The 72,089-nt window shown below is 37.6% G+C and overlaps 3 protein-coding genes across 8 annotated transcripts; 1 reads left to right on the top strand and 2 right to left on the bottom strand.

Moving 5' to 3' along the window:
* The first annotated feature begins 34,013 nt into the window (after nucleotides 1–34,013).
* LOC108203502 (uncharacterized) lies at nucleotides 34,014–34,567 on the top strand. The gene is made up of 2 exons (XM_017372470.1): nucleotides 34,014–34,214; nucleotides 34,277–34,567. The coding sequence occupies exons 1-2, from the start codon at nucleotides 34,014–34,016 to the stop codon at nucleotides 34,565–34,567; spliced, it is 492 nt and encodes a 163-aa protein (XP_017227959.1).
* Nucleotides 34,568–36,214: 1,647 nt separating this feature from the next.
* LOC135152038 (uncharacterized) lies at nucleotides 36,215–38,698 on the bottom strand. Its single transcript, XM_064091451.1, has 3 exons — nucleotides 38,375–38,698; nucleotides 37,550–38,152; nucleotides 36,215–37,477 (listed from the first exon to the last, which is right to left on the bottom strand). Exons 1-3 carry the CDS (start codon nucleotides 38,696–38,698, stop codon nucleotides 36,215–36,217), a joined length of 2,190 nt encoding a protein of 729 aa, XP_063947521.1.
* Nucleotides 38,699–51,099: 12,401 nt separating this feature from the next.
* Nucleotides 51,100–66,627, bottom strand: LOC135151971 (NEP1-interacting protein-like 1). Of its 6 annotated transcripts, XM_064091242.1 has the most exons (8): nucleotides 66,283–66,627; nucleotides 65,670–65,848; nucleotides 65,310–65,393; nucleotides 64,994–65,101; nucleotides 52,850–52,966; nucleotides 52,399–52,540; nucleotides 52,195–52,315; nucleotides 51,100–51,447 (listed from the first exon to the last, which is right to left on the bottom strand). In XM_064091242.1, the coding sequence occupies exons 2-4, from the start codon at nucleotides 65,826–65,828 to the stop codon at nucleotides 65,006–65,008; spliced, it is 339 nt and encodes a 112-aa protein (XP_063947312.1). In that variant the 5' UTR covers nucleotides 65,829–65,848; nucleotides 66,283–66,627; the 3' UTR covers nucleotides 51,100–51,447; nucleotides 52,195–52,315; nucleotides 52,399–52,540; nucleotides 52,850–52,966; nucleotides 64,994–65,005. The 6 variants fall into 6 exon arrangements, with proteins under 6 accessions (XP_063947312.1, XP_063947314.1, XP_063947311.1 ...); XM_064091244.1 differs by having other exon boundaries at nucleotides 51,100–51,452; nucleotides 52,195–52,318; nucleotides 52,399–52,966; XM_064091241.1 differs by having other exon boundaries at nucleotides 52,195–52,318; nucleotides 52,399–52,966.
* Between the last annotated feature and the right edge of the window lie 5,462 nt (nucleotides 66,628–72,089).

Here is a 72,089-nt window from a genome sequence, read left to right as displayed (position 1 = left end):
CTCCTTCTAACACGAGGAGGACTAGCAGTCTTTGATCTAGCATGCTTATTGTTTGTGTGTTGTCTAGGTGATGTGTTTTCATTTTTAGCATGCAAATTTCTAAAATAAGCAGACATAGTATTGAAAGCACAAAGCATACAGTTATCAACACCATAAGATTTATGACATGCATCAAAAACAGGAGCAACATGCATATCAGTCATAGTAGTAGGAACATCAATAGATTCTACTCTAAAATTGTTAACAGATTTAAAGTTCTCAGTAGAATGACATCTATTATCTCTGTTCTTACTGTTCACAAAATTATTAGGCTTTTTGAATTTAGTTCTCTCAGAGTTGACAACCAAACCAGCTTTAGGCAACCTAACATTGCCTTTCACTTTGATTGGTTTCTGTGATGTCAGGATCTCATCTCTCTTCTCATTACTCTCTTTCATTTTAAGGTCTTCCTGTTTGAGTTCATATCTAATGACAAAAGGAGTTTCTAATAGAGGTTCAGCTTCTGAGGATTTAAACAATGGTTGAGGGGAATCTTTCAAAGCAAAAGGAATCCCTCTCTCCTCAGCACTCTTCTTAAAGGGAGTAATGTTACTAGCCTTACCTACAGGATTGTTATAGTCAAAACCTATACCAACAGTTCTCTTGATCTCTTGTTTATCATTAAGCTCTTTGATTATAGTGGAGGCATCCTTAAAGGCTTTACACTTAACTTTCTCTTAGTCTAGCTGAAGTCTTAAAGCAATCTGACCTTTCTTTAGAACTCTGGCTTTAGCAACTTGTAATCCTAAATCCATAGTCAGTTGTTCAATTTTAGGTTTCAATACGTTCATCTCATTCATTTTATAAGCATCAATTTTAAGATTGACAGCTTTCAACTTTTTAATAGCATCATCTCTTTCTAGTCCTAATTGCATAAAAAGTTTAGGGCATGTAGGATCTACCTGAAAGCTTCCAGCAGTAGGAGGTGAAGATTATCCAGTATTAGCCATAAGAGCAAAATTCCCAATCTGCTCTTCTTCATCACTTTCTGTATCATCCCAGCTTTTCCCTTCTGCCAGATAAGACTTGCTTTTGAAGCTTTGACCTCCAGAAGTACCCTGATGCTTTCTAACCAATGCATCATACTTCTGCTTCAGCTCATCGCACGAATCTTTTCTTTTCCCTTGAACCTTGGGATGTTTGCATTCAGTTGCAAAGTGTCCCGGTTCACCACAGTTGAAACATTTAAACTTACTTCGATCCACTATCCCAGTCTTGTATCCTCCTTTGCTTGTAGAAGATGAGTAACCTCCTTTCTGAAACCTGTTGACAGTAGGTTTGTACTTGTAGGAGGGGTTCTTCCGGAATCTCATATTTCCAAACTTCTTGGCAAACAGTGATAGAGATTGATCTTCTAACTGTTCTAATTCTTCCATTGTATAGAACTCTTCGTCACCACTGGAAGAAGCAGTCTGACTCATCTCAGGTACAAAAAATTCCTGAGTGGTCTTAGAAGGAACAAAAACATCCTTCTTTTCTTTCGGTACAGGTGACTCACCAACTAGAGCTCTCGAATGGTTCTGTGTTTTACCCCAGCCATATCTCTGTTTACTTTGAACTTGCTCGAGTTCATAAGTTTTCAAAACTCCGTAGAGTCTTTCTAGAGAAATCTCATTCAGATCTCTGCTTTCCCTGATTGTAGTGATTCTGTGTTCCAGATGTTCAGGAAGTGTTAAGAGAAACTTCATGTTGACCTCTTTATTGTCGTAGTATTTCCCATTCAGATTTAAATTATTAATCAAATTATTAAGTCTGATAAACACTTCTGAAATCCCTTCTTCGGGACTGGAACCAAACTGTTCATACTGAGCCATCAGTATATCTTTCTCTTTCTCCTTAACTTCTTCTGAGCCTTTGTTTATGATTTCTAGAGTGTCCCAGATTTGCTTCGCGTTCGTACAATTAACAATAGCATTGTACATGACAGGATCTAGGGATTCAACTAAGATCAGTTGAAGAGTATCATCTAGGTTCATCTGTTCACTCTCTTCATCTGTGTACTCAGAAAGTTCTTTCGGAACAGTTTTATGAGGCATTAACACACCATCCTCTTCGTGTGCTATTATTAGCTTCATCGAAGTAGAAACACCCTTGTTCAGAATCCCGATGTATTTTCTGTTGGCGGTGCGGAGGAACAATAACATATGCCTCTTCCATAGGCCAAAGTTTCTTTGCTGAACGGTGGGATTTTAATGCTACTAATCTTTTGTGTACTCATTTTTAAGGATTTAAAGTGAATAGTGTTTGGATGAGATTTAGATTTTTGAAAGAAAAATATTTTAAATCAAAATTAATTTTTGGAATAAAATTAATTCGAATAAAAAATATTTGGACGTTACAGAGTGTGTATAGGATCTGATACGGAAAAATGGTATCAACAGATCTGATACGATTGTAGAAGGGGGGGTTGAATACAATTGTCACAAAATAATCGTGGCGGAATAATCTGATTGGAGTATAAGTTGTTAATCAGATTTAAATTAATTAATATAACAATTTTTAAGTCGTTATATAATTAATATGGTTCGTTTTAATGTCCACTAGTTCGTAGAATAAATTTGACAGGAAGTATTCTAACTAAGCGGATTAAAACAATCGAGTGATCAAAGCACAGAAAACTGTGGATATAACGAACGGTATGACAATCCATTCGATTGTCATGCCTTCTGTTCGAATGCACATACCAGGGTGCGGTATGACAATCTTATTTATTGTCATGCCGTGCCCAAAAACAATAAAACAATACATTTTCTTAATATAATTAATTCAATAAATATCCACTTAATTATATTAATTATATAAACTCATAAATTAAATTAATTCGAGTGTGAATCAATTTAATAAATAAATTATATAACTTATATAATTATTTTGCGATGTGGATAAATTAATTGAATAATTATATAGGGGATTAATTCTTCAGCAGCATGTCTTTTGACTTCCTTTAAAAGATCTGATTCTTTGTCTTGATTGAACGCCCACCTATTGTTGATGCTAAATATTTAATCTGAGTAGCTGACACACAAATGTACTGTCTGGTTCATCTGTATCTAGCTGAATCAAATATTCTTTATCAATTAAACATTTGAGAAGTGGTTTGTTCGTCAAGTCTTTGTCTTCGTAGTTCTTCTTCATAAGTAGAAATAGATTGGAATCTTCTGAATAAATAAAGTATTACAACTTTATACCTTTTGGACTTCTGGACGTGCTACAAAATATTATTTGTACACTGAGGCTTGAACATATTAATGAACTTCTTTCAATGGTGTGCAGCAGCATCCTGAAATTCTTCAGACAAATGATTTTAATAAATCACTTGACGTTCTTCGTACAAATTCCTTCAATAGGGCTTGCTATTTACTTACTTTCTTATCAGAGTGGAGTTGATACTCTTAAATACAAATAGGCTTAACATATGCCTTTCATTCAAGCTTGTCAAGGAAAATACTCCACCATCCAAGCTTGTATCTTCATTTTGAGGTTAGAACTTCCATTGCATGTTGAGTTTGGAGCCGAAATAGGGCCTTGGTTCTTATGATTTTAGGGTCTTTTTTTGTGTGGCTCCTAGTGATGAACTTGAGATGATCTTGGAGATGCTTCTATTTGCCAAGGCATCCTCTTGATTCATCACATTTGGCAATGACTCTCAAGAGGAGCCGAATGTATATATGTGATGATCTTGGAAATTCCATGGTTTTGAGCTTTGATTCTTGAATATTCGAATGCTCTGGTGATTTGGTTGAGGTTTTGTGAAATTTCAGTTCTTTCATGTCTTGTCATTGGTGATTTAACATGTTACTATGCTAATATATGAGTTTTAGGCCATGCATGTTGCTATATGTGGAAACCGAAGTGAAATGCCATGATTTTGGGTTTTGTATGAGATTTTTATATAATGCATGCCATGATTCTAATGATAAAATGTTAAATTAATGTATGTATGATGAGATGAAGTGATGGTTAGTAGTTTTGATATAGATATCATGCTTGTTAAGTCGAAAACTTGCTCAAAATTGCCATATAAAAATCTGCTCTGTTTTGCTCTATGTTTTGCCTTGGTTTTGTGCATATAAATGACTAAATTTTGTTGTATCTTGCTTTGTGAAGATAGTCAGTAGGCTTATGTACAATATAGACTAGGATTTGTGGATTGATTAGTTGATTTATGGAGTTTTGGAGGGAGTTAAGGTGGAAGGAGACACACACACACCATGACAGAATTTTGCACTAGATAAAATAAGGGAGTTAGATATGTGTTGGTTAGGCCCTCATAGGCCTGAGTTTCCTGGAGTTGGGACTTGGTTTTTAAAAGTCTCCAGTAGCCTTAGAAGGCATAAAAACATCCATTTAGATAGGTGCACACACTCATTTTAGAGAGTAACTCAGAACAGGGCACTTTGTAGTATAATACATCTTTAAGTGATTAAAACCATGTCATTGGTGAGGCCTTCATGGGGCCTTGATTTAGATAAGTATAATGAAGTCTTAGGAATATAAACAAGTCATTAGAATGGTTAATTGAATTTGTTAAGTGAGTTGCAAGTGAGTAAAAACAGGGCAGTGCACTCAGCTAGATAGGCTGTTCTATGCCAACTTGGCATGGAGGCCTAGGGAGGCCTGATCAAGGCCTTAGTGTCAAACCAATTGAACAACTTAGATTTAGGTCTTAGGAATCCAGAGGAGTCAAAATTTCACCAAGGAACAAGGTGGAAGCAATTGTTTTTGCCAAGGCACTCCAAGGGGTGCCAAAGTGTCTAAGCAGAGTAGTCACTTGAGTGCATTAGTTTTTCAAGGTTCTTGTAAGCAAGGCCTTTGAGTCACACCACTTCAAAAAGTTATTTTAGGATCATATCAACCTGTAGAAATTAATTTGGAGTGAATGCCCTAAGTTGATGAAAGGCATATGTTTAGCCTATTTGTAATTAAAGAGGTACCAACTCAACTCTGATAAGAAAGCAAGGTAAATAACAAGTACTGTTGAAGGAATCCGTACGAAGAACGTCAAGTGATTTATTGAAATTATATGTCTGAAGAATTTCAGGATGCTGCTGCACACCACTGGAAGAAGTTCATTAATATGTTCAAGCCTCAGTGTACAAATAATCTTTTGTAGCACGTCCAGAAGTCCAGAAGGTATAAAGTTTTAATACTTTATTTATTCAGAAGATTCCATACTATTGTTACTAATGAAGAAGATCTGTGAAGACAAAGAATCGACGAACAAGCCACATCTCAAATGTTTATTTGATAAAGAATATTTAATTCAGCTAGATACAGATGAACCAGACAGTACATTTGTGTGTCAGCTACTCTAATTAAGTATTCTGCATCAACTACAAGTGGCCGTTCAATCAAGACAAAGATCTACAAAGTTTAATCCTGCCGGAAGTCTCTGCTGATGAAGATATACATTTATATAAGTATTTATTCAATTATCTCACTTATCAAAATAATTAAATTGGTTGTATAATTTATTAATTAAATTGATTCACTTTCGAATTAATTTAATTGATGAATGTATATAATTAATATAATTAAGTGGGTGATTATCTAATATTTATATACTTTATTTAAACTGATAAATGCATCACATGACTCGGTATGACATTATTTAATAATGTCATACCGTGCCCTGCTTCCAGACTTTCTCAGAAATGACTTGAAAAAGTCATTCTGATGACAGTTGAGTATACATTCCATTCGGTATGACATTCTGATTCAATGTCATACCGATTGCTTGCATATGGCTTGCACTGGTATGACATAATAATGTCATACCGTGTCTTTGATTCAGGGATTCTTGGTTGTGTGTATGACTTGAGTGATAATGACTTAGAAAAGCCATACCGAAGTGATCAGAATGGCTTTTGTGTTAAAAGTCATACCGAATGACTTAGTGGCCAAGTCTGATTAAGTCATACCGAATTTTTCAGTATGGCTTTCTCTTAAAATGTCATTCCTTCTCCTTGTTTGGCATGGCTTTGTTGTTTTAAGTCATTCCTAAGCTAGAAAGTCATTCCTTTCAATGTCATACCTAGATCTAAGTGGTTTGCCTATAAATATGGCTTCACTTCTTCATTTCTCATCTGTTCAAGCATTGTAAAAGCTTTCAAGTTGTTTGTAACTTGCAATTGTTATATCCACAGTTTTCTGTGCTTTGATCACTCGGTTGTTTTAATCACTAAACTAGAATACATCCTGTCGAATTTATTCTACGAACTTTAGTGGACATTAAAACGAACCTTATTAATTATATAACGACTTAAAACATTGTTATATTAATTAATTAAAATCTGATTAACAAGTTTAATTCAAATCAGATTATTCCGCCGCGATTTTTAGTGACGATTGTATTCAACCCCCCCCTTCTACAATCGTTTCAGGACCTAACAATTGGTATCAGAGCGGTTGATACCATTTTACCGTATCAGATCCTATACACACTCTGTAACGTCCAAATATTTTTTATTCGAATTAATTTTATTCCAAAAATTAATTTTGATTAAAAATATTTTTCTTTCAAAAATCCAAATCTCTTCCAAACACTATTCACTTCAAATTTAAATATTTTTTAATTCGAATTAATTTTAAAAAAAAAAATTAATTTTGATTTAAAATATTTTTCTTTCAAAAATCCATTTCTCATCCAAACACTATTCTTTTTAAATCCTTAAACATGAGTACACAAAAGATTAGTAGCATAAAAATCCCACCGTTCAGCAAAGAACACTTTGGCCTATGGAAAAGGCACATGTTACTATTCCTCCGCACTGCGAACAGAAAATACATCGGGATTCTGAACAAGGGTGTTTCTACTCCGATGAACGTCATATTAGCACACGAAGAAGATGGTGTGTTAATACCTCATCAGACTATTCCGAAAGAACTTTCTGAGTACACAGATGAAGAGAGTGAACAGATGAACTTGGATGATGCTCTTCAACTGATTTTAGTTGAATCCCTAGATCCTGTTATGTACAATGCTGTTGTTAATTGTACGAATGCGAAGCAAATCTGGGACACACTAGAGATTATAAATGAAGGCTCAAAAGAAGTTAGGGAAAATAAGAAAGAGATACTGATGGCTCAGTATGAACAGTTTGGTTCCAATCCCGGAGAAGGGATTTCAGAAGTGTTTATCAGACTTAATAATCTGATTAATAATCTTAATTTAAATGGGAAATACTACGACAAGAAAGAGGTCAACATGAAATTTCTCTTGACACTTCCCGAACATCTGGAACACAGAATCACTGCCATCAGGGAAAGCAGAGATCTGAATGAGATATCTCTGGAGAGACTCTACGGAGTGTTGAAAACTTATGAACTTGAACAAGCTCAAAGTAGACAGAGATATGGCTGGGGTAAAACACTGAACCATTCAAGAGCTCTAGTTGTTGAGTCACTTGTACCGGAAGAGAAGAAGGATGTTGTTGTTCCTTCTAAAAACACTCAGGAATTTGTTGTACCTGAGATGGGTCAGACTGCTTCTTCCAGTGGTGACGAAGAGTTCTATACAATGGAAGAGCTAGAACAATTAGAAGATCAATCTCTATCACTATTTGCCAAGAAGTTTGGAAACATGAGATTTAGAAAGAATCCCTCCTACAAGTACAAACCTACTGTCAACAGGTTTCAAAAAGGAGGTTACTCATCTTCTACAAGCAAAGGAGGATACAAGACTGGGATGGTGGATAGAAGCAAGTTCAAATGCTTCAATTGTGGTGAACCGGGACACTTTGCAACTGAATGCAAACAGCCCAAGGTTCAAGGAAAGATAAAGGATTCGTACGACGAGCTGAAGCAGAAGTATGATGCACTTGTGAGAAAGCATCAGGGTACTTCTGGAAGTCAAAGTTTCAAAAGCAAGTCTTATCTGGCAGAAGGGAAAAGCTAGGATGACACAGACAGTGATGAAGAAGAGCAGATAGGGAATGTTGCTCTCATGGCTAATGCTGGATCATTTTCACCTCCTCATGCTGGAAGCTTTCAGGTAGATCCTACATGCCCTAAACTTTTTATGCAATTAGGACTTGAAAGAGATGATGCTATTAAAAAGATGAAAGCTGCCAATCTTAAAATTGATACATTAGTCTTAGAAATTCATGCTTATAAGATGAATGAGATGAAAGTATTAAAACCTAAAATAGAACAATTGACTATGGATTTAGGATTACAATGTGCTAAAGTCAAAGTTCTAGAGAAAGGTGAGATTGCTTTAAGACTTCAGCTAGACGAAGAGAAAGTTAAGTGTAAAGCCTTTAAGGATGCCTCCACTATAGTCAAAGAACTTAATGATAAACAAGAGATCAAGAGAACTGTTGGAATAGGTTTTGACTATAACAAATCTGTAGGTAAGGCTAGTAACATTACTCCCTTTAAAAACAGTGCTGAGGAGAGAGGGATTCCTTTTGTTTTGAAAGATTCCCCTCAACCTTTGTTTAAATCCTCAGAAGCTGAACCTCTGTTAGAAACTCCTGTTGTCATTAGATATGAACTCAAACAGGAAGACCTTAAAATGAAAGAGAGTAATGAGAAGAGAGATGAGATCCTGACATCACTGAAACCAATCAAAGTGAAAGGCAATGTTAGGTTGCCTAAAGCTGGTTTAGGTGTCAACTCTGAGAGAACTAAATTCAACAAGCCTAATAATTTTGTGAATAGTAAGAACAAGAACAATAGATGTCATTCTACTGAGAACTTTAAATCTGTTAACAAGGTTAGAGTAGAATCTATTGATGTTCCTACTTCTGTGACTGATATTCCTGTTGTTCCTGCTTTTGATGCATGTCATAAATGTTGTGGTGTTGATAATTGCATGACTTGTGCTTTCAATATGATGTCTGCTTATTTTAGAAATTTTCATGCTAAAAATGAAAACACATCACCTAGGCAACACACAAACAATAAGCATGCTAGATCAAAGACTGCTAGTCCTCCTCGTGTTAGGAAGGAGACTTATGTTCCAAAGCCTAAAACCAAGGTTTATAAGGCTGTTGTTAAGGAAGTAAGTTCAGTCAAATCAGAACCAAATATCAGTCCAAGAGGCTCGGTTGTATTACCTGATAGAAATCAATTCTTTAAGTTTGCTGGACCCAATCAAGTGTGGGTCCCAAAGAAGGTTTAATCAAGTTGTCTTTTGCAGGGTGCCAGTGGAATTGTTCGAGTTACTTGGGTGCTTGACAGTGGAGCATCAATGCACATGACTGGCAATAGATCCCTGCTGGAAGACATAAGAGAAGGAGCTGGCCCAACAGTCAGTTTTGCTGATAACAGCAAAGGTCGTACTGTGGGATATGGCAAGTACAAAATTGGAAGGATCATCATAGAGGATGTTGCTTTAGTTGAAGGACTTCAACATAATCTCCTTAGTGTCAGCCAGTTCTGTGACAAGGGTTATTATGTTCACTTTGAAAAGGAGATATGTATCATCAAACATATCAAGGATAATCGTCCTTCACTATGTGGCGTAAGGAAAGGCAACATATACGTAGCTGATTTGTCTTCAGGACCAGGAAACGAAGTTCACTGTTTCTACGCCAAAGCGTCTGCTGAAGATAGTTGGTTATGGCATAAGAAGCTCTCACACCTCAACTTCAAAACCATGAACTCTCTAGTCAAGAGAGATCTAGTGAGAGGTTTGCCTTCCCTGGAATTCTCAACTGATGATCTCTGTGAAGCTTGTCAGAAAGGAAAAGCGAAGAGAGCATCTCACAAAGGCAAGACCATCAATACCATTACAAATCCACTTCACTTACTGCATATGGATTTGTTTGGCCCCGTGAATGTTGCATCTATTGATGGAGGAAGATATGCCTTAGTCATTGTGGATGACTTCTCGAAATTTACTTGGGTTTACTTTCTGGCTTCTAAGGATGAAACCCCGTTGACAGTGATTGATCATATAAAGTTAGTTGAATTGGATAAAGGTGTGCCAGTCAAAGCTGTAAGGTCAGACAATGGCACAGAATTCAAGAATCAAACTCTAATCAACTTTTACTCTGAAAAGGGAATTAGAAGGCAGTATTCAGCACCAAGGACTCCTCAGCAGAATGGAGTCGTCGAAAGAAAGAATCGTACATTGATTGAAGCTGCAAGGACTATGATTGCTGAAGCAAAGCTTCCACTGTACTTTTGGGCTGAAGCTGTGTCTACTGCCTGCTATACCCAGAATAGAACTTTGATCAACAAGGATCATATGAAAACTCCATTTCATCTGTATAACAACAAGAAACCATATGTCAAACATCTTCATGTCTTTGGAGCCAAGTGTTATGTTCTCAAGGATGGAGAAGAGAACTTGAACAAGTTTGAACCAAAGGCATCTGAAGGAATTTTTGTTGGTTATACTAATAATGCTTATAGAGTTTTTGTAATTGATACTCTGTCAGTGAAAGTTAGTGTCAATGTTAAATTTGATGACACTAAACTCCCAAGTTTACAATCTGCTGATCCATCTGAATCTCTGAAGTTTGACAACTATCCAGATTCTGATTCAGATGATGATGTACCACCTGAGGTTGCAACAGGTGATGACAACAATGATAATGATCCAGGCAATGGTGGAGGAAATGACAATAATGCTGGAGATTCCACTGATGCTAGTGGTGGATCATCAAGTCAACCTGGCAACAACTCAGGGGGAGCTGGTGGATCAACTAGTCATACACATCAGCTTAATGATAATACTGCTGAATCATTAAGGATACAACTTCCAAGGGAAAGGATTTGGAGCAGAGATCATCCCTTTGATCTGATTATTGGTGATCCTGATGTTGGTGTAAGGACTAGAAGTGCTACGTCTAACGAATGTTTATTTTCTGGATTTCTATCACAACTAGAACCAAAGAAAATAGATGAAGCACTTGCTGATCCTGATTGGGTTCTTGCCATGCAAGAAGAACTCAATCAATTTGAGAGACAAGAAGTCTGGGCCCTGGTTCCAAGACCAAAAGGAAAATATACTATTGGAGCTAGATGGGTCTTCCGTAACAAGTTAGATGGTGATGGCATTGTTGTGAGAAACAAAGCCAGACTGGTTGCAAAAGGTTATTCTCAGGAAGAAGGAATTGATTATAATGAAACCTATGCTCCAGTTGCTCGTCTTGAAGCCATCAGAATATTCCTTGCATTTGCTGCACACTCCAACTTCAAAGTTTATCAGATGGATGTGAAAAGTGCATTTCTGAATGGAAAGCTGGAAGAAGAAGTATATCTGGAATAGCCCCCTGGCTTTGGAAAATCCAGAATTTGCTGATTTTGTGTACTTCCTATTCAAAGCTGTCTATGGACTCAAGCAGTCACCAAGGACATGGTATGACACCCTCTCTGAATTTTTAATTGAAAATAAATTTACTAGAGGTGTCATAGACAAAACTCTCTTTTACAAATTGCATGATAATGATATGATATTTGTTCAAATATATGTTGATGATATTATATTTGGTTCTACTAACGATAACTTGTGCAAGAGATTTGCTAAGTTAATGCAGAGTAATTATGAAATGAGTATGATGGGTGAGCTATCCTACTTTCTTGGTCTTCAAGTAAGCCAGAAGGAAGATGGAATCTTTATTTGCCAGTCAAAGTATGTCAGAGATCTTCTAAGAAAGTACAATCTAGAATACTGTTCACCGGCAAAGACACCCATGGCCACTGCCACTAAGCTTGACCAGGATAAATCTGGTAAGAAAGTTGATATCTCAAGCTATCGAGGTATGATTGGCTCATTACTCTATCTCACTGCTAGTAAACCAGATATTATGTTTGCAACATGTTTGTGTGCTAGGTTTCAGGCTGATCCTAAAGAATCACATCTTATAGCCGTCAAAAGAATCTTTAGATATCTTAAGGGTACACCTGGTTTAGGTATTTGGTACCCTAAGAATACTGGTTTTGACTTAACCGGCTATACAGATTCTGATTATGCAGGTTGCAGGATTGATAGAAAGAGTACGTCTGGAAGCTGTCAATTTCTAGGACGTCGGTTGGTTTCCTGGTACAGCAAGAAGCAACACTCAGTGTCTACTTCTACTGCTGAAGCTGAGTACATAGCTGCTGGCAGTTGCTGTGCTCAGATTCTCTGAATCAGGAATCAATTAAATGATTATGGTATTTCTATCGACAAAATTCCAATATTTTGTGACAACACCAGTGCCAGAGCCATTTCAAACAATCCAGTGCAACACTCCAGGACCAAGCACATAGATATCAGGTATCATTTCATTCGAGAACATGTCATGAATGGTACTGTGGTGTTACATTTTGTACCCACAGCTGATTAAATTGCAGACATCTTCACTAAACCACTTGATGAATCCACATTCTCTAAGTTGGTTTGTGAGCTAGGGATGTTAAATATGCCATGATTCTCTTTGTATATATTTTATATGTATTTTATGTATTATTATATATTTTTGTGAATTTTCTGTGTAATTATATCTATTTTATTAGATTATATATAATTGTTTGTAAATTATCTGATAATTTTATGTGTAATTATGCATGTTCATATCTGTCTCTGTAATTTTCTAAATGCCTGCATACTCCCCTGTATTATTCTCTAAGCATTTAGATAATTATTTGTATTTATTTTGTATGTTTCAAAATTAATTAAGCATAAATATTTGAATTTAAGTTAATTCATTTTTTATGAATTAAAGTTAAGTTCATAAGTATTTATATTTAATTAAAGTTGAATTTTACAAAATATATGTGTAATATATAATATTGTTTTTATTATAGATTTTTGATTTTCATTGCAAAATGTTTTATCACTTCAAAGAAATCAAAAATAAAATTGATATATCTATTTCCATTTTAAGTTTGTTGCATGCTTGTAAAATATTTCTTATTGGTATCTATGTTATGAATACTAATATTATGAATATTTATGTGGTTTGTAAATCTTCAAGTAATTGACGGTTGCAATAACTTTGTCGTCCATATCAGGGATAGACACTGGAATTGCTGGTTCTTAATTGAACCAAGTGCCTTCATAGGCATCCGAGGGAAACTTGGACACGTTGCCATCTAAAACGTCCTTGTCTACCCTCCCGGAAGGAACATTTCCGGATCCCCAAAGGGATCTTTCACCCTTGAAGGTGAAAGGCAATCTACTCTGGTAGAGGATTCTTCTAAGGATCAAGTGCCTTAACAGGTTTCTGAGGGAAACATAGGTTTCATGCTATTGAAAGGCCTATTGTCTACCCTCCCAGAATCAAACTCTGGATCCTTTAAAGGATTTACTACTCTCTGAAAGTAGTTGGCAACTTGTGGACTATGACTTGGATTTATCCGACGAGTCTAACGAGGACTGGGAATTATGAACTCTCATTGCACCACCAATGACCTTCCATGAGGAGGCAAAGGTGATCTTAAAATTGCAGGTACATCACACCATCTATGGAAGCGCAGGATTTGTGTGGAGTGAAACACTTACAGAAGTTGTGAGTGACACCTTTACCCATAAACTGTGAGATATTTTGAGTGTCGAGTGATACACCTGCAGAATGTTTTAGTGAGACACCCACTGTTTACCAAATTTAAACCTTATTTTTCAAAATTGGTATTTAAAATGTTTTATCTACGTGGATGCTTACTTTGGTCAGATTTTCAAAACATGTTAAATGAAAAATTTGCTGATCATTCTTTCTTTAATGATCAGGAGCTGCTTGGCAATGTGCAAGTACATCTGCCGTCAATGGCATCCGGAGGACAATTTGTTCCTCCACTACCTTTGAACCCATCTCAGGGGACATTGGTAGTATATACAGGTACAGCAGGCAGAGTGAATGAACAGAGTGATGTAAGGCAAACACCGAGCGATACACATGCACGTGAGGCTAGTGAAACAGCTTTGAGTGTACGTGAGGTGAGTGCACACACTGACCCTGCTCTGTTTGAGGAACAAATGGCAAAGCTAAGAGCTGAGCTTGCCAGAATGATTGCTGAGAACTAGAAGCTCAAGGGTGCACAGTTGGTGACCCTGGAACAGAAAGCTGAGGAGAGGCCATCCAGTTCTTACAGGGATGAGCTTAAAGAGGAAATCCATGTGTTAGCTGTTGAGATGAGATCTAATTATGAGCTTTACATGTCCAAATTTGAGACCATCGACAGCAAATTAGATCAACTCCTCAGAAACTCCAACAAGTCTGATGATCAACCCTCCGGAGAGGATCCCTCAACTAAGGGGGAGAATAGAGAAGACAAAGGTGACAGGGATGATAGAGGCAATAGCTCAAATCAAAGCAACAAGGGAAATACCACTTCTGGATCTGTTAGGTCCAAAGTATCGTAGAAGGGGGGTTGAATACGATACTCACTACAATTTAAAATTCTTTCGAATCTTGCGGATAAACAAATTGCAGTTCTGTAATGGGTTTCGTGTTCCGGATATTTATTGGGTCGGTTTCTGAGGATATGAAAATATTAAACCAACACACAATATTTTCCAAGGTATATCTATATATTGATAAATACCTCGAAGGTGCTATAAATCCAAACCCGAAGGTTGGCTACAATGGCTACTACTACGTACACTCACAAACCCTAGCTTCTAAATATATATATAATACAAAACTAAGCTAGAGTTTATTTGTGTGTAGTAGTGTGCAAGGCACAAAGCCATTCCACCATAAAGGTGGTGGAGAGTGTTACAAATGAGAACAAAATCCATGGGTATTTATAGGCTTTTCACTAACTAACCCTAGTTAACTTCATGAAGCCAAACTTGCGCTAAATACATATATGTACAAATATATGTATTGTGAAGTTGCGCCAGGTGAAGGTCAATACTTGCGCTAGTTGACCCCAGGTCAAAAGTTGCGCCACCACTAAGTTCTACTGTGCCATGACTTAGTTTTATTTCCAGTAGATGAAAGTTGCGCTTGTCTTCACAGTATGTAGCGCAAGCTTTGACTAAGAGTCAAAGTTTGCGCCATGTTCCACTGTTAAGAGATATGCTTCACTTAGAAATAATCCTGTTGTGCAAACTTGCGCCTGGTACATCATGAGTGCCCTGTTATCACTCCTGGTTAATACATAACCAACTTACGCCAGAATACATATATACACATATATGTATATTGAGTTTGCGCTTGAGGTGTTCATAGTGTCCACAGTATGTATACTGGAAGTGATGTAAAACACTTAGAGAAATTTCATGTCCATGAACTTGCGCCACCTCCATCCATTCACCTGTTATCTCTCTTTGGACTAAGGTTTGAGTCAAACCTTGCGCCACTGCTTGAAGTGCTCCCTGTGTTCATATACATGCAAACCCTAGGGTGCCCTAGACACCTGACATCATTATATAATATAATATATTATGTTGTTATTATATTAATAAATAAAAGTATATATAAATATATACACACATATATATTTTATTTGTATGAACATATAATAATATATGTACATATATTTAAATATATTCTCATATATTTAAATATATATAATATATAATTATATGTAAATACAAATGTAAATATATATATAAATATATATAGAGATATATATAGTTATTTATATATATATATATAAACATAAATATATATAAAGAAAAGTATATATAAATATATACATATATATAATATTTATATAAACATATAGTAACATATATATACACATATATTTAAATATATTCTCTTATATTTAAATATATATAATATACATATAACTATGTGTAAATATTAATAAAAATATATATATATATATAAAGATATATATAGCTCTCTCTAATTATAAATATATTTATGCACATAATATAATATATATATGCACTTAATTATATAATTGCTTATGTAAAATATAAATACATATACTATACATATATATTTATTTAAATATACATACATATAAATATACATATACATATGTTTTAAAAAAAAACATATATACATATATATTATATATATTATATTTAATTAAATATACATATATACATATATATAAATATATTTGTACATATACAAATATATAAGTGCACACATATAAAAGATAGGTCACTTCCTGATATGGCTTTGTGTGGAAGCTTGACATATGGCATTTGAGCAGAGACTTTGGCATAGCTGATGGAGACTAGACATTTGACTTGGCTTGGCTTTGGAACAAATGACTTGTTATGACTAGATCAATTCTTCGATCGATAAATACTTTGCAAAGCTCCGTACGTGCTGACGCTTAGTGCACTGGTCTGGTTCACAAGCGACTAACACTGAAGTTAAACATTGTACCGTCTTTGTCAGCAAACATTGATCAGTCGGTTCCGGGTTAGTTTATGCTTCAGTTTGTTGATTATAAATAACCAACCAAGATATATAAAAATATCTTGCTTCATGGGTTGCACTGAAATCTTTCGAGTACTTGGACAACATCTTCATTGCTTCCACAATCTTGAATACTTCAATCTTTATTCTTCACTGAGGCATGAACATATTAATGAACTTCTTCCAGTGAACTTATTCCTTCAAGACTGTAGATGGCTTCTTCAACCTTTGTCTTCGTATCTTCCGATTACGGTGCAGGCGTAGTGTTATTTACTTGTCCTGTTCCATTGTTGAGTTATCATCCCTATGTAACAGATAGGGTTGTCTTTACATTTAGACTTACAATCTCCCCCTATTTGTTTGTTAATCATAACAAGCAAATCCTTTGGAGGATAACTCAACTAACACTAGAAAAAGTAAAATCCTGGACTAGTAAATAATGCTACAAAGTTTCTGGATTATATAATACATTTCCAGATTTAATGAATAGAAACAACAGATGTGCATATCACCTGTATTTCCTTGGTTCTTGCTTACCTGCCAGATAATCCTCATAGTCTGTCTTGAAGAGAATTCAAAACATTCCATTATGCAAAGAACAATCAGCAGCTTCATTGAATTCTTCAGTGGTAATGAATAAGTTCATGTCTACCACATACTGAAGAATAGATGTATCACCTTATACTTCTCCTCCCGTTACCTTGATCAGGTTCCCCTTGGTGATAAGTAGTTGTCTCCCCTTAGATGAAAGATCAATCCTCCTCCTTAGTTGAAAGAAAAATCTCCCCCTCAGTAGTACACAGCTAAAGAGTAGTTTAATCCTCCTTAGTTGTAGACAGCTAAAGAAAGCTAACTTACTTTTTCTTCCCCCTTTCATAAATTCTCCCCCTAAATATATTCTCCCCCTTAGTTGTGGAATCCTCCAAGGATATGTGGTATCAAATAGGTCAAGGAATGTGTACAATACTTCCTGTACCAAAAGATAATCTCCCCATAGAGAATTAAACAACACTAAAGTAGGGTTCGAAGAAAGGGTTCAGAAGAAGGGTTTACTTTGATTGGGTTGGTCCCTATGTTGAAAGAATAGGTTCCAAACGGAAAAGTAACGAGTAAAAACTGACATTCCAGTAACAACATCCACTTTGTCTTTAGGTATAAATTTGGTAATTAGTAGGTGTCTCACTAAAATGTTCTGCAGGTGTATCACTCAACACTCAATTTTCTCTCGGTTTTTGGGTAAGGGTGTCACTCACGAGTTCTGTAAGTGTATCCCTCCACACAAATACTGAGCTTCCAAAATGCTGAGTACCTGCAAGAAAATCACCTTAGCCACCCTTAAAGGGGGTCACCGGTGGTGCAATGGGAGTTCGTAATTCCCAGTCCCTGTAGACTCATCAGATAAATCCGAATCATGGTCCACAAGTTGCCAACCACTAAGTGGCTTATCCAATTAAGGATCCAGAGTTGTTTGCTCTGGGAGGTTAGACAAAGGCTTAATTATGGCAAAGGCCTAAGTCCTCCTCAATGTCTGTGAAGACACTTGATTCAAGTGAATCATCAACCATAAGTTCACACCGTGAAATGGAATGAACCATAGTTGCTTCCGTCAATTCTTTCAACAACTTGTGAGCTTTCAATACCAATTATTATTATATGTACCTCACAAGTGTTTCACTCTTCTCAAAATCCTATGTGTTTGCACTCACTCATGCTCACATATTTCTCATTCTGATATCTCACTGGTTCTTCTCAGAATCTCATCAAGTGTTTAACTCTCAGTGTTTGGCTCACAGTGTTTCTCTCAGCACTCAAAGTATGGTCATCTGTACCTGCATGAGAAAATCACCATAGCCCCTTCAAGAGAGGTCACTGGCGGTGCAATGGGGTTTCGTAAATCCCCGATCCTCAACTGACTCATCAATAAATTGACTCATAGTCAGAGAGTTGCCGATCTCCTATAAATAGGAAATCCATTCCGATTGGATCCAGATCTGTTCTTATCTGGGGAGGGAGACGAGAATCCTGAAGATTTGGCAATTGAGATCCTCGTTTCCTCCTTACACCTGTAAAGGCATCAACCATCTTATCTACCGTAAAATGGTAAATAAAGAAGTTGCTTCTGGAACAAAACCTTTAACCTTACTGTGCACTCTTTTGTATTGTGTCCATAAGATTTTCTATTTAGGCTCTTCATCACAGTGAGTACTGATGATGTGCTTGACTCAATACAAGATGCTCTGGCTGACGAGCGAATTTCAATGGACTCATCCTGTTGAGAGAATGATTCCAGAGACTGTTTTATTGCCTTTTCAGCTCTATATTCTTTTGAGAGAATACAGATGAGCAACAGTTACCTCAAGTTCAAAAACTCCTTTTCTCCTTGAGAGGTAGAGCTGTGGGTACACTATCCCTCACATCCTTATTTGCTGCAACAAGTACAGTTTCTCCCTCATTGACTTTTTGTTTGAAAAGTTCCTTATTACTCCAGGGGGAAAGTTGGGATGTGTTCTGAATTTGGTTTTATAGTCGGGGATAAAGATTGTTAGTTTTCAACCTTATGACTATCTAGGAAAGCCAAGAGGCTGATTAAGTTCCAAAGAACAGAAGGAGATATAAATGCATTTTAGAAAATCTATGATTTTGAATGAGAGCAATTGCATTTAATCTTTTGAGGAAAAATGAATCAGTTGTGAGTGTAAAATGATTTTCATAAAGAATGACAATCACAACCGATGAAAGAATCAAAGTTTTCCTTTAAAAACTGGTTTGAGTACGAGAGTCTGAATCTATGCATAAAAAGTTTAAATGAACTTGTCTTTGAAGAAGACACAGACTCCTGTTTCTCACTACAATTTTAAAAAGGGAAAAAGAAAATTTATGCGCTACAGTGTATAAAGCACTCACCACAATAATTAGTGAAAAGGCCTCATACTAGCACATCGTCAAAACAGACGCTGCAAGTGACAAAGATCACCAAGTACACAAATGCAAGATAATCAATGTCTCGTCCTATGATGCTTCATGTATAGATGCAAAATATTCTAAGAAATATTTATGAAATGGAGTAGTGGATACCAATTGTTGAAATCAATTGATAGGAAAATTTCTTTGAAGAAACTCACCACTCTAGAACATAAATACGAGACAAAATAAAGATTTTGGTTATCTCCCTTGTACTCAGAATATTAAACACCTAAAATATATTAGCACTAGTGGTTTTAAGAGATATGCAACAATATTTCACCAGTGCCAATACATCACAATCAATTCACAAATAAAACATCAATAAAGCATCAAGAAAAGATACCAATCAAATATTTCAAAGATGAATTAATCATGCTTCTATTATTTTATCAAAGTCAATCATGAAACAAATAGGCATATAATTGTCATGGATCACAATTTAACTAAGATAAAATAATAATTACCTATGCAATATCATATAATTATCAGATCAGCATATAACAACTAAAATCATGACAATCATACAAAGATATTCGCAAGCGCGAGGGAAAGTTGAAGAAAAGTTCACAAGTCCTATACATGTAAGCATTAAGTACAAGTAAACTCACACAACTCCTCGCAGAAAATATTAACAATTAATATTAGTGATCTACATATAAGCATCCAAAATATCACTAACACTAAAAGTATCACAACTATATGCAGTTAGTCATGAAATAAAATATCAATTAATAAATCATCAAATATCCAACACAAATAGTTATGCTTCAAGTATATACACTAATATAAATGGATTCATCCTAGAGAGAATCTAAGTAACTCCACAAATACTAGTATATCATGACTAAATTCTAACTAGATTCTAACCACATACCAATTACTGATACAAGTCACAAGTCTAGAAACAAATAAGTCATGATTCAGATTTTATACCTATAAAAATGAATTCAACCTAGAAAATAATCCTAAGTATGTTCACAAATACAGATATATCACGACTAGATTATGACAAAGTTTCTCTACTAGATACCAATTGTTAAAGAGGTATAGATCAAGAAAAATAACATAATTAAGTCATGCTTCATGTCATCTCTAGTCATTTAAATCATGAACAAATAAGTCACTTAATTGTCATGCAACATAATTTAAATAATTGAAATAACAAACGCTCATGCTAAAACATATAATCACCATCTAAGCATGCAAAGCAATAAACATGGCAATCACATAGAATAGCAAAAAGCACGAGGTACTGGATTTTAAATAAATTCACAAGTCCTATGTATAGACAATTTAATACTCATGAATTCATTCAAGAAATACGATAGACATGCTCATGAAAGAAGTAATACCTTATAGAAAGTATAGTATGTGATCCACTTGCAGTTAAGTAAAGTGATAAGTTGAATACCTCTGAGACTTGACATTTCAGTTGATGTTACTTTCTTGTACTGATGAAGTCCAGTGGTTGTTGGCATAAGTCTTGGCAGGTCTAGAATCTTCCAAAATGCGCATATTCAAAAGATCCTTGACTTCCTTTTATTGCCATCATTCTTTAGGCTAACTATTAGACCATAAAGAATCGCAACTTTCCAACAAACTCATCATATCACTAATCTGCATTCACTTAGCAATTATCTTGCACAAGTAACGTTAGTCCACATATAATATAAACATGGTATTACAGCACATATAGTTGTATTGTGTGTGCCTTGTATCATGAGAGGTAATAATTTGGATACCAAATATGACTCTAGTAAACAGATATTAAGATAATATGCTAGTTAGAAGTCATACCATGTTTGTGACGATCATCAGGTGTTGGATAGCAACTCATAGAGAGCTGGTGAAGAAATAGGTATACAAATTCCATTGGATCTGCAACTGCAAAGTCCTTGAAATATTGTATGAATCTTCATCTTCTAGCTCACTGTAATATCCTGAACCCGAGTCTCGTCAATGGTGCTTTAGTTAAATCATGAAGGTCGTTGAGTCCCCTAAGATGTAGAGTCCTGAACTTGAAGATTCTGTTTCCATCATCTTCATAACCTTCTCCTTTGTAATAACTCTAAGCAACCAAATTGGCTTGTCCCTCGTAACAAAGCCAAAAACATCCAGTTGGAATCTAAATACCCGACAAATACTAAGTACTGAATTGTCATTAGGTCAGGGTATCAGACTCCGCATAATCTGCTTTCAAACTGACTGAGATCATCTTGCTGTGCAATCACTCAATCTGGATCCCATTAAGAGCTTTTGAATCTTCCCCAAGTTTCACTTCAGATTGAAACCCAAAGAAATAACATCCTTTCACCATAGCTCTCCTAGTCTTCACTTCACCATTAGGAACATTTAAGAACTAGAACCCGAGAATGATATTGATTTCAAACCCTTTGTCTAAGCAGATACGTTCTTGATATGTCCTGTTCATCTTCAATTTGGTGTTGAGTTTGACTAGTGGATCCACCAAATGCTCCCCCTAAGCTGTTGTTGGGATCTCCTTAATAATCCTTATCCTTGCAAAGAGATTCTGCTTGGATCTGAATCATTATTAAACCAATACTATCACCTTTAACAGCTTGGAGCAAAGTGTCGTTCAATGTCCCGTCTAGACTTACAATCACCTTCTATTGATCAATCACAATCACCCTGTAGATTGTAGACTTCATAGAGTAGCCGAGGAAAATATTCTTTGAGCTTCAAATGCAAGAGTTGCAAAGAGGCATTTTCCTCCAAACACATACCAAGAGTTAGTGTTTGCTTCTGATTGGCCACTGACAAGAATGGTGTCTTTCTGGATTTATCAATGATCAGGGTTCATCTTGATCAACCTTCATTTGTGACGTCTCGTCCTTCGAACACATACGAACAACACGAAAGAATCTAGAGTAGTCAACGATCATCGCAAAAAGATATCTGGCTTTGTTTGCAGACATGACATTAGCTGATCCGTAGAAATCCATACGTATCATCTGAAGCGGCTCAGTAATGTTGATCATATCTTTGCTTCTGTGCGATGCTCCTTCGACTTCCCTGTTTTGACATAACTCATATTCTTCATCCAATAATGAATTCCAGATGAGGTAGTCCTCTCACCAATTCTCTTCTTACGAATATAAAGAGCTCCTTGTTTTGACATACAAGTGCGAGAGCTTCAGATGCCATAGTTAACACTTATCTCATGAAGCTTTACTATCGAAACAGCTCACTCCATCTTCAATTGAAGTTACATATTAGCTACGAGCAAATTCAAATCCTTCCTGATTTGAGATAAAACACTATTCCATGAACTGACATAATGTCCTTTGTTAGAGAACAGTCTGATACTAGGAATTTGTGTGCTTTGACTCTTTCAAGAAAGATATGTTTCCATGATGACATTCCAGGAAAACAGGCATGTCCCGCAAGAGAATCTTTGTTGTCATCTTTCAAAGATTATTGACGGAACTGCTCATACGATCACATTTGCTAACAGGGTACTTTTGGTAAATATATGATTTCAGCTACTCAGCAAACAGAGTGCACCAAAAATCATATGGAACATATGTAACCTGCAATCACAAATGGAAAGTGTTCTATGGTCCCCAATCATAACTGGGTCCGGATGGATTAGAGATTTTTCTTTAACAGTGGTAACAACAGAATCAACCTTAACATGCTAATTCTTATTTAGACATTGCCCTAATGTGATTCTCAAACATGCTTTTCTAAAATCAATGCAAGTACACGGACATGCATTCATGACAAGAAAATAAGCAGACATGATGTTGAATACACATGGCAAATAATCAAAGATAAGACAAGAGCAAGGTAGGCAGTTATACAATTCAGAAGATTCAGTACTCTCTACTTAAACCAATTAACACAAGTGTAACAGGTAGCAAGTAGAATTACAGATATTCAATAATCTTCTAAGAGCATAAGGATCATGGACAGATAATCACATCATCAATTCATATTAATCCCAATCTGTTGTTATACGGCATTATACTATCTCTATTACCTAAGTTAGTTTTAGATCTAACATGAAGTTCTAAAAGTTCTACTAACACAAGGTAGACATTCCATCATAGAACAAAATAAAATCCTTAACAAACAATTCAGATAAAATAAGCAAATCTAGTTGTACTAGGGATTCTGAAAGTAAGTGTTTAACAAAGTTATATATGCTAGGATCATAACCCCTAAAACTAAGAGTCGTGTTCCAAAGGAAAGCTTCTAATCTCACCATTGCAAATAATCAAATCCTAAATATTCATACACATGTTAAGAATCTGCTAAAGACACATGCACAAGATTATCATCAATCCTAGTTACCAGAATAGTCATCTAGCATACTAGTTTAACATTATCTATTGTGATGCTATCATGCTTGTGCTTGTGTGTTAAACAATTCTACTCAGAGATTTATAACACGCTTTGAATATAAAGAAATATGTAATGCATAGTTAGAAAGAATTCGTACCTGAGATGTGCGAGTTGAGTCATCTTCAGAGAATGCTAGGATAGCCAGATAACCATAATCATCCTTCTCATCAGCAACTTATCCAGCTCACACCTTTCCTTAAGTAGCATAAGAACTTGTTGTGATGCTTCGTTCAAAACATCCACTTGAATTTCAGACAAGCCCTATCATCCTTGTTTGTCGAGGCTTCAATATATATAGCAACCCTTCTTTGCTTAAGATACCAAACAATATTGTGTGTACTGACCAACTCAGTTTTCAAACAACCTGTCGAACTAAACCCCGAAGAGTCTCCACTTGAAACCAATGGATTCCATCTGAATCTGACATGACTAAACCTCTCAGATAGTGTTATGCTAATCCTTGAAGTTCTGTCCTCACATTCTTCAAAAGTGTTAACTTTCGTCGACTTGAGCTTCCTCAAATTCAGCAGTTACAAACTCTTCTGTTCAATCCTAAGGTTCTGACATAAATGCACGAAACTGATTTGGTGCGGTAGCAACTCAATAATTATATCCTTAAACCTCCACAGTTCTCTGTCTTTGATTCAGTTGATTCTGGATGGATTTAGCATTGATACAATTCACTGTGTAATTGTATATCCCTGAATCACTGAGTTAGATTGAAATCCCTTGAAGATTCTTCTGCAAAAACTTCTCTTTTTCTACTACCAGTGGTTCCATTCAAAGTTGACATTCCGAGCCCTGGAAATATGCTTCATTGTAGATGTAGCACATTCCCATCCTGATCTGGTGATCTGATAATCAAGTCGGAGTAATTACTCAGATCAAGGCCTGAAGTACCTTCTTCAAAATCCACTTTTAGTAGTACCAAATTAGTCTTCAATAGAATCTTTTTCGAATCACAATCAGCTTTTTCGAACATAGAAAACTGCTTCTAATAATCCTTTGAGAAATCAATTGGATTGGGTCATCAATGTACTTCCATTACCGGTTCTGAGAATCTGGTATTTGAAAGCCCGATGTTTGTCTTGTAATCTGTATCCGTCTCAACTAAATGTCAATCTAATTTGTCTTGGAGTAGAATAATTAAAAAGGTTACGGGACACTTGATTATTTAAACTAAGTTTAGATAAAATAAAGTATAAAATAAACTTAGTTAAATCTATAAAGTAAATTTAATTATATTTAAAAAATAAATTCAAATAAATTCATAATAAACTGAATAAGTTAAGAACAAATTTATTTCAAATTCATTTAGTAAATATATTAAAATTTATTAGATAAATTTAATTTTTGAAAATATTCAAGTGTCTCGTCTCCAATTAAATCATATCTTCCAGAACAAACTAAATTGAACCCTTGAACTTGAACTTATATCCATAATCACTTAAATCCTCTTAAATTTATATTCTGGATTTTAACTTAAATTTAAATCATAAACTATACAAATTTAAATAATAAATTTATAAAAAGTTTATGATAAACTTAATAAAGTCTAAGAGTAAACTTTACAAGTCTAAAATAAATTTAAACAAATTTATTAAATGAATTTGGTAAAGTTTATAAACTAAATTTAATTAAGTTTATAAAATAAATTTAATTAATTCATAATAAACTCAATTAATAAGTTTAAAATAAATTAAATCAAATTTATACAATAAACTTATTAAAATTTAAAATATAAATTCTTAAGTCTCAGTCCAAAGTTCAGTATCCGAGAGATAATCCTTGCTTAGGCCTACGGACAAATTCAGCAACACAAACCGGAAGAACATTTCCCCTAATCAAATATCAAAAGCTAGGTTCTTGATTTTCCGTACAATTAGGATCCTGATTTGTATATCAATCAGCCTCGCTCTGATACCAATTGTTAGGTCCAAAGTATCGTAGAAGGGGGGGTTGAATACGATACTCACTACAATTTAAAATTCTTTCGAATCTTGCGGATAAACAAATTGCAGTTCTGTAATGGGTTTCGTGTTCCGGATATTTATTGGGTCGGTTTCTGAGGATATGAAAATATTAAACCAACACACAATATTTTCCAAGGTATATCTATATATTGATAAATACCTCGAAGGTGCTATAAATCCAAACCCGAAGGTTGGCTACAATGGCTACTACTACGTACACTCACAAACCCTAGCTTCTAAATATATATATAATACAAAACTAAGCTAGAGTTTATTTGTGTGTAGTAGTGTGCAAGGCACAAAGCCATTCCACCATAAAGGTGGTGGAGAGTGTTACAAATGAGAACAAAATCCATGGGTATTTATAGGCTTTTCACTAACTAACCCTAGTTAACTTCATGAAGCCAAACTTGCGCTAAATACATATATGTACAAATATATGTATTGTGAAGTTGCGCCAGGTGAAGGTCAATACTTGCGCTAGTTGACCCCAGGTCAAAAGTTGCGCCACCACTAAGTTCTACTGTGCCATGACTTAGTTTTATTTCCAGTAGATGAAAGTTGCGCTTGTCTTCACAGTATGTAGCGCAAGCTTTGACTAAGAGTCAAAGTTTGCGCCATGTTCCACTGTTAAGAGATATGCTTCACTTAGAAATAATCCTGTTGTGCAAACTTGCGCCTGGTACATCATGAGTGCCCTGTTATCACTCCTGGTTAATACATAACCAACTTACGCCAGAATACATATATACACATATATGTATATTGAGTTTGCGCTTGAGGTGTTCATAGTGTCCACAGTATGTATACTGGAAGTGATGTAAAACACTTAGAGAAATTTCATGTCCATGAACTTGCGCCACCTCCATCCATTCACCTGTTATCTCTCTTTGGACTAAGGTTTGAGTCAAACCTTGCGCCACTGCTTGAAGTGCTCCCTGTGTTCATATACATGCAAACCCTAGGGTGCCCTAGACACCTGACATCATTATATAATATAATATATTATGTTGTTATTATATTAATAAATAAAAGTATATATAAATATATACACACATATATATTTTATTTGTATGAACATATAATAATATATGTACATATATTTAAATATATTCTCATATATTTAAATATATATAATATATAATTATATGTAAATACAAATGTAAATATATATATAAATATATATAGAGATATATATAGTTATTTATATATATATATATAAACATAAATATATATAAAGAAAAGTATATATAAATATATACATATATATAATATTTATATAAACATATAGTAACATATATATACACATATATTTAAATATATTCTCTTATATTTAAATATATATAATATACATATAACTATGTGTAAATATTAATAAATATATATATATATATATAAAGATATATATAGCTCTCTCTAATTATAAATATATTTATGCACATAATATAATATATATATGCACTTAATTATATAATTGCTTATGTAAAATATAAATACATATACTATATACATATATATTTATTTAAATATACATACATATAAATATACATATACATATGTTTTTAAAAAAAAACATATATACATATATATTATATATATTATATTTAATTAAATATACATATATACATATATATAAATATATTTGTACATATACAAATATATAAGTGCACACATATAAAAGATAGGTCACTTCCTGATATGGCTTTGTGTGGAAGCTTGACATATGGCATTTGAGCAGAGACTTTGGCATAGCTGATGGAGACTAGACATTTGACTTGGCTTGGCTTTGGAACAAATGACTTGTTATGACTAGATCAATTCTTCGATCGATAAATACTTTGCAAAGCTCCGTACGTGCTGACGCTTAGTGCACTGGTCTGGTTCACAAGCGACTAACACTGAAGTTAAACATTGTACCGTCTTTGTCAGCAAACATTGATCAGTCGGTTCCGGGTTAGTTTATGCTTCAGTTTGTTGATTATAAATAACCAACCAAGATATATAAAAATATCTTGCTTCATGGGTTGCACTGAAATCTTTCGAGTACTTGGACAACATCTTCATTGCTTCCACAATCTTGAATACTTCAATCTTTATTCTTCACTGAGGCATGAACATATTAATGAACTTCTTCCAGTGAACTTATTCCTTCAAGACTGTAGATGGCTTCTTCAACCTTTGTCTTCGTATCTTCCGATTACGGTGCAGGCGTAGTGTTATTTACTTGTCCTGTTCCATTGTTGAGTTATCATCCCTATGTAACAGATAGGGTTGTCTTTACATTTAGACTTACAGGATCTGCCCCTGACAAAGAATCTGAAAAATCTAAAGGCAAAGAACCGTTACATCAATCCGACAATGTCTTCAACTCTGATAGTTATGATGACTATCCAAATGATATGGATGATGATGACATCTTCGATGCTACCTATCGTCAGGCAGAAGAAGAAGGTAAATTTGATGAGGGTTATTTGTTTCAGGATGAAGAACCTGTTGACCTAGAGCATGAGGAGAATGTCCGGAAGTTCAAAGCTAAAAATGAAGCTAGGAAGCGTAAGCTTCGTGATTTCCAAAAACTTCTAGAGGACAAGTTGATCACAGAAGAGCAAATCAAGATCGAGAAACAAAAAATCTATGATGCTGCGTGCAAGCAGAAGAATCTTGATATTAAAAGGAAAGTCGAAAAAGCTGGGACATAGCAAGAAGAATCTTTAATGGACCTCAAAGGGAGCCTTTCAACGACAAAAAGTTCTTATCTCTGATCTATGATCTTAGAGAGGTAAACCCTGACGAGGATGTCTTTATGCATGCTCTTGCTTTAGAATTGTCTTATGTAACTGTGGTAGCTAAGGGATTGCTAGAGGAATGGGAGCTAATTGTCTATACACAGAGGAATGGTTCCTTCAGACTATATGTCGAATCTCTGAAATCATTCTCTGTATCTGAGCTCTGGGTGCTTCGGAACAAGGTAAAGCGCAGCTCCAATTTGAACGAACTCCTTCGTGACAAACTGCTGGAACAAGCTGTATTCAACAGTCCTCAGGTTGTCAAGAATCCGTACTGTGTAAAGTTCGTTCACAAGGAGATCTTCAGCACTGTCTATCTCAATGATCAAGCCTTGTCAAAGTATCCCGCTAAGCAACTTGCTCTTACCTCCACTTTGTTAAGAACCAAGGGCTTCGCTTCTAAAGCTAAGTCTGATGCTGATGATATGATTCTTGCTTACTGCACTCAAAAGAATGTTGCTCAATACTTTCGAAGGATGAAAAATGTTACAAAATCTCAGCCATCAGACTTCCGCGAAGACCCTGTGGATTTGGAAGTGCTACATCAACTGGCTCTGGCAAAGGAACGAAAGAAGCGTGGTGAATCCACTACATCTGAAGTGCCAACCAAGGAAGAACCGTCAACTCCTATCCTTCACACTTCTGATATCGAAGAAGGAGAAGTTGATCTTTAGATTCATTAGGGATTTGTAATATATGTTCAATAAGAACATCCTTTTGTAATCTATTGTAATCTTTTGAATTCTGGTGAATGTTTAATGAAATACCAGAAACTTTTTGCTATTTACAATTCATGTTTAATCCTTTGTCTTATCAGTTAGTTGAGTTATCCTCTCGATAATTTGCATGTTATGTTAACAAACAAATAGGGGGAGATTGAAAGGCATATGTTTAGCCTATTTGTAATTAAAGAGATACCAACTCAACTCTGATAAGAAAGCAAGGTAAATAACAAGTACTATTGAAGGAATCTGTACGAAGAACGTCAAGTGATTTATTGAAATTATATGTCTGAAGAATTTCAGGATGCTGCTGCACACCACTGGAAGAAGTTCATTAATATGTTCAAGCCTCAGTGTACAAATAATCTTTTGTAGCACGTCCAGAAGTCCAGAAGGTATAAAGTTTTAATACTTTATTTATTCAGAAGATTCCATACTATTATTACTAATGAAGAAGATCTGCGAAGACAAAGAATCGACGAACAAGCCACATCTCAAATGTTTATTTGATAAAGAATATTTAATTCAGCTAGATACAGATGAACCAGACAGTACATTTGTGTGTCAGCTACTCTAATTAAGTATTCTGCATCAACTACAAGTGGCCGTTCAATCAAGACAAAGATCTACAAAGTTTAATCCTGCCGGAAGTCTCTGCTGATGAAGATATACATTTATATAAGTATTTATTTAATTATCTCACTTATCAAAATAATTAAATTGGTTGTATAATTTATTAATTAAATTGATTCACTTTCGAATTAATTTAATTGATGAATGTATATAATTAATATAATTAAGTGGGTGATTATCTAATATTTATATACTTTATTTAAACTGATAAATGCATCACATGACTCGGTATGACATTATTTAATAATGTCATACCGTGCCCTGCTTCCAGACTTTCTCAGAAATGACTTGAAAAAGTCATTCTAATGACAGTTGAGTATACATTCCATTCGGTATGACATTCTGATTCAATGTCATACCGATTGCTTGCATATGGCTTGCACTGGTATGACATAATAATGTCATACCGTGTCTTTGATTCAGGGATTCTTGGTTGTGTGTATGACTTGAGTGATAATGGCTTAGAAAAGCCATACCGAAGTGATCAGAATGGCTTTTGTGTTAAAAGTCATACCGAATGACTTAGTGGCCAAGTCTGATTAAGTCATACCGAATTTTTCAGTATGGCTTTCTCTTAAAATGTCATTCCTTCTCCTTGTTTGGCATGGCTTTGTTGTTTTAAGTCATTCCTAAGCTAGAAAGTCATTCCTTTCAATGTCATACCTAGATCTAAGTGGTTTGCCTATAAATATGGCTTCACTTCTTCATTTCTCATGTGTTCAAGCATTGTAAAAGCTTTCAAGTTGTTTGTAAGTTGCAATTGTTATATCCACAGTTTTCTGTGCTTTGATCACTCGGTTGTTTTAATCACTAAACTAGAATACATCCTGTCGAATTTATTCTACGAACTTTAGTGGACATTAAAACGAACCTTATTAATTATATAACGACTTAAAACATTGTTATATTAATTAATTAAAATCTGTTTAACAAGTTTAATTCAAATCAGATTATTCCGCCGCGATTTTTAGTGACGATTGTATTCAACCCCCCCCTTCTACAATCGTTTCAGGACCTAATAGTTGAGATGCCTCATTTCCACTAAAATACATAAGTGTCACCCATAGAGTCACATTTTAGAACTAAGTTGGGCATTGCATATGAGTGTGTCATCGGTGAGGCCTTGACCTCATATTGAGTCCATGAGTTAGTATTAAGTCATATAAGATAGTGCAAGTTAGTTTAACTCAATGCACTTAGTATAGATGCATCATCTTTGCCAAGGCATACAAGTGTTGCCAAGGTAAGCATACTATCAAGCCAAGTAGGATGCCCTTCATTTGTGAGTCTTGTGAGGTAGGGCACAAGTGTGCCTTACTCTTATTTGGTTCGTTAAAGTCAGTAGAGTGTAATTAGGAAGTGTTAGTCTTAGACCTTATGTGTTACTTGACTAATTGCTTAAGTGACTTTAGGGATAACTAGAGATTATTAAGTGATAATGACTAAGTAGTTGAATGCCATGCCTTACTTGTTATGTGCATTACTTGATGAATATGTTACTTGTTATTAGTTAAGCTTAAGTGTATATATTAATATATGTGTATATATTTATATATATATATATATATATATATATATATATATGTTGTGAGAGGAATGATACAACACCCCCAGAACCGTATAGCACAATTATAGGGATATCTATCACAACTACGAAAATCACGGCTAGCTCTTAGGGGCTACCGTTAACATAAACTAAAGAAAAACAAATGTATTTAAGGGCTGAGCATGCAAAGAACCAAACAACGAGGCCGGAATTATGGAATTCCGTCCTGCAATTGCCCAGAAATGTACGTCACAAAGGTTACACGTGCCTCTCTTTAGAGTGTAGAACTCGTGAGTTAGAATCCGAATCCGATCCCTTTGCAAGGTGCCTACATACCCTATATTTATAGGGATCAAGCCCATGTAGTTCTTGATTTAGGACTCTGAAGAGATAAGCTCTTATCCCCTCTAGTTTAGAATCTTTATCAAAATTTCAGTTGTAATTATTATACTTCTTGTCTTTGAGAATTATCAACGGATGGATAGAATAGGATGGCTAATTGTAAATATCCAATGCCATGTAATTTTATCTAAGTGAAGGATATTCAACTGATGAGATGTAACTATTCAACTGATGAAGACTGGACCATGTTTCAACTGATGAAAACCAAGCATTCAATTGAACACAAAGTATTCAACTGATGATGCTAAGGAATTCAATTGATGAGACTGGAACAACATTCAACTGATGAAGTCTTTAATTCGTTCAACTGATGAAGGAACTTTCAACTGATGGAGCCAAGAGCAGTTGAAAGTTACCAGAGCTTTCAACTAATGAAGCAAAGAGCAGTTGAAAGTGACTAGAGCTTAAGCCTGACAAATCACATGGATCGAATTACACTAAAATAGACATGGAAGCCTGATTAGGAAAATAAAGAAGAAGCAGAAACATTTTTATCTCATGCAATGCAATCTGGATCAAATCAAGATGATTGTCAAAGATGAAGACATCTTAGAAAGCATGCATAAGACAAAGATGTGCAGCATTGTTTAGATTAGAGTGCAATTTGTATTCTAGTTAAAAGCTTTGTAAAACTTGGAGTATATAACCAAGTTAGTAGCATTAGTTGAAATAGTTCGAAAAACTTGAGAGAAAATCTGAGAGTTAGAAACTGTTCAAGTGATGAACTTGCAGCTGTGCGAATTGTAATCAATCCACAGATTCTTCAATATAAAATCTCACGTGTGGATCATTCAATCCACCCGTATTTTTAATACTTGGTGTTTTTCTGTTTTGCTGTTTTTAAAGTGTTTATGTTCTTGAATCTTTTAATTTGTAAAAGATTGTATTTAACCCCTCCTTCTACAATCTTTCTTATAGTTGGTGTAAAATAACACTCCTGGAATCCTGCAACCCTGGTTGCACTCTGGTGATTCCAAAGCCTGGGGAGAGGTGTCACCGTTTCGACACCCTCAAGCCGGACACCGACTACCCCAAGGCCGTGCTCTCCGCCTAGTTCTTCAGGCTGGGCTTGTCTCTCCCCCTCCATCCTTTCATCCTGGAGGTTTTGGACTTCTATGAGGTCTCCCCCATGCAGCTTACCCCCAACTCCTACCGCATGGCGGTCTGCCTCTACATCCTCTATGACATCCACCATGGGGTGAGGATGTCTGCTTTGGAGCTGGGCTGGTTCTTCCAGCTGAAACTCTCTGGGAGGACCCCAGGGTTCTTCTATCTCACTGGTTGGAACATCCATCACAAGAAGGGCATCAAGGGTAACCTCCAGTCGATGTCGGACTGGCAGAAGCTCTTCCTTTATTGCTATGACTGCCCAGTCTACAGGAAGGACTTCAACCTCTCCCCCAATAAGCCAGTTTTCCCCTTGTCCATTGTCCGGTTTAGCTTTTTAGGCTTCCCGTTTTTAGTTTCCTTATGCTTGTATTTGTTGTAGACATGCCAGTGCAGACTCCTTTGGCGGGAGAGTCCCTTGAGAGGGCCAAGCATGTGCTGGGGCTTTCCACAAAATTAGGTGATGGCTCCAGCCTGCTAACTCTAGAGAATCTGGAGAGGCTCGATTTTCCACCACGGTGGTTGATGCATCCCCCGTTGACGAGGGGTGCAGGTATTGAAGGGGATGAAAGCCCAGGTTTCCTTTTCGCTTACAACTTCGAACTTTCTCGTCTTATATGATATGTGTCTTGTAGATTTCCTGTTATACATCATGCGTGCTTTATAACTTTTCTGCCATTTGCCATGCTTGCATTCTATTGTTTCTCCATTATCAATTGCATAGTTTCTGACTGTCTTCCTTTGTCTCCACTTGCAAATACGGCTGCTAATATTCCCAGTTTTGTCAAGCGCTCCACCAAGTATGAGGACCTCTTCGGAGAGGCCTCCGGTTCCCAGGCTCCCGTTCCTGCAAAGCCTATCTCCCAGCTTCCCGCTCCCTCTCTCGACCAGAAGAAGACTTCTTCTGGAGGCCGCAAGAGGGACCCTTCCAAGACAGCTGAGGCGAGGTCTTCCGCGGAAGGCCGCTCCAGCAAGAAGCCCAGGGTGGCCCTGGCACGCAGCTCTCCTGCATCCTCCTCCACTCAAAATACTCAGTTCTTCCAGCGGATGCTCTCTGACCAGATCCCCGAGGCTACCATCCGGGAGTGGGACAGGCTTTCCATTGCTGAGGCCACCCGAGACAAGGTGGTGGCCAACGCCAAGAGCCTGTTCCTCGACCTAAAATGGGGGTACATGTTGCTAACACTGCCCGGGTCAAAGAGACAATGAGGGCGGACTTGACGCAGGTTAGGGCTGACCTGGCTTCCGCCACAAAAGAGAGGGACGCCTACCGAAAGGCCAACCTAAAGTTTAAGGAAGCGGAAGCCAAGGCCCAACAGCTGAAGGAGAAGGAAGATATGGTAAAGAGGGGGCTCGAGGAGGAGGTTGACGGCCTACGTAGGCAGGTGAAGGAGCTTGAGTTGGAGGTAAAGGGCCTCCAGGACGCGGAAGCTACTGTGTTAAGTCGGCCTACCGGTTCTTCCCCGAGAATGACTGGGCAAAACTGGGGCCCGATGCTGCGGTATCCCTGGAGGAGGCGAAGGCCGAGGACGAGGATGGCCTAGATAAGGTCCTGGCCACTTCCCAGGGTCTCCCCGTAGACGACGTCGATAAGAGGGCCGCGGCTGAAGACGAGCCGAAGCCCACAGAGCTGATTTCTGCGGGTTTTGTGGTGACGCCCCCGGAAGGGGTTCCGGCCGCAGCCCTATCGGTAGCCCAGACTTCACAAGGTCCCCCTGCTGTTGATGAGAAGGACTCCTCCTCCCCTGCTGCTCCCTGATTTCATTTCCCTTTGTTTAATCAGCTTTTTTAACTACGAATATTTTGGCTTGGCATTTATCGTCATGAATTTTATACTTTGGATGAGGGTGAGGGCACCTCCGAATGCCTCGCAAGATATTTTTGATGCTGCAAGGGCCCCCCCTGTTGGTGTGGGGAGGAATTTCCTTTGCAGTATATATTTATTTATGCCAACTACTTCAATTTCCTTCAATCTCCTTTGCCTTGTATGATTTTTCTTGTATTCCCTTAGATATTACTGTGTTTGTCGCCTAATCCTTCCATTCAGGTAGAAAGAATGAATACAGGGGGTAACCCTTGAGTTGAGAATGTACATATTGTCCAATTTCTGGGGGTTGCGACCCTTGAGACTTTGTTCTTCGGGGTTGTTTCCTTTCTTGGGCATGTACATAGATGTAGTTGTGTTGAATCCCCGTCAATGTAGAAGCACTTAATTTTTTCTTGTAATAATCCATCCAAGCACAAGTAAATTCGATCTTACGCGCAAGCTTGGTGTCGGGGCTTCACCCGTGAGCCCCCAAGTGTGAGCCTTGAAAGATACCCTTGGGCGTTAGCCTTAAAGTGATCCCCAGGTGTAAGCTTTTGGAGTAATCTCCAAGTGTAAGCTTCGAGATAACCTCACAAAATAAGCCTTGTAGTAATTCCACCAAGTAAGCCTTGTAGTAATTCCACCAAGTAAGCCTTGCAATAACTCTACCAAGTAAGCCTTGATATAACTCCTCCAAGTAAGCCTTGCAATAACTCCACCAAGTAAGCCTTGAGAGCCTGCATAGGCTTTAAACTCGAAAGCCTTGATAGGCCTTCAGCCTTGAAAGCCTTGGTAGGCTTTAAACTCGAAAGCCTTGATAGGCCTTCAGCCTTGAAAGCCTTGGTAGGCTTTAACCTTGAAGGGCTACTGTAACCAAGGCTTTAACCTTGAAGGGCTACTGTAAGACGAAAACCTTGCAAGCTTGAAAAGCTTGAAACCTTGCAAGCTTGAAAAGCTTGAAACCTTGAAAGCTTGAAAAGCTTGAAACCTTGAAAGCTTTGATAAGCTTTAACCTTGAAGAAACCTTGAAAGCTTTGATAAGCTTTAACCTTGAAGGGCTACTGTAAGCCCAAAACCTTTCAAGCTTGAAAAGCTTGAAATCTTGAAAGCTTTGATAAGCTTTAACCTTGAAGGGCTACTGTAAGCCCAAAACCTTGTAAGCTTGAAAAGCTTGAAACCTTGAAAGCTTTGATAAGCTTTAGCCTTGAAAGCCTTGATAGGCTTAAAACCTTGAAGGGCTACTGTAACATGGTAGAAAGTTGACATAGCATAATTTTGGGGGGTGTAAAGACACCACATCCCGAGCATCCTAGCAAATAAAGCAAATAGTAGCCTGATAATTTTCCTAAAAGCATAGCGATTACAACTAATAAATCGCCTTTATTGTCCTGACCCTTAAGCCGAAGTCTATAGAAATACTACCCGGGTGAAACTACTGGTAATACCTCTTTAAGTGTTGGGCGTTCCATGCCCGTGGTATGAGTCTTCCATCCATGTCTGTCAGGTGATAGGTACCATCCCAAAGCACTATTTTGATGATGTATGGGCCTTCCCATTTTGCATCGAAGGCTCCATGAGCGGGAACCCTCATGTTAGGCATCATTTTCCTGAGAACCAGGTCTCCCGTTTGAGGGGTCGATCCCTCACTTTCTTATCAAAATATTTACGGGTCCTCTGTTGATACGCATCAAGTTTCAACTGAGCCGTATCCCTTACTTCCTCAATCAGGTCTAGGTAGAGCCTGTGGTTGACTTCAATATTCTCAGTGTCATAATTATCCCTTCGAAAGGACCCTGCTCCAACTTCCACGGGAACCATGGCTTCACACCCGTATGTTGGGGTGAATGGGGTTTCGCTAGTGGTTGACCTTGGAGTGGTATTGTAAGACCACAACACCATTGGAAGTTCTTCCGGCCAACATCCCTTTTTCTCTTCCAGTTTGGCTTTCAGGGTGTGCTTAATAATTTTGTTTACGGCCTCCGTCTGACTGTTACTTTGAGGGTGGCACACCGCGGAAAAGCCTTTCTTTATGCTAAGGTGTTCATAGAAATTTATCATCTCATTGCTATCAAACTGCTTCCCATTGTATGATATGAGCTTGTAGGGTACCCCGTATCGACAGACGATTGCACGATAAACGAAGTCGACTAGCTTCCTTGCAGTGATGGAAGCCAGGTGTTCAGCCTCAGCCCATTTAGTAAAGTAGTCTACTGCCACGACTGCATATTTCACCCCTCCTTTCCCTTTGGGTAATTCACCAATCAGATCTATACCCCAAACAGGAAACGGCCAGGGACTTGTCAGGGTCTTTAGGGGTACTGCTGGGTTCTTGTTTGTATTAGAGAACCTTTGGCAGCTGTCACCGGCCTTGGCAAAGGCATGACCATCCTTGTAGAGGGTAGGCCAGTAGTAGCCTTGACGGAGGATTTTGTGAGCAAGGGAGGCACCCCCCGAGTGATTCCCACAGATTCCTTCGTGTACCTCGCGCATAATATATTCACATCTTATCCCAGCAACACACCTAAGGAGGGGCCGGTTGAACCCCCTTTTATAAAGGATTCCATCATAGATTACATACTGGGCTGCCTTGAATCTCAATTTTCTGGCCTCATCCTTGTCTATAGGCAGGGTTCTGTTGGCTATGTATTCCTGGATTGGGGTTGTCCAAAGGTCAGACTCATCGACCTCACCGTCCAAGACTTCAATCTTGGGGATGCTAGGCTGATATTTGATTTCGAGGGGGATCACCCAAAGCATGTGTGCATCCCTCTGAGAGCCCAACTTGGCCAGGGCATCTGCATCTGCATTCCCAGATCTTGGTAGTTGCTCTAGCTTGATTTCCCTGAATTTGCCGATTAATTCCTGGGCATACCGCCTATAGAGATCAATACGGGGACCCCTAGCTTGGAAGCCTCCTCAGATGTGCGAGACTACCTGCATAGAATCACTGTAAACATTCATATTTTCCACCCTCATCTCCAAGGCTAGCTTCAGCCCCGCTATTAGGGCTTCATACTCCGCGTCATTGTTGGTGGCTTTAAAATCGAAGTGAATGGAGCTTTGCAGCTTATGGCCTTCTGTACTGACTAAGATAATGCCAGCCCCGACCCCATTTCCATTGACAGCTCCATCGCCGTACAGGTTCCACCAAGGGGAATAATTCTCGGGTATGGCTATTGGAGACTGAGGTTCAGGTACACATTCCATCCTTTCAACTTCAAAAGTGGGTGGAAATTCAAATATGAAGTCAGCTAGCGCTTGCCCCTTGATGGAGGTTCTTGGCTTGTACTCTATGTCAAATTGGACTAGCTCGACTGCCCATTTCATGACCCTTCTAGAGGCTTCCGACTTGTGTAAGACTTGTCTGAGGGGGAAGGATGTTCGCACTTCAATCTTGTGAGCCTGGAAGTAAGGCCTTAGTTTTCGGGAAGCCAAGATTAGTGCGTAGGCTAACTTCTCCATGTTCGAGTATCGGGTTTCAGCATCGAGTAGTCTTTTGCTCACATAATATACCGGCTGCTGGGCTTGCTCTTCCTCCTTGATCAGGACAACGCTAATTGAGAACTCAGAAACCCCTAGAACTCAGAACAGTGGCGGGCTCCCAAGTTGCTCCTTCAGCTATAGGAAGGCAGCTTCGCATTCTGTCGTCCATTCAAATTTTTGCCCCTTTTTTATGGCTGCAAAGAATTCTCTACATTTGTCTGAGGACTTCGAGATAAACCGGTTTAGGGCGGCAACCCGGCCTGTAAGGCATTGCACCTCTTTTACATTCCTAGGCGACCTCATTTCAATTAAGGCCTTGATCTTCGCAGGGTTAGCTTTGATTCCCCTATGATTGAAAATGAAGCCCAAGAACTTGCCAGATTCAACCCCGAATACGCACTTTTGTGGATTCAACTTCATCCTGTTATCCCTTAGTATGTCGAACATCTCTGATAAGTGTGTCACATGATCATAAGCTTCCTTTGATTTGACTAGCATGTCGTCCACATACACTTCCATTGTTTTCCTAGTCTGGTCCATAAACATCTTGTTGACCATCTTTTGATATGTAGCCCCAGCATTTAGCAAACCGAACGGCATGCCGATATAGCAGTAAAGTCCCCTGTCAGTGATGAAGGAGGTGTGTTCCTGATCTGGCTCGAACATGGGGATTTGGTTGTAGCCTGAGTAGGCGTCCATGAAACTTAACAGTGCATGCCCCGCAGTGGAATCCACCAATTGGTCAATTCGAGGAAGCGGGAAGCTGTCCTTAGGGCAAGCCTTGTTCAGAACAGTAAAGTCTATGCATGTTCTCCACTTTCCGTTGGGTTTCTTCACCAATACCGGGTTTGCTAGCCATGTAGGTTAGAAGGCTTCTTTCACTAGACCTGCCTTCAATAGTCGGTCTACCTCTTCTTGAAGAGCGGTAGCCCTTTCCCCGCTAATTGGCCTTCTCTTCTGTCTGACCCCCTTTTTGTCTGGGTCAATATTGAGGTGGTGGCACATGACTTCTGGGTGAATCTCGATCATATCCGAATGGTTCCAAGCAAAGACGTCCAGATTATTCTTTAAGAATACGGCCAGGGTTTCCCTTAGGTCCAGCCTCAATTGCTCCCAATTTTTAGTTCTTTAGAGGGGTCGGACTCATCCACTAAGATGGAAAGAGTATCCCCGGCTACTCCAGTCTTCACCTGGGTTTCCGGCATCCTTGGGTCGAGGTCGATCTCAACGGTAACCTCTTTGTTGCCACCCTCTTGGGGTTGCGTACCCAGGATTTCATGAACGGGAAGCCGTGTCCGGTTTCCAAGTTGATAGGTTACGATCCGCATGTCTCTTAAGATGGGTCCGCCCAGGATCCCGTTATAGGAGATGTCCTCATTTACTATCATGAACTCTACAACCTGAGTGGCAGCCAGTGGTTCCACTCTAAGGGTGATTGAGAGTCTTACCCTTCCAACAATTTGGACATCATTTCCTGTGAAACCATATAATTCGTTATAGCAGGCCATCATGTCTTTGTTTGCATTTTTCATTCTTTGGTATGCACTATAGGCCAGGATATTGACAGAGCTTCCGTTGTCGACGAGAAGCCTGTATACATTGACATTTCCAATCACGGCTGTTACGACCAGGGCATCGCTATGAGGATGGTGTACTGTGCGTGCATCCCCCTCGGTAAAGGTAAAGTCCATGGTCTCCCCTTTGAACATCTTGGGAGGCCTTTCAGACAGGTGGAACACATTGGTTAAGGGTGGCCCTCGGGTTTCCCGTACATATCTCCTCATAGCACTGTGTCCCTGGCCTCCCACGAAGGGTCCTCCGATGATTGTTCGTACACTGCCAGCCCGAGTATTGCGGTTGGCTCCCTAGTCATTTGCCCTTTCGGCCTTCTTCTGCTTGTATTTCTTATCCTCTTGGGCTACAAATTTCGTCAGGTACTCTGTTCTGATAAGGTCCTCTATGTGGTCTTTACGATGAACACATTCTGCCGTGTCATGCCCATTCAAGTCGTGGAAAGCACAATATTTCCCCTGTTCTTTCTTTCCAGGGGGTCCATTTCGAAAGGGCTTCCGGAAGAGTCTCGCCTTGTCACCAACCTCGAAAATGTGATCTATGGAAGCTGTCAAAGGCGTGTATTTATGGCACCTTGCTTCTCTTGTCTTCCTCACCGTTAGCCTTGACTTGTTGAAGCCCTGTGTGCTGGTTGTATTCACAGTAATGGGTGAAGTCTGGCTATCTCGGCTTGAAGGCTTCTCACCAGTAGGCCTTACGTAGGGATTCCTCTTATAGGTGTTCCTCCTTTCTAGGCTGTAAGAGCTATCCCTCTTATTCTTCCAGCTGCTATGGCTTTCAGACTTCGACTCCTTCTTAAGCTTGGCTAGAGATTCCTCGATCACCTTATGGGGCTCCGCCCTAGCAAAGAAGTCAGCCAGGGTTTCGGGCTCCCGTCCTTGCAACTCTTTCCAGAAGTCTGTTCCAGGTCTTACCCCTGCTATCAAGAAATTCTTCAGGGTTTCCTTTGATGTTGGCCTGACACGGGGCACCTCTGAGTTGAAGCGTTTGAAGTATTCTCTTAACGTCTCGTGTTCCTTCTGCTTAATATTAGCTAGAGTGTTGGCAGGTGGGGCATAAGTGACGGAAGCCCTGAATTGTCCCACAAACAGCTCACTCATTTTCCTCCAAGAGCTGATAGAATTAGCACGAAGCCTCTTGAACCAGTGGTGAGCGTCATCCCTGAGGGTTGCAGCCAATAAGCGACATTTTGTGAGGTCTGGAATCTGGTAGACCTCCATCTCAATGTCAAACCGACTAAGATATTCTACAGGATTCGTGGTTCCGTTAAATCGCAGGTCGCCAACCCCCCTTAGATGCGCGGTAGGGGTGACTCCCTAACCCTCTTAGTAAAGGGTGACTTGACGGTAAGCTCGGCTTTCGACTTCTTATCGGCCTTCACCTTCTTTAGGGCTTCCAGCAGCTCTTCCATCTTGCACTTATCATCCCCATCATCAAGTGCAACCTCATAGTCATCATCCAGGGGTTGATCTTTTTTCTTGCTTACTTCCTCATCATTGTGCGACCCTGAGCTTTCCTCATCATCATGAATGGAGATAACTTTCGACAGCCTTTGGCTTTTGTCCTTTGACCGAGATTCAGACACGGGCTTCTCCTGTCTTTGGCTGGGAGGAGCCCTGCGTTGCGAGCCTTCAGGTTCATCCCCATTAGGGGCCTTGTTGCCAAGCCTGTGCCGTAAGTCCTGCTCGGTCAGTTTCCTCCCAAGGCGGTCGAACACACTAGCAGCCTGCGAGTGGTCTCCATCATCCATTTCGGGGTCAGCTCGGTCCTCAGCGTTGCCACCTTCCATCCTACCGCCTTCTCCATCAAAATCTAGCTTGGTGGGAGTCACCTTGCTAGCCTTTTTCGACCTTGCTGATTTCCTTTTCAGAGAAGCAATCCTTCGACTCATTCTCTTTATTTTTGCCTTCATCTCCTCGCGTGTTAATTGCCCGCTCGGAACATCGCTTTCACCTTGCGTAGCGTCTTGGGATTTTCAGTTTTTTCGGGAATTTTTGACATCTCTCCTCTCTAAGATCAGTAATCCCCTCCTTCTAGCGCCAAAAAGTGTTGTGAGAAGAATTGATACAACACCCCCGGAACCGTATAGCACAATTATAGAGATATCTATTACAACTACGAAAATCACGGCTAGCTCTTAGGGGCTACCGTTAACATAAACTAAAGAAAAACAAATGTATTTAAGGGCTGAGCTTGCAAAGAACCAAACAATGAGGCCGGAATTATGGAATTCCGTCCTGCAATTGCCCGGAAATGTACGTCACAAAGGTTACACGTGCCTCTCTTTAGACTGTAGAACTCGTGAGTTAGAATCCAAATCCGATCCCTTTGCAAGGTGCCTATGTAAGTCTAAATGTAAAGACAACCCTATCTGTTACATAGGGATGGTAACTCAACAATAGAACAGGACAAGTAAATAACACTACGCCTGCACCGGAATCGGAAGATACGAAGACAAAGGTTGAAGAAGCCATCTACAGTCTTGAAGGAATAAGTTCACTGGAAGAAGTTCATTAATATGTTCATGCCTCAGTGAAGAATAAAGATTGAAGTATTCAAGATTGTGGAAGTAATGAAGATGTTGTCCGAGTACTCGAAAGATTTCAGTGCAACCCCTGAAGCAAGATATTTTTATATCTTGGTTGGCTAATTTACAATCAACAAACTGAAGCATAAACTAACCCGGAATCGACTGATCAATGTTTGCTGACAAAGACGGTACAATGTGTGACTTCAGTGTTAGTCGCTTGTGAACCAGACCAGTGCACTAAGCGTCAGCACGTACGGAGCTTTGCAAAGTATTTATCAATCGAAGAAATTGATCAAGTTATCAAGTCATTTGTTCCAAAGCCAAGCCAAGCCAAATGCTCTGCCTCTGCAAGCTGTGCCAAAGCTTACTACTCAAATGCCATATGTCAAGCTTCCACAGAAAGCCATATCAGGAAGTGACATTTTTATATGTGTGCACTTATATAGTTATATATGTATAAATATATTTATATATATGTATATATGTATATTTAATTAAATATAGTATACATACTATATATGTATATATGTTTTTAAACATATGTATATGTATATTTATATGTATATATATTTAAATAAATATATATGTATATAATATATGTATTTATATTTTACATAAGCAATTATATAATTAAGTGTATATATATATTATATTATGTGCATAAATATATGTATATTTAAAGAGAGTTATATACATCTTTATATATATATTTATATTTATATTTACACATAGTTATATGTATATTATATATATTTAAATATATGAGAATATATTTAAATATATGTGTATATATGTTACTATATGTTTATATAAATATTATATATATGTATATATTTATATATACTTTTCTTTATATATATTTATGTTTATATTTATATTTATAAATAACTATATATATCTCTATATATATTTATATATAGATTTACATTTGTATTTACATATAATTATATATTATATATATTTAAATATATGAGAATATATTTAAATATATGTAAATATATTATTATATGTTCATATAAATAAAATATATTTGTGTTTATATATATATATATATATATATATATATATATTTATTTATTTATTAATATAATAACAACATAATATATTATATTATATATATTATGCATGCATGTGATGATGTCAGGTGTCTAGGGCAACCTAGGGTTTGCATGTGAGGGAGGAGAGATAACAGTGGAGCTCTCTACTGTATCAAGCGCAAGTTTACTACACTTAGAATATTTTCTAAGTGTCTTCACAGTGAAATCAAAGGCGCAACGTTTGACCTAGAAGAAGTCCGAGGAGAGATAACAGGGGGAAGTTACACTGTACAAGGTGCAAGAATGACTTAGAATATCTCTAAGTCACCAAGTATCTCTTGCACACTCTGTAGCGCAACTTTCATGTTAACCAGGAGAGAGAAGAGTGAGTACTGGAGGCTCCTCTCTAGCGCCAACTCATCCCAGGCGCAAGTTGGTTAAGTTTTAACCTAGAGTGATAACAGTGTGGCACAGGAAAAACTACATGAGCGCAACATTTGACAAGCGCGGCAAGGTTTGACTTCTCCTATATACAACAGTGGCGCAAGTTTGAACACTTAGAATAAATTCTAAGTGATCAAACACTGGACACGGTAAACTCTTCATTGGCGCAAGTTCAATATATATATATATATATTGTATTTGGCGCAACTTGGATCACCTGTCTTAACCAGGGTTAGTTAGTGAAAAGCCTATAAATACCCATGGATTTTGTTCTCATTTGTAACACTCTCCACCACCTTTATGGTGGAATGGCTTTGTGCCTTGCACACTACTACACACAAATAAATCTTAGCTTAGTTTTGTAATATATATATATATTTATTTAGAAGCTAGGGTTTGTGAGTGTACGTAGTAGTAGCCATTGTAGCCAACCTTCGGGTTTGGATTTATAGCACCCTTCGAGGTATTTATCAATATACAGATATACCTTGAAAAATATTGTGTGTTGGTTTAATATTTTCATATCCTCAGAAACCGACCCGATATATATCCGGAACACGAAACCCATTACAGAACTGCAATTTATTTATCCGCAAGATTCAAAAGAATTTTAAATTGTAGTGAGTATCGTATTCAACCCCCCCTTCTACGATACTTTGGACCTAACAGCCTACATACCCTATATTTATAGGGATCAAGCCCATGTAGTTCTTGATTTAGGACTCTGAAGAGATAAGCTCTTATCCCCTCTAGTTTAGGATAAAACAACTTCCTCTTGTGGTTATCTAGCGGCATCCCACTCCAAGTAGGTCACTTGAAGCCTTCATCTTCAATATATATCCGAATATTTGCACTAGATATGTATATATGTTGTAATTATCTCCAAATAAGCATGATTATCCTTTAAATGGTGGATAAATAACAGCTGATATACTCCCAATCCACCTCCAATTCGTCCTACTAGAAACAAGGAAGAAGAGTCCTGCTTGGAGTCTGTCTGCCGTTCTGCCCAAGCGGCGGAAGCCCTGCCAGCGGCATCCCCTAACTGCAGCCCTGTGGCTGCAAGCCAGGATGCACTTAGCGGTAACCCCTAGCGGAGGTAACCCCTAAAGCGCCTTCAGGTGCAACCCCATTCTGATGGCAGCCTTCATTACACTTCCCATGCAAGTCCATATACCTTCTTGTACACCTTCAATGATTCACCCATCCATGGTGAAGCCCATTATCCTTAACGAGATTATTCCAGTAAGCCCAAATAATATGATGGGCTATAAAATAAGCCCAGGGAGATTCTATGGCACAACAATATATATATATACACACACACGAATGGGTAGTTAGCATTGTGGTGACGAGGATACTATCAATTATAGGTGCGAGTAGGAGGCCAGGAAAGGAACCTCTGGAAGATCCAGTACAAGTGTTCAGTAAGCTTAGTCCAAGCAAGTGGAACTCTCAAACTTACCTTTATACTTGCTTGATTGATTATATACCCTGTGAACGCATTCTTACTGCTTATCTAGAACTGAATCACCTATTCATCACCCTATGATCAAACTTTTGTAGGAACAATCGGACCTTGGCCCTGCGTTTTATGATACTAATTAAAAGTTCGAACAGAATATTAACCTTAATCGCTACGGCGCAAGCGATTCAAATCCACGTCTTCTATTGTATTCCCTGATTCTCCTTGGACGAAGTGTGACCTTCGATCTCCCAATGCGTGCCTCTCCTTAAAGCTCCGAAAACCCAAAACCTAAGTTGTCTCCTTGAGAAAAACGTCTGCCTCTCTCAAACTCTAGGATGAATTCGTTTTGGTGTCTCTTTCAGCTTTAGGAGAACGAGAATATATATAGGCTACAGTAGCGATCATGGACTATTAGGTCGGGCCTCCAATGACATTCCGGGCCAGGCCCAATGTCATTAAATATTAATTCAATCCACTAAAGAATTAATATTTGCACTACCTTTCCTAATTCCGTAAATTAATTATTTAATTCGGCTCCCATATTAATTGCTTATAAATTCCCCATGTTTAAGATATCGCATGTCCATTACTTAAATTAATTTCCGACAATTAATTTAATCAATATCTTTTATCCTTGATCATCCACTCAACCTTATAATTAAGCAAGAACAAATCTGCCTGCAGGACTAAAGCATAATTATCTTTATGAGCTTTCAAGAAGACATCATCACCCGAATATATTTTTCGGACATGGTTTCTTTTTATAGTCAATATCCCACTCTGTATATAATGTCATTGCCCAATACATAAATTCGTAATTAAAAATTAATTACTTAACTTATGAGTCAAGGCATGTGCATTAAATACAAGTGTCAATCACTATATCTGGATTAAGAACTTAAGCATTAATAACATCATAGAATCTTAGTTTTTTATTGTCAGAATAAAAGAAACAATTATTTTACTATTTTGATCCCGTTCAATATACACAAAGTATATAAGTATTATTCAATAGTCAAGATAAACTATTTCAAAATAATACTTCAGTCGTTCCAATGGTTTGTCTAACACCATTTAGACTGTGAACCTTTATTATATTATATAAGGAGTCTGACAATCTAATCTTCTGCTATCCTATTTGATACTAGATTGTCTACAATATATAATATACAGACAATGTGAAAACATGCATTCAAGATTCTCAAATAATTGTTATATACTTCAAACGAATATTTCAGTATAACCCTAACAATCTCCCACTTATACTCAAGATATTCTTTGAGTATATTGGTGTTTATTACAAGCAATCCACTACCAACTATAACTATGTGACAAAGTATCTGACTCCAATCACTTCCACGTGCTCCTGAAAAGCCTTAGCTGGTAAGCTCTTCGTGAAAGGATCTGCCCAGTTATCCTTCGATGCTATATCAGCCACAATGATATCTCCTCGCTTAACGAATTGTCGTATGAGGTGATACTTACGCACTATGTGTTTCGCTGCCTTATGGGCCCGTGGTTCCTTGGTATTTGCCACGGCACCAGTGTTATCACAATAAATCGTGATTTGCTCTGGCAGATTAGGAACCACATCCAAATCCAGCAGGAAGTTTCGGAACCATATAGCCTCTTTGGCTGCCTCAGAGGCTACCACATATTCGGCTTCCATGGTTGAGTCTGCGATGCATTTCTACTTCATACTTCTCCATATTATGGCTCCACCTCCCAAAGTAAAAACACATCCCGAGGTGGACTTTCTCTTATCCTTATCTGTCTGGAAATCCGAATCGGTATATCCCAGAGGCAATAAATCAGAGGACTTGTAAACTAGCATATACTCCTTAGTCCTTCGCAGGTACTTCAGTATTGCTTTTACGACACTCCAATGTTCTTGTCCTGGGTTTGACTGGTATCCACTAACCATGCCCACGGCAAAGCAGATATCAGACCTCGTACATAACATTGCATACATTAGGCTTCCACATGCCGAACCATAACGAACTGCCTTCATGTTCTCTATCTCCTTAGGTGTCGAAGGACACTGACTCTTTGATAGAGTAACTCCATGTCTGAAGGGTAAATTACCCTTCTTGGAGTCCTGCATGTTAAAACGAGCTAATACGTCATCTATGTAGGGCTCCTGAGATAAAGCCAACATCCTTTTCTTACGATCCCTTATAAGTTTGATCCTAAGGATGTATGCTGCTTCACCTAAGTCCTTCATTTCAAATTGTTTGAACAACCATGCCTTTATTGAAGACAACATCTCAACATTGTTTGCAATGAGTAAAATGTCATCAACAAAAATCACTGGAAAAACCACTGCATTTCCCTCACATCTCTTATACACGCATGCTTCTCTTCGACATTGATCAAATCCATACGACTGGACTGCCTGATCAAAGCGAATGTTCCAATACCTAGAAGCTTGTTTAAGTCCATAAATAGACCTCTTTAGCTTACATGCAAGATGCTCTTGGCCTTCTTTAATGAATCCCTCTGGTTGCTGCATATAGATGGTTTCCTCAAGATTTCCATTAAGGAAAGCTGTCTTGACATCCATTTGCCAAATCTCATAATCGAGATGAGCTGCTATAGATAAAAGAATACGGATTGACTTAAGCATGACTACTGGCGAAAAGGTTTCCTCATAATCGATACCTTCTTTCTGAGTATACCCTTTCGCAACAAGTCTTGCTTTCCAGGCTTTCACCTTTTTGTCTGATCCCCTCTTTTTCTTGTAGTTCCACTTACATCCAATAGGTTGTATACCTTTGGGTGGTTCCTTGTGCTCCCAAACCAGATTAGAATACATTGATTCCATCTCAGAATCCATTGCCTTTTGCCAAAGACTTGCATCTTTGTCTTGTATTGCCTCTTTGTATGTCCGGGGATCATCATCATGTTCACCAGAGACCAAGTCTGAAGACTCTCCCAAAACCATGAATCTGTCAGGCTGTCGAACAACCCTCCCACTACGACGAGGAACTTGTGCGGTATTAGTGACAGGTTGTCTGCTGTGGTTGTTCTACTTGTACTACAGGTTCATTATTCATCCCTCCCACTAGTTCCTCTAAAACGATACTACTGATGGGTTTGTGATTCATTATATAGTCTTCCTCTAAAAATCTTACATTGGTGCTAACAGTGACATCCTGATTCTTAGGACTATAAAATAAATAACCTTTTGTTCCCATGGGGTAGCCTACAAATAGCTTTACTTCTGTATGAGATTCTAGCTTAGTCGCGTTCTTGTTCAGCACATGTGCTGGACAAACCAAAGCAAGTTTAGAAACCAAAATCAAATTCTTTCTAAAAGAAGGTACATAAAGACAATTGTTCAAAACCAAAATCCTATCAGAACCAAAAGATAAATAAATAACTCCTACTGCAACTACTGCTACTTTCGTAGCATCTCCCATGAACACGTATATCTCGCCATCTCTAAGCATTCTAGATTGCTAGAACCCCTGCATTGAGTTACAACCATGATCAGTGGCTCCAGTATCTACACACCAAGTGCTCGTAGATATAGCCGCTATAAATGTTTCTGTAATTAGAGAAAGAGACATACAAGTATTGTTTGTGTTAGGTCCTATAAACTCACTATATAAGTTGATATAGTGAACACAATTAATAACACAGTATGACAATATAAGAGATTGAAAGCAGTAAACTCTTATTCACAAAGCTTGATCGGTTACAAAAACTCTCTCAGTGATTTATATATTATCACTAAGAGCTGCTAGGGTTCTGTAAAATATACTCGATAACTTAACTCATCTAGAGTAACCCTAATCTGTGTTTATATAGACACAGTTACAAAATCAATCTCTGATTTGATATCCTATAAATCAGCTATGTATTCTATCAATCAAAGATTGCTACTGTTTTCTGTTTAGTTTCCATAGTCTGCAAATCACTCCTCCGCTTCTATCCTTCCTTGAAGTATATCCGCTTCTGAGCTCTTTCCACGTGTAAACTCTGACGAGTCTTGACTATGTAAACTCTGATCAGACTTTAGCAAACTCTGATCAGCTTCCAGCTTAAACTCTGATCACTCCTGTTCTAAAACAAACTTTAAGAACATTAGTAATCATCAATCATATCTAACAATCTCCCCCAACTTGTGCATAAATATGTTATGTGCAAGTTAACAGATAATTGATGATGTCAAAACAAATAAGTCAAATGCAACAGAGTTTAGCTATATAACAGAAAACTTTTAAAACTTACAGATACTTTTACTCCTTAGCTTCATAGACACCATTGGCTGTCTTTAAGTATTCTCTGAGGAGTTCTCTTTCAGCTTCTGCAAGTGCTATGATCATCTGTCTCTTGATCTCTCTTAGTTCTGGATCTGAAACTCCAGTTTGATAAATTGCAGCTCTAAGATCATAGATATTGTTTCTTCTCATGTCCTTGTCCAGCCTGATGTAATAACCTTCGTCAGACTCTTCATTGAAACTAAGAGTACTGATTCTAGCTATTGTTTCTATTTTTGCTGAATTCTTCTTCATCACAACTAGCTGTCCTTGGTAATTTAAGTACTTTGGAACAAAAGGTCCAGAATTCTTGTTTCCAGTTATACCAATTTTTCTTTTGATTTGATCCTTGATCAGATTTGAGATGTGCTGACATGATTTGTTCTTCACTTGAAATATGTACTGAACATATCTCAATTCCTCCCAGTGTTTAGCATAGAGATCAGCTTCAATAACTCTAAACACTGTTCCATTAGACATAAAGTAGATAAGAATGTTATCACCTCTGTCATTCTTTACCAGTTGGACTGAATCAAGTTTGTCCATTCTTTCTTGCAATGCTCCAGTCTTGGGTGCACAGAGAGATGAGGGGTCTGTTGACATTGATCCTATACTCTGATCAAATTTTTCATATTTAGATCCTAATCCTCCTTTATCTCTTCCTGCTTTTCGATGAGAGATTGGTTGAATTGAGCCTTTGTCGAAATTTATCTCAGTCATCAGACTTGGCTTTGCAAATCCTGGCAATGGGGTTGTTGTTGGTTTAAACACAGCTTGAGCCTTGTCAGAGGTTGTGTCTTTCTTTGCTTCCTCATTAACTTGAGCTGTGTCAGAGGTTAATTTTTCTTCTTGTGATTCTGCAATATGAGCTTTGTCAGAGATTGCAGCTTCTGATTTCTTTCCTTTTACAACTTGATCTTTGTCAGAGGTTGTAGGCTTCTTCTGAATTCAGCCTTTCTCAAGGTTATCATCTACTATGCTTTTGCCTTTGCTTGTATATTCATCTTCAGAGTATACCCTTTTGATTGGTAAACTCTGATCAGCAATAGTAGTTTCCTTGATCATTATTCCTTTTTCCTTTGGTCTGGCAGTTGATTTTGCAGGTTTCTGGATTTTGCCTGAGGTTATAGCTTGCTCATATTCTTTCTTTAGCTCTGCTTCCTCTGCAGCAATCAACTCCAAATCCAAATTAGCTTCTGGATTTTCTTGTTCAAATATCAGTCTAGCATATTCTTCATCAGTCATTGCACTAGTACAAAAAGTGCCTATAGCGTCGGTCAAAACATACTTTTAGCGTCGGTCAAGTGGCGTAGTATATGCAGGCGACACTAAAGGTATATACTTTAAGTGTCGGTTAAACAACGTCACTAAAAGTTGAGTTAAGGCGTCGGGCAATTAAAGAACCGACACCTAAAGTTGTTCAACAGCGTCGGTCAATTAAAGAACCGACACCTAAAGTCGTTCATCAGCGACGGTCAATTAAAGGACCGACGCTTAAAGTCAGTCATAAGTGTCGTCTTTTGAAAATGACCGACGCCTAAAGTTAGGTTATAGGTGTCGCCTCTACAAACAACCGACACCTAAAGTCAATTTTTTTTGAAAAAAAATATATTAAAATATCACCTGTTGTGCTGTAATTGTCCAGTGCAGGAACATATCACATACAATAAATAAAATAAAAATACTGTAATTAAATTAATTTTTCTTAAGATTGTAATAACAATTTCTGCAACAAGTTTCTACAACATCGAAACATCATAGGAAAAAAAATCATAATACAAAATTGATGGAAACTGTTAACTGTAGTTTTCGGAATGTTTGTTAAAATACGAGCAGCTTTTTTAACCGCAGAAGCATGAGTCAATGGACAGCGAAATTAATAACCTCTGAATCAATAATTTCTTTCAGCCTGTTAAAGTCTTCCAGTGCAATATCCCAATTCTGCATCAATATCTCAGCTGCCAGTTTTCCCTATAATGATATTAGACTCCTTTCACTATTGGTACACAAAGCTCTTTACTGGTACAGACAATCTGTACTGTCCAAATATTAAAATAAACTTTATCAAAACCAATATTGACATTTAACACCAAAAATGTGATCATTTAAGATAACACTAGCACAGTAAGTCAGTAACCTATTATTAAATTAAAAAATTAGGACGATAATTGCAAAACAAGAACATTTAATATAATGAACTGATAACCACTTATATATAGGGAACTGATAACCGCATGCAGCATTAAAGTAGTACAATGTAAACTACTCCCTCCGTCCCTATTTATCTGTCCACTTTGGAAGTAAAAATTTGTCCCTATTTATCTGTCCATTTATACTTTCAAAACTAATTTAATGATAGTTTTTCAAATATATCTCCATAATTTCAATTTTCAAGGCTTGACTTATTTAAAACTTGGTTGAATTCATGTTTTCAAGATATAAAGTAGGGGTATTCCACCATTTTCAAAATATTAATTAGAGGTATTTAATGAAAAAGTTTATACAATCAATTATTCCTTGGTATGTGTTTTTTTTTCCAAAATGGACAGATAAAAATGGACGGAGGGAGTAATATTTTCCTAACTACAAATAACAGGTACTTAACAATAATCGTTAATAACTAAAATTTATAATTCCAAATCTATGTTCTTGAAGCTATAAAAAAAGTTAGGTAACTAGCTAAAGCTAGTGCTTTAAATGTGAGGCAAATTCCTTTCCTATTTTACTTACCTTTTCTAGATACAAGCAAAAACACATAACTATAAATAATAAAACTTCACCTTTACTGTCACATGGTGCTCTTTATGTAATCTTTAGTGCTTGTCTATACAGCTTCAACACTCGAGCACGAGTACTTATTTTGGGTATTTTAGTCCAAGCATGAAGAGTAAATGAATCTGGCTGCTAGAAAAGAGAAAGAAACTTGATATAAAATGTAGACAAATTCAAACATAATAACATGATTAAACATAAAATCTACTGACCTGCAAGTAAGCTCAGGAATGGTAGAAGCAGATGTTGCCAGAACATTGAATTGAGAGACATTTTACTCTACTTACAGCTAGCAATCTAGTGTGTATTCGAAGAAAAAAGATCTTCAACTTTTGGTATTCAGAGCTAGCAGTCCTGTTTATATAGAAGCATTCATTAAGAAAAGAAAATAGGACCAAATGAAAAACACGAGAAAGGAATGAAACACAGAGAATTTCACGTGCTTCCATTTTGGCCACCATGCCATTTGAAATACCTCGTTAATCTGATTTTGCTTCTTTAAATGATCACAAACTAAGAAACTTATGCTGTACAGACTCAAGATTTGCATGTCTTATGCTTACAGTAATCTAATAATTACTAAAGAATGGCTAATAAAGCCTTGATACTGAAGTAGAAACTTAAAATCACAATTATTTAGTAAAGGAAGTCATTGCAACTAACCAGAACCCGTTTAATAATTTGTGAAACTCATGTTCACAAAACTAAGAAACTGCACTGATATAAGACCAGCTACTAAACTGAAATTTTGCTCTTCCTCCTGTAATCCTTGTTAATTTTTGTTAGGTCCTATAAACTCACTATATAATATGATATAGTGATCACAATCTGTAACACAGTAAGACAATATTAGAGATTGAAAGCAGTAAACTCTTATATTCACAAAGCTTTAATGGTTACAAATACTCTCTCAGTGATTTATATTGTATCACTAAGAGCTGCTAGGGTTCTTAACAATGTACTCGATAACTCTTCTCCTATAGAGTAACCCTAATCTGTGTTTATATAGACACAGTTACAAAATCAATCTTTGATTTGATATCCTATAAATCAGCTATAAATTCTATCAATCAAAGATTGCTCCAGTTTTCTGTTTAGTTTCCATAGTCAGCAAATCACTCCTCCGCTTCTATCCTTCCTTGAAGTATATCTGCTTCTGAGCTCTTTCCACGTGTAAACTCTGACGAGTCTTGACTATGTAAACTCTGATCAGACTTTATCAAACTCTGTCAGACTTTACTAAACTCTGATCAGCTTCCAGATTAAACTCTGATGATTCCTGTTCTAAACAAACTTTAAGAACATTAGCAATCATCAATTATATCTAACAATCTCCCCCAACTTGTGCATAAATATATTATGTGCAAGTTAACAGATAATTGATGATGTCAAAACAGTTAAGTCAAATGCAACAGAGTTTAACTATATAACAGAAAACTTTTAAGACTTACAGAAACTTTACTCCCTAACTTCATAGACACCATGAGCAGTCTTTAAGTATCCTCTGAGGAGTTCTTTTTCTGCTTCTTCAAGAGCTGCTACCATCTGTCTCTTTACATCTCTTAGTTCTGGATTTGAAACTCCAGTTTGATAAATTGCAGCTCTGAGATCATAGATCTTGTTCTTCTTCATTAAGCCCTTATTCAGCATAATGTGGCCTTTGTCAGATTCTTCATTGAAACTCAGAGCACTGACTCCAGCTAATGTCTCTATTTTGGCTGAATTTTTCTTCATCTCAACCAGCTGTCCTTGACTGTTGAAGTATTTTGGAATAAAAGGTCCAGCATTTTTGTTTCCTGTAATACCCATCTTTCTTTTGATTTGATCTTTAAGCAGGTTGGAGATGTGTTGACATGACTTGTTTTTCACTTGAAATATGTGTGATACATATCTCAATTCCTCCCAGTGTTTAGCATAGAGATCTGCTTCAAGTACTCTAAACACTGTTCCATCAGACATGAAGTAGATAAGAATATTATCTCCTCTGTCGTTCTTCACCAACTGAACTGAATCTAATTTGTCCATTCTTTCTTGTAAAGCTCCAGTCTTGGGAGCACATAGAGATGAGGGGTCATCTGGTCTTGATCCTATACTCTGATCAAATTTTTCATATTTGGATCCCAGCCCTCCTTTATCTCTTCCTGCTTTACGATGAGAGATTGGTTGAATTGGTCCCTTTTCAAAGCTTATCTCAGTCATCAGACTAGGCTTTGCAAATCCAGCTAATGGAGTAGTTGTTGGTTTGAACACAGCTTGAGCTTTGTCAGAGGTTGTGTCTTTCTTTGCATCCTTATTAACTTGAGCTATGTCAGAGGTTAATCTTCCTTTTTGAGGTTCTGCAACATGAGCTTTGTCGGAGATTGCAGCTTCTGTCTTCTTTTCCTTTACAACTTGATCCTTGTCAGAGGTTGTAGACTTCTTCTTATCCCAGCCTTTCTCCAGATGTTCATCTACTTTGCTTTTGCCCTTGGAAGTATATTCATCTTCAGAGTATACCTTTTTGACTGGTAAACTCTGATCAGCAACAGTAGGTTCCTTAATCAATATCCCTTTTTCTTTTGGTTTGGCTGTTGATTTTGCAGGTTTCTGGATTTTTCCTGACTTTATTGCTTCAGCATGTTCTTTCTTTAGTTCTTCTTCTTCTGCAGCAATCAACTCCAAATCCAAATTGGCTTCTGGATTTTCTTGTTCAAAAATCAATCTAGCAAGCTCTTCATCAGTCATGGGTTTGTCTGATCCAGTCACTGGTCTTTGCTTAGATCCAAATGTGAAATTATGTGTTGGAGCAGACTTTGTGCTTTGCTTAGATTGTTTCTGACTGTCAGAGTTTGAAACTCTTCCACCAGTCCCTGATTGAAATCTCTTGTGCTTTGTGAAATCATCAACATCATCATCATCATCCTTCTTCTTTCTCTTCAGAGTTTGAGTAGTAGTCTTGCATTTGACTTGAGCTACTCTCTCCCCCTTTTTGACATCATCCTCATCAGGAATCAGTATTGATGTGATCAGAGAAAGTGAAGATTGGATGGCTTCAAGCTGCTTGGACATCTTCTCTTGAGTTGATTCAATCATTGTCATCCTTTTGTCCAGAGATTCATTGGCAGTCACCAGCTTCTGTACATTTTCTTTCAGAGGTAAGATGGTCCTTTTCTTTTCCATGTCATTTGTCGCCTTGATATTTGCCACCTCTGTTCTTAGACCATCTATTGATTTTGATGTCTGGGCATGAGCAGGATGAAATGTCTTCAGATAGAGAATTGTGCCTTTGAGGCTTGACATAACATCAGAGTTTGAAATTTTATTCTCTACCATAGATAGAAAATCTTCAGCTTTTGCTGGCTCCAGAGAATGTTGGTGGCTCAACCAGAGTGTATCCCAGACTTCATTTGGTGGATCAACCTGAAGATCCCTGGGAAGTGGCTCAGAGTCTGTGTTCAGATTTTGTAGCCTGGCATTGTACTGGCTAGTAGACTCCCATTTTTGTTGTAGATGTGACTGAGGACCTTCATTATCATTGTCATCATTGTCATCATCTGAGCTTTCATCATCCTCATCATTATCAGATGCAGGATCAGCAACTTTCTCAACAGTATCTTGAGCAGATTTTTCTTGAGCTTCAGACTGTGATTTGCTAGGCTCTTCACCAGTCTGAGCAAGAGACTGTAGAGCTTCCATAGCTACTTTGTCAGATTCATCAACTACATCAGACCTGTAGTTTTCTGGAGCTGTATCATGAACAATGGCATCCTCTGGAATTTTCATTGGAGAATGAGGAATATGAGTGGAGGGGCCATGATCAGATAATGGAGTTTGAGGATCAGACATTTTTGCTCCAGCTTCAGTTGTAACTGGCTCATCACACTTTATTTCTTCATCTACTTCAGAGGATGTAGTAGATGTTGTAGCACCATCAGAGATTGGAACAGCCTGAAGAGGAAGTACCATCAGAGCTTGAGAAGGTTCTGGTAGAGTGGTGGATGGTGCTTGCTCTTCCTCAAGAGTGAAATCTGTTATCTCTGTGATGGGTACCTTTGCCCTTGCAGGCTTGTGAGCCCTTCTTTTGAACCTGGCTGGCTTTGTTTGAGGACTGGTTTGAACAAGTTCAGAGGTTGTTGCAGGAGTAGGTTCCAAATCATCATATTCATATGCTGCAACAAGTCTCCTTCTTTTCTGCTTTGGAGGAGAAGCAGCTTCAGTGTGGACAGGAGTCTCTGAGTTTACTTGAGGCTCAGAGTTTAAATGAGCCTCAGAGTTTAAATGAGCCTCAGAGTTTACTGGCTCATCAGTGTTTGTCTGCTCATCAGTGTTTGTCGGCACATCAGAGTTTGGTTTCAGAACATGTGTAGCAACAGAGGTTCTTGTTCTTTTGGCAGTAGAGGGGGCTGCATCAGACTTTGCAGCCCTTTTGGACTTGGATGCAGGTGTCCTGGCTGCTTGAGAAGAGACTGGAGATTGTTGATTTGCTGGAAGCATGTTCAGTCTATCTCTAATTTGAGCTGGAACTTGTAACGGCCTGAGAACTGGCCTCTTTTCATCTTTAGAGATGAGATCTTTGAAAGCCCTTTTATGCAACTTAAAAGGTCTGATCTCATCATCAAATGCTACCTCTCCAACAGATGCATTGAACAATAATTGGCAAAAGCGAGAGAAATAGACAACTTTACGATTTTCATGCATTCTTTCACCAATATTTCTAATGACTAATCTACCATAATCGAAATTAGTAGAATAGATCAGAGAATACCCAATTTGTAGCATGTCCATGGGTATTGCATCCCAGTTGGTAGATTTCTTCTGGAAGGCTCTGGTTATGCAATCGAAGAAGAAACTCCACTCCTTCCTGAGTCCAAGACGCTTCAATTGTCCCAATTTGTCCAGAGAATCATAGTAGCCTAAGTCAGTCATCATGACTCTTAGATTTGCATCGCCATTTGTGATGTAATTTGAATGTTCAGGTAGGTTAAGAGCTTGACGGACTGTGGCTGGAGTGACAGCATACTCCTCCCCTTCATAAGAGAATACAATGGATGGAGATCCATTTGTACCACCATTATCATAATGACCCGTCCTCCAAAAATTTATAATCTGACTTCCAGAGAGTCTGGCAGGAGCTGTAAGGGCTGTGGCTAGAGCACTCTGTGCCAAAAAGCGCTGGAAAGGATGATAATCTCTTGGGGCGCCAGTAGTGTCAAGAATGGCTGCGTAGTTGTTGGGGACAAAGTCCACACCTGCATGGGTAAATGTAGTAGTTGCCATTATATCAGAGATTGTGAGTATAGAAATGTGTTTGAGAAATTGCGTAGGAGAAAATGTGAATTTCGGAGAGAAGAGAGTAAGAGTTTGTGAAGAGAGTGTGTGTAAGGATTGAGTGTATAAGTGAATAATGAGCAATAAGATCTGATGTGATAAACTCTTCAGATTTTGTGTAGCTGTACACGCATGGCTCTTTTGTTCTCTTGGACACCTGTCAGATTTTAACTGGTGGATGAGAGTTAGTGGCATGGAGAAAAGAAAGTAATCATTATGAGCGCAGTAAAACAGTGCAGTTATAAATGCTGATTACACGTTCTCCTATTAAAATGTTTTTCAAGTAAACCCACTAACAATACACCCGTTTGAAATACTCCTTTCATATTCTCTGAATATTTGAACTCCTGAAATGTATAAGAGTTTAGAAAATCAAGATCAAATTCCTCAAATTTTAAACTCTGAGATTTACATTAAATAGAATAAATTCTAAATACCTCAGAATAAAGACATGATTTTTAGAAAATTCATCAAAAAAATCAGAGTTTGTTATAAAATCCATAGCTCAATAATGTGCTTGTGAAATAATGTGTGTGATTGAACATATGAGATCAGAGACTTAAGAGTTTCACAATTTCGTAATTATAAGGTAGACAAGAATAATTTATTTAAACTCTCAAGACATAGACAATAGGCATACTCTGATGGAGAAATATATAAAGTAAACTAACCCCTTTTTTTTTTTTTTTTTTTCTTTCAAGGACGCTTTTCAGTGTAAATGAATCACGACCTTTAAACATTATTTTGCAACAGTATTTCTCCAGTAATCAGAGATTGTGACTGGTCACCATAGATTATAAAAATCTTGGCAATTACTTAATACCAGTAAGTGTTTGGGTCTTTCCAGTCACTGTCATATAGACATCTAAGATCTCAAAGGAGTACTATGCTTATTTGCAGGGGTATTTATATAACATCAGAGTTTATAATCACTGTCTAATTTTCTGAGAGAAAATGCAAATTAGTCAGTCTCACTTATAATTAAGATATGTGAAGTAATAGAGTCTCAATGATATCAACATGCATATTGTGTAAAGTAGTAGCACAAAATTGAGATCAAGATTAAGGAACTGAACTGAGATTCATGATTACTAATTCATATCATGCTTCATAGTATCTTCACAGGTTTGTTTTCTCAGAGAAATAGAAATGAGATTATTAATCAAGATTCAGAGTTTACAAACATCAGAGAATATCGTCAGAGAATGACGATCAGAGAATATCATTATAGCACACAGAGTATATCATCAGAGAATGTCATCAGATTTTAACAATCAGAGTATGTCAAGGCAAATTTGTGAGCAATACATATGGTAATTTGACAATTGAAATTTGAAAGATCTGACCAGTATGTTTACTCAGTTCCTGATATCATTCCTAGCTCATTCACCAGCCTAGTAAAGGTTGCTTCACTGAGTGGTTTGGTGAATATGTCTGCTAGCTGCTGTTTAGTAGGAACAAAGTGAAGTTCAATGGTTCCTTCCTCCACATGCTCCCTTATAAAATGGTATCTTATGCTGATGTGCTTTGTCAGAGAATGTCGAACTGGGTTTCCTGTCATAGCAATAGCACTTTGGTTATCACAATAAATAGGAATTTTAGAAAAGGATAACCCATAGTCCAACAGTTGATTCTTCATCCAAAGAATTTGAGCACAGCAGCTGCCTGCAGCTATATACTCTGATTCTGCTGTTGATGTTGAGATTGACTTTTGTTTCTTGCTGTACCAAGAGACAAGTCTTCCACCCAGAAATTGACAACTCCCACTTGTGCTTTTCCTGTCAATTTTGCAACCTGCAAAATCTGCATCAGAGTATCCAATTAGACTAAAATCTGATTCTCTAGGATACCATAATCCCAATGATGTGGTACCCTTGAGATATCTGAATATCCTCTTTACTGCAATCAGATGAGGCTCTCTTGGATCTGCCAGAAATCTTGCACATAGACATGTGGCATACATAATGTCTGGTCTACTTGCAGTCAGATAAAGCAAAGATCCAATCATTCCTCTATAGTTTGTGATATCCACTGATGCACCAGTGTCTTTGTCTAGTTTTGTTGCTGTTGCCATAGGAGTAGTTGCAGCTGAACTGTCTTGCATACCGAATTTCTTCAAAAGATTTCTGGTATACTTGGCTTGATTTATAAAAATCCCATCTTCAGTCTGTTTAACTTGTAAACCTAGAAAATAGCTGAGTTCCCCCATCATGCTCATTTGGTACCTAGACTGCATGAGCTTGGCAAATCTTTGACAGAGTTTAGCATTAGTGGAGCCAAAAATAATGTCATCAACATAGATTTGAACTAAAAGCAGATCATTACCATGATTCAAATAAAACAGGGTTTTATCTATGGTACCTCTAGTAAATCCACTTTCAAAAAGAAATTGAGCCAGAGTTTCATACCATGCCCTTGGAGCCTGCTTTAGTCCATAAAGTGCTTTGTCCAACCTGTAGACATAGTCTGGATGTTTTGGATCCACAAATCCTGGAGGTTGTTCAACATATACCTCTTCATCCAGTTTTCCATTTAGAAAAGCACTCTTGACATCCATCTGAAATACTTTGAATTTCTTGTGAGCAGCATAGGCCAGAAAGATTCTGATTGCCTCCAATCTTGCAACTGGAGCAAATGTTTCATCATAATCAATACCTTCCTGTTGTGAATACCCTTTTGCCACAAGCCTTGCTTTATTCCTTGTAATGACACCCTCACTGTCAGTTTTGTTTCTGAACACCCATTTTGCACCAACTATGGATCTATCTTTAGGTCTTGGTACTAGGGTCCATACTTTGTTTCTCTCAAACTCATTTAGCTCTTCTTGCATTGCTTGTATCCAGTCAGCATCTTGAAGAGCTTCCTCCACCTTTTTAGGTTCTGTTTGTGACAGAAAACAATGATGTAAACACTCATTTGCTGTAGCTGTCCTTGTTTGCACACCTGCTTCTGGATTGCCAATTATTAAATCAGGTGTGTGAGATTTTGTCCACTTCCTAGCATGTGGAAGTTGACCATTTTCATCATTGGATCCTCCCCCTTGATCCATGCTCTCCTGATTCTGTTGATTATTCTCTGTAGCTCCCCCTAAGTTTGTGCTATCAGAGTTTGAATCAGTATTCTCTGATGAGTTTGAGTCAGCATTCTCTGATGAGTCTTGGGTAGAGTCTGGAACATTCTGATGCTCCCCCTCAGCAATTGCTTCATCATTATGAACTTGTAAAGTTTCACCAGAGTTTGCTGTATTTTGGTCACAGTCAGAGTTTGACTGTTCATCAGAGTTTGTTGAATCAGAGAATATTTCTTCATTTTCAAAATGCAGTTCTTCATGATCAACCATATCTGCTAAGCCCATAATTCTTTTGTCATCAAATGACACATGTATGGATTCCATGATCACCTTGGTTCTCAGATTATAGACTCTGAAGGCCTTTGTTATCAGAGGATAACCTACAAAAATACCTTCATCAGCTTTTAAATCAAACTTGGTAAGCTGTTCTGGATGAGTCTTCAATACAATGCATTTGCACCCAAATATATGAAAATACTTCAGATTTGGCTTCTTTTTCTTCACCATCTCATATGGGGTCTTGCCATGCTTATTAATCAAGGTTGCATTTTGAGTGAAACAGGCTGTTTGAACAGCTTCTGCCCAGAAATAAGTAGGCAATTTAGCCTCATCAACCATAGTTCTGGCAGCTTCTATAAGAGTCCTGTTTTTCCTTTCAACTACACCATTTTGCTGTGGTGTACCAGGTGCAGAAAATTGTTGCACTACACCTCTTTCTTTGCAGAACTCTTCCATTGTTGAATTTCTGAACTCAGTTCCATTATCACTTCTAATGATCTTCACTTTGTCTTCAGATCCATGATCCAGTTGCTTCACATGATCCATCAAATGCAAGGCTGTTTCATCTTTAGAGTGAAGAAAATATACCCAAGTGTATCTGGTATACTCATCAACAATGACAAGAGCATATTTCTTCCTTGCAATGGATGGTACATTTACTGGTCCAAATAGATCAACATGTAGAAGATGATATGGTTTCTTTATTGAGAATTCAGTCTTACTCTTGAAAGATGTCTTTCTTTGCTTGGCTTTTTGACATGAATCACATAATCCATCAGATGTAAGTAGTGATTCAGGGAGTCCTCTCACAAGCTTTTTCTTTATAAGCTCATTTATGGAGTTGAAATTCAGGTGTGAGAGCTTCTTGTGCCACTTCCAACTTTCTTCTGCAGAGGTTCTTGTAGACAAGCAGATTGCTTTTCCTTCAGAGTTTGTAGGCAAGTGAATTTCATAAATATTCCCATGTCTGTGAGCAATCACTGCCACTTTGCCTGTTGACTTGCTTACTATCTCACTGTGTTCTTCATAGAAATCAACATGATATCCTCTGTCACAGATTTGACTGACAGAGAGTAAATTGTGTTTTAGCCCTTGAACAAGAGCTACATTTGATATGATGACATTTCTAAGATTGATATTGCCATATCCCAGAGTCCTTCCTATGTTGCCATCTCCATAAGAAACACTTGGGCCAGCCTTCTCCACAAACTCTGACAGCAGGGCCTTATTTCCAGTCATGTGTCCTGAACATCCACTGTCCAAGACTAGAATATTCTTCCTGTTGCCCTGCAATCACAAAGACCACTAATTGTTAGTTTTAAGGACCCAGACTTGCTTGGATCCCTTGGCCTTATTAAGTTTGTTAGCTTTTGCAGCGGAATTATTATTATTATCAGAGTTTGAGCTAACAGACTTTGTAACAGAGTTTGTACTAGAAACAGAGTTTGTACTTGCAGAATTTTTATTAACCTTTAAAGAAGGTTTCAATTGATAATAATCATAATACAAACTATGATATTCTTTGCAAGTATAAATAGAATGCCATAAACTACCACAATGAAAACATGGATCTTGTGGTTTATATCTAATACTACTTTTTCTAACTCCAGACTTTGTAGGTAAGGAGTTAATGTCCTTGTTCTTCCTGCAAAAATTAGCAAGATGATTAGTATTCCCACAGTTATGGCATGTCTTCCTAGGTGCATTTGGAATAGGCATGTAGTTATTACTCTTGTCTATTCCAATCTTGCCATTTCTATTTTTCCTAGGCTCCCTGTTTTTGTCATCAGACTTTACCTCTTTAAGCTTATGTTTAAGCTGTTTCTGAGTCATCAGTCCTATGTTAACCTGTTTGGGCTTATCAGATTTTAAATTGTTGTTAATCTCTGATTTTGGTCTACTCTGTTTAGACTTAGAGGATTCAGCAACAAATTTAACAGGTTTAACCTTAGGTTTTTGAGTTTTAACAAACTCTGTTTTTGATGACTCAGCTTCAGAGTTATCAGTGTAACCTAGTCCTTTCTTCCAGTTTCCACTACCTAAGATATCTTGAGTAGTTTTGCCTGAATTAGTCCATGTCTTTATGATCTCCCTTTCCTTAGCAAGTTCTGATTGAAGAGATGCATACCTCTTTAATAATTCATCTTTGACAATGACAGCATCATCTCTTTCTTTCTGAACTTCCAACATCTGAACTAATTCTTTTTCTAGAAAATCATTCCTTTTCTTTACACTCAGAGTTTCAGATTTTAATCTTTCATTTTCTAAAGTCTGATCTCTAAAGCTGATATGCAAAGTTTTAAGAAACAATCTTAACTCAGTTATATCTTCAGTATCAAAGGCAAGAGTAGAATGAGGTACCTTAGCAGGAGATTCAGAGTTGTTGTCAGTGTTTGCCATCAGAGCATAATTGACTTCTTCTTCTGAATCAGATGTATCTGTCCAGTTTCCTTTCTTGGTGATAAAGGCTTTTTCTTTTTCCTTCTTGGCTTTCTTGCATTCAGATGCAAAGTGTCCCTTTTCACCACAGTTAAAACAGGTATACTTGTCAGCTTTTCCAGCTTTCCCTTCTTTGCCCTCATTCTTCTTGAAGTTCTTCTTGTCATAAACTCTGTCAGAGTTTCTCTCTTTCCTTGAAAAACTTTTGCCTTTGTTGAACTTTTTGTAGGCCAACTTCTTGAAGCTTTTCACCATCAATGCTGCTAACTGCATCATCTCATCATCACTTTCTTCAGAGTCTGAGGGAACATCAGAGTTTGAGTCATCAGAGTTTGATGACTCAATGTCAGACTTTGTGACATGAGCTTTTCCTTTGCTCTTAGCAGCTTCCTCTTGAACTTTCAGAGCAACAGACTTTGATTTTCCTCCATGACGTTTGCTCCTTTGCTCCATTTCAAGTTCATGAGTCTTCAGTCTTCCATAAACATCATCAAGAGACATTTCTCCAAGATCAAGATTGTCTCTTATTGTAGTAACTTTCAAATCCCATTTTTCAGGAAGAGCCAGAAGGAATTTGAGGTTTGAGTCTTCAAGATCATATTCCTTGTTTACCAGAGATAAGTCATTCAACAGTTTGACAAATCTGTCATACAGATCTGTCAAGGACTCACCAGATTTTGAGTCAAAGTGCTCATACTCCTGTGTAAGGATTGTTTTTCTGTTTTTCTTTATGGCCTGAGTTCCCTGACATCTGGTTTCTAGAGCATCCCAGATTTGTTTAGCAGTTTTGCACCCAATCACCCTATTAGACATTGCATTATCAAGGGCACTGTGCAGAAGGTGTTTCACCTTAGAGTCTTTACCAATTGACAAGATGTCCTCAGGGGTGTAATCTTTCTTTTCTTTTGGAACCATCTTCTGAGGTTCATCTGCAATTCCAACAGAGAGCTTGGTGGGCATATGTGGTCCATCAAAGATCCTGTCAAGGTATTCTGGATCAACAGAGTCTAAGAATATTATCATTCTTTCTTTCCAGACTGGATATTCAGATGCCTTAAGGATTGGAACTCTAAAGGATGAAGCTTGTGATTTTTCAGACATGATTGTGATTAAGATCTCACTGTAGTAATCTTAACAGAGCTGGCTCTGATACCACTTGTTAGGTCCTATAAACTCACTATATAATATGATATAGTGATCACAATCTGTAACACAGTAAGACAATATTAGAGATTGAAAGCAGTAAACTCTTATATTCACAAAGCTTTAATGGTTACAAATACTCTCTCAGTGATTTATATTGTATCACTAAGAGCTGCTAGGGTTCTTAACAATGTACTCGATAACTCTTCTCCTATAGAGTAACCCTAATCTGTGTTTATATAGACACAGTTACAAAATCAATCTTTGATTTGATATCCTATAAATCAGCTATAAATTCTATCAATCAAAGATTGCTCCAGTTTTCTGTTTAGTTTCCATAGTCAGCAAATCACTCCTCCGCTTCTATCCTTCCTTGAAGTATATCTGCTTCTGAGCTCTTTCCACGTGTAAACTCTGACGAGTCTTGACTATGTAAACTCTGATCAGACTTTATCAAACTCTGTCAGACTTTACTAAACTCTGATCAGCTTCCAGATTAAACTCTGATGATTCCTGTTCTAAACAAACTTTAAGAACATTAGCAATCATCAATTATATCTAACAATTTTCATATTACGTTACTATGAGCAATGTATACACCGACATGTGAATCCAGCAATAACAATGAAGTAGGGGAGTTTCATGGTATGTTCATCTGTATATAAAACATGAATAGCCTGCATATATCAACTGAATTTCATAAGAATTTATGGAGTTTACTTATCTAATGCAATAACATCAATAAACACCAATAGAGACGAAAACTGGACTTGGTAGGAAAAGTTTAAATCTAAAAAAGAAAGAAGATAACATTAATATTTATGCTGTTAACTAGCAGAGGTTTAGACAGCCGTGGATCAAGTAATTAACATAATGGCATGTTACCTGGCTCTGCACTACACTTAGCATAGCTGGACCGATCCTCTCATGAACAAGTCTCCCACTTAAAAGCCTTGCAAGGACATCCATCTGTAAAAGATATGAGAAAGTGATCAATTAAGCACAACCCTTGAGTGAAAGAACACCTATCTGTAAATTCTCAACACATTGGTCAATTAAGCATAGACCCTTGTTATAATTAAGGAAAAAGAGAAAATTCCAACAGAAAGAAATACTAATATCCATTAACTGCCGATGATCCATGAATTCTTTTCTCACAGTCTGGAAAAGAGCTATATATTAACCAAACTAAAGCCTAAAGGCTAAATTGCTAATGCAAAGAAGTAAGGTATCCAAAGTATTTACCAAGTACAAAAGACAGCCGAGGCCAGATTCGTTCGATTGCCAAAAAACAAGGGATGATTCGAAGACTTCAACGGAGAAAAAAGCACCAGAAATGGCTCCCACCGCAGCGCCACAAACAAAGCCACTCTCCGTTTCTTGGCCTATTAAAGCTCCAGTCATGGCCCCTAACAAAGTACCAACTGCAGCAACAAGACAATTAATATTATTTTATCAACTACGAGCCCAAATCACAACTTCAATTATAATGTAACCACTCCAATTATCAGGCGACAAACTTGAACAAAAGAATCCAGCTTCTTATCACTAAAAACAGGTACAATCTTGAAATTCAATTGCAGAGGCCAACATCTTAACAACCCAGTCAAACAATAAAATGGTAGAGTTTAAAACAAATATGAGAAGAATCATAATTACAGAGTTTTTGTATAAAGCAAACTGTTATTGCAGAGCTATATACTTGTAATTGCAGAGTTTTATACTTGTTACCCAGGAACACCTAAATTTCCTCATAACCAAATCATACAAATATTTCAAATAAAACACAAATCACATCTTAACAACTCAAATCTTCAAACAAATCACAAAAGTACAACGCAACTAATCAAATACATACCAGAAAATTGATGAAGAACCCTAGTTTTGCATCAGACCAAAGAACCCAGCAAATAATCTCCGAGATATGTCCCAATCGACCAAAGAACCAGTGAATCGATTCAGATTGCAGCTGATCCAGAGAGCAATTGAGAGATTCAGATGGAGATTCAGATGAGGAGCAGACACAGAGATTCAATTGAGCAGACACAGAGATTTAGATGGAGATTGAGATGAGAAGCCTGATGAGAGATTGGAAATCGAGAGATAAGGAGCAGACCCAGAGATGAGAATCGAGAGATTGGTGGTAAGCAAACTGGGGTTTTTGTGGAATTTTTGACCGAAAGTGACAAGTAAACCTGATGGAGCAGATATACATAACTGTTATTTAGATTTATAAATAAATATTATATAAAAACATGCTATTACGTCGGGTAATTTTGGGGCGACGCTAAAATAGTGACTTACAGCATCGGTGTTTCTTGAACCGTCGCAAAAAATGTAATCTACAGCGTCGGTGTTCAGTAAACCGACGCAAAAAACAACTTTTAAGCGTCGGTTTATTGTTGAGCGACGCAAAAAACAGACTTTAGGTGTCGGTTCTTTAGAAAACCGACGCTTTAAACTAAAAAAAATCATTTTATGCGTCGGGTATTGACTGAACCGACACTAAAAATAGCTTTATGCGACGGCTTTTCATATAACCGACACAAAAGGACCGTTGCAAAAAGCAATTTCTGTACTAGTGTTGGTTTATCTGATCCAGCCACTGGTCTTTGCTTTGATCCAGATGTGACATTGTGTGTTGGAGCTGGAGCAGACTTTGAGCTTTGCTTAGACTGTTTTTGACTGTCAGAGTTTGAAACTCTTCCACCAGTTGCAGCTTGAAATCTCTTGTTCTTTGTAAAGTCATCCACATCATCATCATCATCATTTTTCTTTCTTTTCAGAGTTTGAGAAGTAGACTTGCATTTGACTTGTGCTACTCTCTCCCCCTTTTTGACATCATCCTCATCAGGAATCAGTACTGAGGTTATCAGAGAAAGTGAAGATTGGATGGCTTCAAGCTGTTTAGACATTGTCTCTTGAGTGGACTCAATGTTTGACATCCTCTGTTCCAGAGATTGATTTGCAGACACCAGCTTCTTCATGTCTTCCTTCAGAGGTAGTAAATGCCTTTTCTTGTCCATATTCTGAGTTTCCTTAAAGTTAGCTACCTCTGTTCTAAGACCATCTACTGACTTAGATGTCTGAGCATGAGCAGTATGAAATGTCTTCAGATAGAGAACTGTGGCTTTGAGGCTTGACATGACATCAGAGTTTGTAATGTTATTCTCTGCCATAGATAAGAATTCTTCAGCTTTTGCTGGCTCCAGAGAATGCTGGTGACTCAGCCAGAGTTTATCCCATACTTCATGAGGTGGATCAACCTGAAGATCCCTGGGAAGAGACTCAGAGTTTGGCTTCAGAGTTTGCAGTCTGGCATTGTATTGACTGGTAGACTCCCATTTCTGTTGTTGAAGAGACAAGGGGACTTCATCCTCATTTTCATCATCTTCACTTTCATCATCCTCATCATCATCAGATGCAGAATCAACAGCATCTTTAACAGGATCTGGAACAACATTCTCTTTATCTGCAGATTTTGATTTGTTGGGCTCCTCATCAGCTTTGGCAAGAGACTGCAATGTTTCCAATACTACCTTGTCAGAGTCTTCAATTACAGCATCTGACTTGTAATTTTCTGGAGCTGTATCATGAATTATGGCACCCTCAGGAAATTTCAATGGAGATTGAGGAATTGGAATGGAGGGTCCATGATCAGAGATTGGAGTATGAGGATCAGACACTGTTGTCCCAGCTTCAGTTGTAACTGGTTCCTTGCAAATTATTGCCTCATCTACTTCAGATGAAGTAGAAGATGCTGTAGCAGTAGAGAGTGGAACAGCTTGAAGAGGATGCACCATCAGAGCTTGAGATAAATCAGGAATAGTAGTAGATGGTGCTTGCTCTTCCTCAAGAGTGAAATCAGTTATCTCAGTGATGGGTACCTTTGCCTTCTTAGGCTTGTTAGCCCTTGCTTTAAATCTGACTTTTCTTGACTGAGGGCTAGCCTGAGAAGGTTCAGAGTTTGTTGCATGAGAGGGTTCCAGATCATCATAATCATAAGCTGCAACAAGTCTCCTTCTTTTCTGCTTTGGTGGAGAAGCAGCTTCAGAGTTTAAAGTCTTAGAGACTGTATCAGAGTTTACAGGAGGAACTGTATCAGAGTTTGTTGGCACATCAGACTTTGTCTTCAGAACTTGTGTAGCAACAGAGGTTCTGGTCTTCACAGTGGAAGGGGCTGCATCAGACTTTGTAGACCTTGCTGACTTTGATGCAGAAGATCTGCTTGCTGTGGGAGTTCTGGAAGGTTGAGGTTGTTGTTGTTGGACTGGGGGCAAATCCATCCTAGCTCTAACTGGAGCTGGAATTAGGAGGGGCCTCTGGATTGGATACTTCTCATCTTTTGAGATGAGGTCCTTGAACACCCTTTTATGAAGCCTAAAGGGCTTGATCTCATCATCAGCAGCAAAATCCACCTCACCAACAGTGGCATTAAACAATAATTGACAGAATCTTGAGAAATATATGACTTGTCTATTTTCATGCATTCTTTCACCAATATTTCTAAGAACTAATCTACCAAAATCAAAATTAGTAGAGTAGATCAGAGAATACCCAATTTGTAGCATATCCATGGGTATAGCATCCCAGTTGGTGCTTTTCTTCTGGAAAGCCCTCGTGATACAGTCAAAGAAGAAGCTCCATTCCCTTCTTAGTCCTGGACACTTCAATTGTCCCAGTTTATCAAGCGATTCACTGTAGCCCAGAGCATTCATCATGCCCCTGAGATTGGTATCTCCATTTGTGATGTAAGCTGCATTCTCTGGCAAGTTGAATGCTTGACGAACTGTGGCTGGAGTAACAGCATACTCCTCCCCTTCATATGCGAACACAATAGATGGTGATCCATCTGCACCACCATTATCATATTGCCCTGTCCTCCAAAAATTGATGATTTGGCTTCCAGAGAGTCTGGCAGGAGCAGTAAGAGCAGTAGGCAGGACACTCTGTGCCTGGAATTGCTGGATTGGATGATAATCCCTTGGAGCATCTGCTGTGTTAAGAATGGCAGCGTGGTTGTTGGGAACAAATTCCACACCTGCATGAATAAACGCTGAAGTCGCCATTAGAACAGAGTTTGTAAAGGAAGAAAGGTGTTTGAGAAAGTGTGTAAGAGAAGATTTGAGTTGCGGAGAGAAAAGCTTAAGAGTTTGTTGAGAGAGTGTGTGTAAAGAAGAAGTGTATAAGTGAATAATAAGCAATAAAATCTGATGTGATAAACTCTTCAGATTTTGTTTAGCTGTACACGCTTGGGCTTTTGTTCAGCTGTACACCTGTCAGATTTTAACTGGTAGATGAATGTTAGTGGCATGGAGAAAAGAAAATAGTAATCATGAGCGCAGTAAAACTTGTGCAGTTATAAATGCTGATTACACGTTCTCCTATTAAAATGTTTTACATGTAAGCCCACTAACAATACAGCCATTTGGAACACTCTCTTCACATTCTCTGAATATTTAAACTCCTGAGATATACAAGATTAAAAAAAATCAAGATAAAATCCCTCGAATTTTAAACTCTGAGATTAAAAACAAAGAAAATAAATTTCTAAGTACCTCAGAATAAGACATAATGTTTAGAAAATTCATCAAAAATCAGAGTTTGTCATAAAATCCATAGCTCAATAATGTGCTTGTGAAATATGTGTGTGCGGACATATTAAATCAGAGATTATAGAATTTCACAATTTCGTAATTATAAGGTAGACAAAAAAAAATTTATTTAAACTCTCAAGACATAGACAAGGGACATACTCTGATGAAGAAATATATAAAGTAAACTAACCCCCTTTTTTTTTTTTCAGGACGCTTTTCAGTGTAAGTGAATCACGACCTTTAAATATAATTTTGCAACAGTATTTCTCCAGTAATCAGAGATTGTGACTGGTCACCATAGATTATAAAATCTTAGCAATTACTTAATACCAGCAAATGTTTGGGTCTTCCCAGTCACTGTCATATAGACATCTAAGATCTCAAAGGAGTACCATGCTTATTTTCAGGGGTGTGTACAGCATCAGAGTTTATAATCACTGTCTAATTTACTGAGAGAAAATGCAAATTAATCAGTCTCACTTATAATTAAGATATGTGAAGTAATGGAGTCTCAATGATATTAACATGCTTCTTGTGTAATACAGTTGCACAAAATTGAGATCAAGATTGAAGAACTTAACTGAGATTCATGATTACTAATTCAGATCATGCTTCATAGTATCTTCACAGGTTATTTGTCTCAGAGAAATAAAATGAGATCATTTATCAAGATTCAGAGTTTACAAACATCAGAGAATATCGTCAGAGAATGACAATCAGAGTATAACAAACAAAGTATATCATCAGAGAATGTCATCAGAGTTTAACAATCAGAGTATGTCATAGCAAATTTGTGAGCAATACATATGGTAATTTGACAATTTAAGCTTGAAAGATCTGACCATTATGTTTACTCAGTTCCTGATATCATTCCTAGCTCATTCACCAGCCTAGTAAAGGTTGCTTCACATAGTGGTTTGGTGAATATGTCTGCTAGCTGCTGTTCAGTGGGAACAAAGTGAAGTTCAATGGTTCCTTCCAGCACATGCTCCCTTATAAAATGATATCTTATACTGATGTGCTTTGTCAGAGAATGTTGAACTAGGTTTCCTGTCATAGCAATAGCACTTTGGTTATCACAATAAATAGGAATTTTAGAAAAGGATAACCCATAGTCCAACAATTGATTCTTCATCCAAAGAATTTGAGCACAGCAGCTGCCTGCAGCTATATACTCTGACTCTGCTGTTGATGTTGATATTGACTTTTGCTTCTTGCTGTACCAAGAAACAAGTCTTCCACCCAGAAATTGACAACTCCCACTTGTGCTTTTCCTGTCAATTTTGCAACCTGCAAAATCTGCATCAGAGTATCCAATTAGACTAAAATCTGATTCTCTAGGATACCATGATCCCAATGATGTGGTTCCCTTGAGATATCTGAATATCCTCTTTACTACAATCAGATGAGACTCTCTTGGATCTGCCTGAAATCTTGCACATAGACATGTGGCATACATTATGTCTGGTCTACTTGCAGTCAGATAAAGCAAAGATCCAATCATTCCTCTATAGTTTGTGATATCCACTGATGCACCAGTATCTTTTTCTAGCTTGGTTGCTGTTGCCATAGGAGTAGTTGCAGCTGAACTGTCTTGCATACCAAATTTCTTCAAGAGATTTCTGGTATACTTGGCTTGATTGATAAAAATCCCATCTTCAGTCTGTTTAACTTGTAAACCCAGAAAATAACTGAGTTCCCCCATCATGCTCATTTGGTACCTAGACTGCATGAGCTTGGCAAATCTTTGACAGAGTTTAGCATTAGTGGAACCAAAAATGATATCATCAACATAGATTTGAACTAAAAGCAGATCATTACCATGATTCAAATAAAACAGGGTTTTATCTATGGTACCTCTAGTAAATCCACTTTCAAGAAGAAATTGAGCCAGAGTTTCATACCATGCCCTTGGAGCCTGCTTTAGTCCATAAAGTGCTTTGTCCAATCTATAAACATAGTCTGGATGCTTTGTATCCACAAAGCCTGGAGGTTGTTCAACATATACCTCTTCATCCAGTTTCCCATTAAGAAAAGCACTTTTGACATCCATCTGGAATACCTTGAA

Source organism: Daucus carota, chromosome 4, assembly GCF_001625215.2.
Source record: "Daucus carota subsp. sativus chromosome 4, DH1 v3.0, whole genome shotgun sequence".
In the NCBI taxonomy this organism is placed as follows: domain Eukaryota; kingdom Viridiplantae; phylum Streptophyta; class Magnoliopsida; order Apiales; family Apiaceae; genus Daucus; species Daucus carota.
This window is presented reverse-complemented; position numbering and strand designations above follow the sequence as displayed.

Excerpts from the sequence above, each read along its gene's own strand:
- LOC108203502 (XM_017372470.1), top strand. The coding sequence starts at position 34,014 with ATGAGGGCGGACTTGACGCAGGTTAGGGCTGACCTGGCTTCCGCCACA. Across the intron at positions 34,215-34,276 it reads TGAAGGAGCTTGAGTTGGAG|AATGACTGGGCAAAACTGGG; the intron begins GTAAAGGGCCTC and ends TTCTTCCCCGAG.
- LOC135151971 (XM_064091244.1), bottom strand. The coding sequence starts at position 65,828 with ATGACTGGAGCTTTAATAGGCCAAGAAACGGAGAGTGGCTTTGTTTGT. Across the intron at positions 65,394-65,669 it reads TCGGCTGTCTTTTGTACTTG|ATGGATGTCCTTGCAAGGCT; the intron begins GTAAATACTTTG and ends TATCTTTTACAG. Across the intron at positions 65,102-65,309 it reads TAAGTGTAGTGCAGAGCCAG|GCTATTCATGTTTTATATAC; the intron begins GTAACATGCCAT and ends TGATATATGCAG.
- LOC135152038 (XM_064091451.1), bottom strand. The coding sequence starts at position 38,698 with ATGCCGTTCGGTTTGCTAAATGCTGGGGCTACATATCAAAAGATGGTC. Across the intron at positions 38,153-38,374 it reads CGCCTAGGAATGTAAAAGAG|GAGGAAGAGCAAGCCCAGCA; the intron begins GTGCAATGCCTT and ends GTCCTGATCAAG. Across the intron at positions 37,478-37,549 it reads TTTACAGTGATTCTATGCAG|GAATTAATCGGCAAATTCAG; the intron begins GTAGTCTCGCAC and ends CGGTATGCCCAG.